General features: G+C 36.7%; 7 protein-coding genes, 1 long non-coding RNA gene and 1 other non-coding gene across 17 annotated transcripts in view; 7 read left to right on the top strand and 2 right to left on the bottom strand.

Moving 5' to 3' along the window:
- Positions 1–1,679, top strand: part of LOC137740170 (phosphomevalonate kinase, peroxisomal) — a 4,885-nt gene extending 3,206 nt beyond the window's left edge. For all 3 annotated transcript variants that reach the window (XM_068479987.2, XM_068479989.2, XM_068479988.2), the window contains exons 9-11: positions 1–121; positions 438–560; positions 1,217–1,679. The exon at positions 1–121 is cut by the window's left edge and continues 107 nt beyond it. In XM_068479987.2, the coding sequence (XP_068336088.1) occupies positions 1–121; positions 438–560; positions 1,217–1,483 (511 nt within the window). In that variant the 3' untranslated portion in view covers positions 1,484–1,679. The remainder of the gene's footprint in view (positions 122–437; positions 561–1,216) is intronic.
- A 4,084-nt stretch (positions 1,680–5,763) lies between these two features.
- On the top strand, positions 5,764–6,852 carry LOC137738817 (CASP-like protein 1C1). Its single transcript, XM_068478289.2, has 3 exons — positions 5,764–5,991; positions 6,257–6,359; positions 6,513–6,852. Exons 1-3 carry the CDS (start codon positions 5,807–5,809, stop codon positions 6,744–6,746), a joined length of 522 nt encoding a protein of 173 aa, XP_068334390.1. The 5' UTR covers positions 5,764–5,806; the 3' UTR covers positions 6,747–6,852.
- Positions 6,853–21,619: 14,767 nt separating this feature from the next.
- On the top strand, positions 21,620–24,550 carry LOC137740034 (uncharacterized). Its single transcript, XM_068479822.2, has 3 exons — positions 21,620–21,964; positions 22,477–22,764; positions 23,129–24,550. Exons 1-3 carry the CDS (start codon positions 21,812–21,814, stop codon positions 24,251–24,253), a joined length of 1,566 nt encoding a protein of 521 aa, XP_068335923.2. The 5' UTR covers positions 21,620–21,811; the 3' UTR covers positions 24,254–24,550.
- A 5,181-nt stretch (positions 24,551–29,731) lies between these two features.
- On the top strand, positions 29,732–36,184 carry LOC137740721 (callose synthase 12-like). Its single transcript, XM_068480545.2, has 2 exons — positions 29,732–35,141; positions 35,893–36,184. Exons 1-2 carry the CDS (start codon positions 29,838–29,840, stop codon positions 35,896–35,898), a joined length of 5,310 nt encoding a protein of 1,769 aa, XP_068336646.2. The 5' UTR covers positions 29,732–29,837; the 3' UTR covers positions 35,899–36,184.
- Positions 32,785–32,864, top strand: LOC137741230 (small nucleolar RNA J33). Its single transcript, XR_011069258.1, has one exon. It is a non-coding gene; the product is annotated as a small nucleolar RNA J33 (small nucleolar RNA).
- Positions 36,185–38,534: 2,350 nt separating the features above from the next.
- Positions 38,535–56,466, top strand: LOC137739822 (two pore calcium channel protein 1). 2 transcript variants are annotated; one of them, XM_068479539.2, is made up of 24 exons: positions 38,535–39,065; positions 39,163–39,306; positions 39,401–39,514; positions 40,098–40,193; positions 41,132–41,262; positions 42,460–42,520; positions 43,796–43,962; positions 44,552–44,657; positions 44,846–44,923; positions 45,654–45,715; positions 46,541–46,613; positions 46,901–46,966; positions 47,080–47,223; positions 48,322–48,379; positions 48,763–48,870; positions 49,789–49,852; positions 50,176–50,344; positions 51,856–51,920; positions 52,109–52,199; positions 52,912–52,998; positions 53,991–54,059; positions 54,677–54,711; positions 54,806–54,918; positions 56,090–56,466. In XM_068479539.2, exons 1-23 carry the CDS (start codon positions 38,931–38,933, stop codon positions 54,894–54,896), a joined length of 2,214 nt encoding a protein of 737 aa, XP_068335640.1. In that variant the 5' UTR covers positions 38,535–38,930; the 3' UTR covers positions 54,897–54,918; positions 56,090–56,466. The 2 variants fall into 2 exon arrangements, with proteins under 2 accessions (XP_068335640.1, XP_088556422.1); XM_088700296.1 differs by lacking the exons at positions 46,901–46,966; positions 47,080–47,223 and having other exon boundaries at positions 38,603–39,065.
- Positions 56,467–59,211: 2,745 nt separating this feature from the next.
- LOC148694440 (uncharacterized) lies at positions 59,212–60,169 on the bottom strand. The gene is made up of 2 exons (XR_015966926.1): positions 59,774–60,169; positions 59,212–59,662 (listed from the first exon to the last, which is right to left on the bottom strand). It is a non-coding gene; the product is annotated as an uncharacterized LOC148694440 (long non-coding RNA).
- Positions 60,170–62,473: 2,304 nt separating this feature from the next.
- Positions 62,474–63,437, top strand: LOC137740720 (ribonuclease 1-like). Its single transcript, XM_068480543.2, has 2 exons — positions 62,474–62,636; positions 63,151–63,437. Exons 1-2 carry the CDS (start codon positions 62,474–62,476, stop codon positions 63,435–63,437), a joined length of 450 nt encoding a protein of 149 aa, XP_068336644.2.
- A 5,663-nt stretch (positions 63,438–69,100) lies between these two features.
- LOC137739434 (putative ubiquitin-conjugating enzyme E2 38) overlaps positions 69,101–70,221 on the bottom strand; it is a 4,399-nt gene continuing 3,278 nt past the window's right edge. For all 6 annotated transcript variants that reach the window (XM_088699933.1, XM_068478999.2, XM_088699932.1 and 3 more), the window contains one exon: positions 69,101–69,626. In XM_088699933.1, coding sequence (XP_088556059.1) covers positions 69,375–69,626 — 252 coding nt within the window. In that variant the 3' untranslated portion in view covers positions 69,101–69,374. The remainder of the gene's footprint in view (positions 69,627–70,221) is intronic.

Genomic DNA, 70,221 nt, shown 5'->3' with positions numbered 1-70,221 from the left:
GTTGTCAGAGGCCAATTCATCACTTGAAATGCAACTCAATACATTAAGCAAATTGGCAGAAGAACACTGGGAAGAATATAAAAGCTTGATAAACAGCTGCAGCATTCTCAAATCAGAAAAGGTATTTCTGTCACATCTTCTCTCAAAAGCACGAAATTTATTATGATAAAATCAAAATGGAAACATGGGACCCATTTTAGAATAATTGGACTTCCGTATTGTATCATGTCGTGCCTGGAACAACAGAATATAGATTGTGTTATGAGAGACCCATCTTAAACGTGCTGCAGCCTTTTTAGACCTCTTAACTGCTCCCATCATGAAGTTCTGGGTTTTTTGCTTCTTCATATATTGTCAATACTTTCCTTACCCTATAAATTCCGGCTGCTTGTTTTTCTCATATTGATGTTTGTTACAATTTTTACAAAATTGAAAAGTGGACACAGCAAGTCACTACACCAAACCAAGAAAAAATTGTTAAAGCATTATTAGGAGCAAGAGATGCTATGCTTGGGATCAGGTATCATATGCATCAGATGGGGGAGGCTGCAGGTGTTCCGGTATGTTCATTTTTTAACTGGGGATTCTTGTTTCTTAAATAAAAATATATGGCTTTTTAAAAAGGAAAACTAACGAAAAATCCAAAAAAAACTTTAGTTTAATGAAAAAGGACCAATAAAGGTGTAGTGAATAGTACCAGGAAAAGGTAAAAATGTGGTTTTTCATTAAAAGTGAACAGTACCGGTAGTGTTTCGTTAAAACTCTCATTTTAAAATGAAGAATAACAACAGACATATTATAGGAAAATATTTTATAGGAATCGATACAGTTCAAAATTTCCCTTTCTAGTGTTTTGGAATGTTGGGAGTCATTAATCTTGTCAGTGAGAGAAAGTGCAAGTAATTTGTTTTTTTCCTCCTAGCAGAATACAAATTATAGCATTATTCTTCCGCTGGCCTTGAGGTGGACCACAAAAACTAGTTTAAGTACGTTGGTACTGATGCTTCAAATATAATAAAGACAATGAACCAGAAACTAGAATCACCACGGGGAGTAACCGATGTCAGTCATTTGAACAAAGAATAAGATGATGTCAATCCAAATATTTAAATTCAAACTGTTTCTCGTCATCAAGATTCACACTATTTTCTTGTCATACTTCCTCTTTCATCTTACTTTCTTCTCTGATTGATTTCTCTGCTTCACAAATTTTCAGATAGAACCAGAATCACAAACAAAGCTTTTGGATGCTACGATGAGTATGGAAGGAGTTTTGTTGGCTGGAGTTCCTGGAGCAGGTGGGTTTGATGCGGTATTTGCTGTTACCTTAGGGGATGCTGGAAGCCACGTGTCGAATTCTTGGAGTTCATTCAACGTTTTGGCCTTGTTAGTTAGGGAAGATCCTCAAGGAGTTTCTTTGGAGAATGCTGATCCACGAACCAAGGCAATTACTTCATCCATTTCCTCCGTTAATATTGAATAACTTCACGTTTTCTTCATTTTTATGTGACGAACTAGAATAATTATTATGGTGAAAAAAAAGTGATTTGTAACATGAGTTGTATAAGTGTGGATATTCATGTCCTTTTATTCATTAGGCATTGTTGTGCTCTGAGATATGATAAATAGGCCATTTTTCATTTAAGCGTCGTGATGGAATAAAACTATGCTTGACGTCACCATAATAGGTCAGCTATAATAATTTGCTCGTTGCTTCATCTTGTCTTTTTAATAAACTGACGTTTACGTCAATGGGGTGCTGGAGTTTGGCTAAGCCACATAAGAACTTGCTATCTATGGAAGTTGGAAGTTTAGTAAGAGTCGTTTCAACTGCTTGAATATGTTAACTACTTTCCTCTGTTTAATCAGTAGCATTTCTATTTTCCTCTGCTTGGAAATTCACCAGTGGTCTCCATAGGAACTGGTTTTGATCAGTTCCGGTAATTTCAACTTATGAAGAACTTGTACCTTTATGTTTGTACTTGAGAGTTACAAGGTGACTTCTTCCTACAATTCCACTTTCAGTGCAAGTTCTTCCTACAAGTTTCTTTGAGTTCCGTGGCCGACTTCTTCTCGACTCCACCATTGGCTTAGAAGTAGAAGACCCTCATTCCATAGCAACCGTGACCCCCACACACACACTCCGTTATGGTCTTATCAATAATGTCTAACAGAAGTTTAACATCTCTTAGAGAGTGATCCATTTTCTTCGTATTGTAAAATCTGAAAAGAACTTTGAAAATAAATAAGAGTGGGACGCGGGGACGAAGGCTTAGGCCAATGCCGCATCCCCGTGGAGTTCCCAAATTCTTTAATTGTTTGATGAATCCAATCGTCTTCAGTACATGTTGGTGATATGACGGTTACACGTTCTTTCGCAATATGTTTCCTCTTTCCTGCAAGTGAAGAAGAATTATGGAGGTCTACTGCTCATTTCCTCATGCTGCTTCTGGAGCTACTTACTACCAGGGGGAAAATAAGGAGGGGGCTTATAACGTATTTTAGCAAAAATGATTTCTCCATGATCAAGGGTATTTTGACATTGTGGTACCTTGATGCAAAAATGTGGTCTTTAAGACACTGTTTGTCAAGTATCTTAACGAAAGCATTTCCTATCCCACTCAAAAATGTGGTCTCTACATCAAATGAAAACTTAATGCAAACTTAGTAGGATATGAGAGGGTCATACTCATTATCTACCTTCACTGCATGTAATGTATGGACATAAACTCTCTCATATGTACACATACTTTATTCTCCCTTTCTCGTGTTAAGGGGAAGACAGTCCACTGCTGGTTACACTCGATATAAACCTCTTATGGTGGAAGACCAAGCGCCTTCTTTGTAATTACATTAGCTTAAATAGAAACCCTATCCAAGAACCAAAGGGAATTACCTACAAAAGGCACATAGCAATATAATTTAGAAATACAACTTGAATAAACTTATAATTTAGTAGTTCAAAAGGGAATCGAACTATTAAAAATAGAAACCCCAGTGAATGAATAATTAAGGTTTTTTTTATTAGCATCCAACATAATGTTGAATTTATCCCACATTAAAATTTAATATTAAATGATTTATATACTCTATTATGCAATGACAATTTCAACCTTATAAGGTAAAATTTTTTTTTTAAGGAAATACTGAATACACCCCAAATCACTGTTAACATGTATATCACAAGATTATTTATCTTCTTCAACTCTCTAAACCACTCTCACTCTCCATGTAGAACAAAAGCCTAACCGATGAAACTACAAACACATTGATTGAGAAAACTTATTTTTGACGAACGGAATATGAAATTGACGTTTTGGAAGCTTCACCTTGTTCAAAATGTACTGTCACAGGTGGATGAAGGTTAAACTTCATTGGTTTCAGATTACAGTCCTCCCCTTCTTTCGCAAATAAGATAATGGTGATTCTGTTTCACAAAAGCCATGTTCTAAAAATAATCTAATGATAAGATAATACTAAATTGCATTTGTGCCTTCAAGAGACAATTTTTGCATTTACAACATGGTGTTTTAGTATGATATGTGATGCATAAAATATCATTTAGTGTGCATCTCAGCCAAGGCCAATACTTGATATTGCCGAATTTGACTACCAAATGGACATAGAGAGCCTAAGCTCCTCACATCATCATCTTATTTCCTAAATTATCATTTTTGAGATACACCCCCTCGCAGATCAAGTTGATTAGATGGAAAAAGGTTAAGGAAAAAAAATTCAAACAGATTGCTCTCACCATCTATGCTCTTAACCCTCTCTATCGTGTCAAAACTTCTGCCCTTTCAGTTTTATAAGGTTTCCCAAGTAGCTTCTACTTTCCTCTATTTGAATCCTCTGTAGTAGTAAGAAAATACTTGTATGACATGAATGATTTTGTATCAAACAGTACATAGCACATACAAAAAAAAAAGAACAAAATCATTGTGAAGAGTGTGGGGTGTATGAAGAAAAGTGGGGTGAATGGAGAAAATGTAAGGTTTATGTTGAGAGTGTGGATTGTGAGGGTGTTTATGGAAAAGTACGTGAGGTGTATTAAGATAAATTTTAATTGAAAAAGAAAATATGAAATTTATTAAGTATGTAAAGTGTATTCAACAATGTATGAGATGTTAATATAATAAGCCATAATTAAAAGTACATTCGCATTGTTCATTCACAATGATAAGCATCCAATTATATAATCATTATTTTTTATTAGTTAATTATTTTATTACTTAGTTAAGAAGTTATTCACGGTTGATAACCCGAAAAGCCTAAACGAAGCATGCAGGAGATTAATTGTTAAGACAGTTGAATGAATCGTTTGTCGTAAATGAGAAAGTAAGCGTGGAGTTGGTGGATTAATGTCTACATTGATGGATACAACAACCTATGTATATTTGTATGGATTAATGTTTACATGGAGTTGTCAACCACTTCAAAAACTATGTATATTTATATGTGTATTGTACTTGACTCTATAAATAATTAGGGCAAACAAAGTTACAACCCTCTTTTCCTACTTCTTTCGTCCATTTTTCTTTATCATCCTTGTTTTCTTTTTCTTTTTTCTTGTGTGCGACTTTATTGTGCGCACCAAATGCTCAATGAAATGCCTTAGTTAACAACTTTTGACAATCTTCAACATTATTCTACAATTTCCTGTAGTCACCCTTAACAAGCCTCTCCATATCATAGTAGTTGACAAATGTTGGCATAAGCTTTCAACAAATATTGGCACGAATCGACATGTTTATACCAGATGTTCAACAAAATGGTCCAACAAACTTTTTTTGGTCGACATCATGACTCTATTCTTTGAAAATTCTGACTTCGCCACTAAATATAGATATTTTTCTTTTAGTGTCATAATAAACATATCGTTTTCAGATTCAGTTTTCAATTTTTGTAATAAAAATAGAGAGAATATAGATGAAATAAATAATGAACTAAGAAGGAAAATTCATATGAAATGGTATACAAAATGAGAACAAAAATTAGAAAAGGAAACCTTGTTAAAGTTGTTTTGTAGTTTTAATTACATTTCCATGTGCATTTCTTTCAACCCTTCCCACAATTCTTCCTCTTCTTATTCATCCGTCATTTTTCCTTGTATTTCCTTTTTAGTTACACCCAACAAATAAAACTAATAACTAAAACGGATTGACTATCGCCTTACTTTCGATTCCAAATCTTTTCATATTTACCCACACAAAAGAAAAAGAGTAAGCTACACTTATCACATATTTGTTTCGTCTCTTTAATAGAGGCAGGACCCACCAATACATGTGAGTCCCATCTCTATGAGATAATATAGATGGTGGTACAAATAGGTAATGCTAGGGAGACTAAATGTGTAGACTAAATTATATAAACTAAATGACATGAAAATTGATGATTGGAACATTACTTAAGTATTAATTAACATGCTTATTTGTTATTGATAACACGTCGTTTAGTTTGTAAACTTAGTTTACACATTTAATCTTTATAGCATTATTCGATACAAATATGTGTTAAGGGTAACATTTTTTAAAGAAAAAAAAGGATCAGTACAGTAAAACAACCACAAATGGCTCAAAAGTCTATTGAAGCCTAAGGTAGATGAGCTTCTAGTGGACTGTACTGGTGGTGACCGTTGAGCATTTCAACTAACAAAAGACAAACAAGTATGAATAACTTTTAGAAGTGCAACCAAACCCCACCAACTTTCCTTCCCAACAATCTAACCCTACGTATGCTTATTACCGTACAAAGAAATCTGCATGCATCAGTCTCTTAATTTGCACATTACAGGGCAAGCTCGTGCATGCACCCAAACTCCAGTGCAGAATCCATGGCCAAGATCACTAAGAGACTCTGCACCCTAGTACTACGGCTGATGGCCGTCGCCGCTACCCTTGTGGCTGCAATTGTCATGGTTACAAGCCATCAGAGAACCAGCAACTTTGGAATATCTTTTGAAGTCAAGTATAACCACACACCAGCCTTCCAGTAAGTTTTTTGTATTTCGCTTTTATTCAGCCTTTTCAATGCACGGCGCACGCTATATACGCCATATACTTTGTAGAGGATCGGTGGGTTTTCTTGCTAAGACAAAAAACATCATGATGACCAATAGTTCGGATTAATAATAGTTTGACAACACGCATTGCTACTTGCATAATTTCTATACATTTTCTTTACGTATGTACATGTGTATATGTATATATGTATGTACATGTGCTTGTTGCTAAACGTACACTTTTTATCTTTATAGGTACTTTGCGATCGCAAATGCGATTGCAACCGTATACGGGTTTTTGGTTCTTTTCCTTCCTTCTGAGAGTCAGCTATGGAGATTAGTCGTGGCTTTGGATGTGGTAATCATATGAATAACTTAAGCTCTCTAGCTAGATTTCTTTTTTCTTAATTATTTGAAGGTTGCTTATGTTTCACAGTAATTCTTTTTTTGTAATTCCAAACAATTTAATTTAACAATAAGAGCTGCAATGACTTGTTTGGACTATGAACAGGTAATCACTGTATTACTGAGCTCAAGCTTTTCAGCAGCTTTGGCTATTGGTGATGTGGGGAAGCATGGAAATTCATATGCAGGTTGGCTACCCATATGCGGGCAAGTCCCCAAATACTGTGACCATGTAAAGGCAGCCCTAATCTCAAGCATTGTTGGCCTCATAATATATTTGCTGCTGCTTCTGTATGCCATCCACACTGTCCTGGATCCTCTCCTCTTGAAAAAAACTTAACTTCTCAAGGAGTAAAATGTCTTGTTGGATCTCATCAGTTTTTTCTTTCCAGTGCGTATGTAATTACTTTGTTCTTGGGTTAATTAATTATAGTTTGTACCCTTGAGTTTAGGTTTAACCATACCATACCTCATTTTAAAACATTACAATATCATACACAAATTGTGTTTTAGTTGCAATATCATATATCCGTAAATTGACTATAAAGAGATGATGTAGTAACTGCGGGTTCCACATATTTATTGACGTGACCGTCAAATTTGTACCATTTGGATAAAATAAATAAATAAACAATAATTATTTTGTCGTAAATATTATTAATTGTGTGTTGTCCACTGAAGGCCAAATATAATTAGTTAGTACCCTTTCTTTGTAAATAATGTGCTTATAATTAGGCACTCCAAGAAAATTGTCGTGAAATAAAATAATTTGAGAGTTAAAAACAGAGAGGTGCGGTTAGAAAGAGAGAAGGGCCTCAATTATTTTTTAGATGATGTTTCCTTAGTCTTGTGCCTTTATTTATACTAATATTCATAGACAGGGTTTTACTTGACCCCCAAATTTGACCACCAAATAATACAAGTCTAATAGGCCAAGATTTCCTAAATCTTATTGGATTCTACTTTAACTTTAGACAATCTCACTACAAAAATAACTCTAGTTGCAACACTCCTTTTTGAGTGTGTACAACTTAAGAAGTAGCCGCATCAAGTATTCATGCAAATGTAAAGGCGATTGAGGAAGTTAATTTGAAATTATGTTTCCCTCTTTTCGGCCGTGTAGGGCCAAGAGAAGGATTTTTTTTCCTTCTTTTTGGATTACGCAGGCATGCCGCCGCAAACCACAAATTTGTCTCGATGGAATGTGTAAGTGATGTTGTGCACCGTGAATTTGACTTCTAACCAAACAATTGAACAGCTAAGCAAGGAATTAAAGTGTAAGAACATAAAGTGCAATAATATAATGAACAATGTTTGTACCATACTTCACAAATCTCGAAATTACCGAGCACTGATCAACTCCATACCTTCAGGGACTCACTTAAAAGTTCATGTTGAGGCACCCATGCCGAAGCACACGAGTTCTTTTCCAATCACAACACGACATTCGTCAACATCAAAATAAATCTCCTAGAGTCCCATATCGACCGCGGACGAAAGACGAAGACTCTCCTTAACTATAAAAAGAGGTTTTTCTTCCTACAATGAGCGACTAATGCCATTATCATACTTAAACTCGTCATTAGAACTCACTAATGATGATTATGCTTGAACCTATGTATTGTATAAACTCTTCACTATTAATGAGAATTCTACCCCGTGGATATAGTCCAACTTAGGGTGAACCACGTACATCTTGTGGTTGCTTTCCTATCTCCATCTATTTACATATTATCCTCACTAGATAACCAAAACAACCTTGCGAAGTCTCAAACTTGACACTTTACGTTGTTCTAAGGTCTCACTAATTTTGTGTATTAACAAACAATATCATAAAGAACAAGAAGGTAATTTGTGTAAAGTACAGTGCAATTGAAATAAACGAACTCGTCTTAAAATGAAATTGAAATAACAAGAGACACTACAAAAAAAAAAAAATGAGCATTGCACACAATAAATTATATGTGCCCTTTGAGGCCAAAAAGCACCAACATTTGTGCTCATAGAGCAATAGCAACAGTGCAGCAACTAAGTTTGTATATGTGCCCTCTATGGGCGTCACCATTGCTTATAGCACACAATATGATGTTTTGTGCCCAAAGCTAAGCGCAAATACAACCCTTATTGTGTCTCACCTCTAATAAAGGCTATTGAATGTATGGTGTAAGATGGGCACAATTGCTATTTTAAAGGCTTAGATTGCTGTAGAAATGTTAAAGCAAGGGCACAACTTTAAAATTGTGCCACTATTATATTTTAAAAAATACAATAAAACTCCAGCACAATTGGATATTTTTATTTAAATATAGAAATCATCAGGTTGCTCACAGAACCTAATTTCCACCAAATTTTAGAAACTTACAAATCATCCATTACAAACTAAACATAAATCAACATTAGCACTAAAATAGTGAAGTTAATATATTACATAACCCATGTTCTTGGCTAAGACCGATTCATGCAACCTAACAATAAAACCCATCCAAATGTTAAACCAAAAAATACATGTTATCCTATGTTGGACATACCCGGGATTCTCTATATACAACAAAATATAACATATCCAAGCTTGTATCCCCAATTCAAACGTACTAATGGTTAAACCAGCAATATATAAACAAAATACACATTTACAAAGGCTGCTTGATGACAACTAACCAGTATTCTCACTTTGGCAGTCCTCATGCATCATAGCACTAGAAATTGAAGGTCCACACTGCACATTCTTGTCATTTCCACCTTCGAAACGCGTTGAAATCTGAGCATATGAGCTTCCACACCTTGCTGCTGAGTTGAAGTACTTTGTAGAGCACCCACTCCAAATGAACCAATGTTAATGCCTACATGTGCCAACATGTGCCAACATGGCTTTCAATTGCTCAGCCATTTGCACCTTTGCTAACCTCAAATTCTCCTCTTGTTCGGCCCTAAGCCTTTGTATGCTTTCTTCTTGCTCTCTTTTCATTTTTTCCGCTTTCTCATTTGCCTCATGCATCATATGAGTCATTTTTTCTTCCGCAGCAGTAGTGGCTTGTTTCTGAGCTTCATAAGCTTCCCGAAGATACTTCACTTCCCTAGAAATACCTCGCTGTTCAGTAACAATTCCTGGTACATCTGCCCAACCAACTCCAAGGCCAAAGCCCCGCACTTGATTTCGCTTCTCCAGGCCCAGCACTTCTACATAAATCCTATTGCGAACATCTGTTGTTACCTTTTCACCACGCTCACGAACCTCCACTTCCAGATTTTCAAACACCAACTGTTTGTAAAAGCCTTAATCATTCGTAAATGCATAAAATTTCATTAAAGATTGCTGGAAATAAATTTGGTCAAGTGAAAATGTACAAATTACCATCATTTTGGCAAATTCATCATCAACTGGGAGTTGCTTAGGTCCTCTTATGTGTGTCATTTTGGAAAAAGTCACATGATCAAGTTCATTTTCATCATGTTCTTCAGCCGAAGACACAAAAAAAGATCCCAAAAACAACCACAATCATTAAACAATCATAGTTACAATGACTAAAAATATAGTGCACTGTATATAAACACAAACATCAATGAGGGTAATAAACCGCCGTGCCTGAAAAATTGGAAGAAAAAAATAATTTAGTTTATGTCAAATGTGTACTCATTTGAACTAAAATTAAATGTGAGATGTAGTTTTTGAGACATTTGGATGTTTGTATTGATCTCGTACATTATATGCATGCATGTCAATCAGTTATCATTGACAGGATTGGGACATGATGACTACTTAATGCTTTCATTTTCTATTTCATTTTGTTCAAGCATTAACCTGAATAACTGCAGTCTTCTTTTTGACAACGTCTTCTTTTTGACAAGACTACTCCATTACTCGGACATTATTACTTTTTGGATAATGCATTATCAATTTGAGGTAGGTCCAAGAACAATTAAGAAATATCCTATTACCATCCTTAAACTAACCTATGATACAAAATGAGGAACAATTCATAGAAACATAACACAAAGCATTTTACACATTTTCCACCAGCTGAACAATTCCCCACCAGCAAAGAGAAAGTTAAAACACCCAAATAACATATCACAACCTTTTCTTTTTTAATGAAAAGTCTTAGTTTTTAACAGTTACTAATACCTCTCCAAGAAGAACTTTGAACTTCGAAGCCACAACATGAACTCCCAAATCTAATTTGACAACATATTAAATCACAGTTCTGAAACACAAGCCCCAAATTCAACCCCGAAATTTAAAACAGAATAGACTTAAATTAAGTCCAACTATATCCCAGTTCCTATATTAGAAACAAATGAGCTAAAAGCTAAAAAACAAAAACAATCAGATGAATAAACACAATACCCAAAAATATGACTTATTTGGAAGTGGAATGGGTGATTATAATGAAAAAATGAAGAGCCTTGCCACTATATCGAAGTCTAAAAGGAAGAGAGGAGTGAGAAGTTGTCCTCCTTGCAACTCTGTCGTCATCCAGCCGGTCATCTGGACTGGAGAAATGGACCTTCCAGTTCCCACCATTAATACCAATGCATACATAATCAAAATACGCCAGAAATTGACAACATATAAACCCCAAATTCATAAACCCATGACTTATTCCATCAACAATTCCAAAACCTACCAATCATTTCATACAAATTTTCAAACGCAATCAATCATTTCATGCTTGATCTTAGTGACTAAAAGACCCACTCGGCTAACGGACTACAATATTCATCAGGTACACATGGATTCTATAGCCATCACTCATCAGAAACCAAGACAAATATAGTCGAATGCAAAACCATTCCCACAGGATGGACTACCAATACTCCATTCGTTATTTTCGTGCTTTGCTTTTTTTTTTTTAACGGACTTTAATTTTCTTATTCACACCAGCAAATCTTAAAAAAAATTACAGATTATTGAATCTGGGATCAACAAAAGCAATTTACAACATTTCAAATATGGGATACAATACTAATTGACATATATAATGGAATTAAAATTTGAAATCTAGAATTGATCCCAAAACTGAAATTTCTATTTTGGAAAAGCACTTACATTAAAGGACAGCCCACGAGGAGAGGATCATTTTTACCTCTTAGGTCGAGGTCCAATTCCTGCAGGCTTGGCCAGAAATTGGCCGGAAAACCCGCGGTCACCGTTTCTTAGATTTGAAATTGAGAAAATTTGGTTACGAATTTGTAGAAACAAACTTAGGGGTTAGAAAGAGGACTAGAAGATGATTCTGGACGTATAATTTGGCGGCCGTTGGTGACTAGTGGACGGCGGCGCTGTTGCGTGAAAGAGTAGAGGAAGAGAGAGGATACAAGATGGAGGAAAATGATTGAGGAGGAAATGGAGGATAGTTTAAGTGAGGCTGTGGTTGACGAGGAGAGCCCGGGGTTGGTGAGAGGCTTGGGTTGATTGGGAAAGGGAGAGCCAGAGGAGAGGCGGGAGGAATTGAGAGGAAATGTTGGGGTTGAAAATGAAAGGAAAGAGAAAGAGGAGATGCGGAATTAAGGAATTGAGAAGAGTGAAGAGTGAAGATTGACAAAAAACAGAGTGGTATTTTTTTTTTGGTCTAAAGAGAGTGGTATTCTTATTTTATTTAAAACAAAGGGCACGAAAATATTATTGTGTCAGTTTGAAATTAATAAATAATCTTATTATTGTGGAATAGGAAAAAGTAAATATGTAGAGGACACAAAAAACCTACTTTTCATTTAAATATATTAAATTAGAGGGCACGAAAACTGTTATCGTGTCTTTGTAAATTAATATTAAATTTTCATTTTTGACATTAAAGGGACACGTGAAAGCTGGATGGACATTTGGGCACAAAAGTCTCGATTTTCATGCCCAATAATGTGTTTGTGTCCACTTTTTTTACATTTGGGCACAATACTTGGTGCCCTTTACAAGATGCGCACTGTTTCACCCTATTAGTGTTCAAAGGGACACAAACTCCTCCTATGTGTCCTCAATTTTGTATCCATAGCCCATTTTTCTTGTAGTGAGACTTAGAAGTGTGTAAAACATTAAAGCTTAATGCAATAAAATTACATGAACTAAGAATTTGAAAAGTAAACAGTCAGCAGCTGGAAATAAAAAACCTAGACTAATGGCTGGTTTGGTATTGCTGTGCTTTGAAAAAAAGTTGCTTCTGCTGTGCTGTGAGAATAAGCAGCTGTGAAATAAAGCAGCAGAGTGTTTGGAAAACTTTTTTGTAAAAGTGCTTTTGAAAAAAAAAAAAAAAAGCAGTATTAGAGTGTTTGGTAAACTTTTATGTAAAACAGATGTGAAAAAAAGCCGGTTTTTCAAAGCTGGGTTTTGCAGCTTCTTGTTTTTGGCTTTTTTTCACCCAAAATTATGAAAAAAAGCTGAAGCTGAGTGTTTATCAAACACAAAAACAGCTCCCAGCTTTTTTTTTATAGCAGCTTTTTTCAAAATCACCTCAGTACCAAACCAGGTCTAAGTAAAGGACAGCAAGAATATGAAGCTTTATGTGCTGATTTAGAGATCTTTCTCTTCAATCTTCATATTTATAGAGCAATATTGGCCTTGGATCGGCCATTTGTCTTGCCCGTGAGTCTTGCCCATTTGAAAAAACCTTCTTGCGACTGCTCTAGTCTGAGTAATATTAGGGAGACTAAATTTGTAGACTAAATTTTGTAAACTAAATGACATGGAAGTTGATGATTGAAATTATTACTTAAACGTTGATAAACGTGCTCATTTCCTATTAATGACACATCATGTAGTTTGCAAATTTAGTTTATAAATTTAATCTTCCAATATGATGTATCAATTCATTTTGTAATATACATCCTTTTGGGATTGATTGACCTTGATCCTTGCCTTTGTGAATTTCTCTATATGCTAATCTCTTCCGAACCTCTTACTCTCTTGCACATGGTTTGCGCATGAGTAGGCTTGATAAATATCGGCATTCCACTTTTTAAAATGAAAACCAGCGGTTGAGATAAGGTTTCAGAAAAATGGGACGCATCAAAGAATGAAGTAGCCAAAAGGAGACATGAAGGGCAAGGAAAAAACAAATTAAAGGAAACGAAGCACCATGGATGCCTCTGCAATTAAGCGTTGCAGCGCCATATTTACCTATCAAATATCTAGTTTGAGATTCGAAATAATTGAAATTTCTTTCAGTTTCCCCGATTTCATGATACTCACATATTTTTTATCAAAATTGTCGAACCCAGCTGAACCTCGCCATTCTAATAGAATCAATACTCTATGACCTTTTCTCAACCTGCAAGTTAACCATATAACAATGGAGGAAGGGAAGGAAGGAGCGAGAGATAGTGAGAGAGAGCTGAAATGTTTTTGTAATACAAATTTTATTTTTTAAATGACCATTGAGGACCAAAACCCCCAATTGGTTACATATATGCTTCCACTATCACAAAGTGCCAGTTGGCCATATAACTAAACAACTTGATTAACTACTAATTAAAGTACTAATAAGCTTCTAATTACAATCAAGGCAATCACAATTGTAACATTACCCACCCCTTCAAATAAACCTTGTGCACAAGGTTGTAATCACAGAGAAAAATCTGGAAATTTTTTAACAGACTCATCATAATCCTCCCATGTAGCATCTTCTTCCTTGTTGTTCTTCCACTGTACGAGTAATTGCACTTCAACAGCATTACCCATCTTTCACACTCTCTTTTGCAGAATTAACATTGGCTCATGTGACTGCAACCCATCTTTTGTTACCACTGGTAGAATTGATAGAGGACTAACCCCCGGACCCAAATGCTTCTTCAAACAACTAACATGGAAAACATGATGTATCTTGGAATCTGTAAGAAGCTTGTGTTTGTATGCTACACTCCTAATCCCCTCTAAAACCTCACAAGGTCCATAAAACCAGGGATGTAGTTTGTGATAAGCATATGCAGCCAAGGATTGCAATTGATAGTGTACCAATTTCAAATAAACCAAGTCTCCAACTTCAAACACTTTCTCCTTTCTATGCTTATCAGCTTGAGCCTTCATCCTATTCTGAGCCACCAATAGATTAGTCTTGAGCATAGCTAGGAGCTTATCTTTTGCCATCAATCCTTGCTTAACTATTTCTAATTTAGCAATGCCCATTTCATAAGAAGCAATGTGTGGAGGGGGAAAACCATAAACAATTTCAAAGGGAGAGAACTTGGATGAGCTATGGAATGAAGAATTGTAACTCCATTCAGCCCATGGGAACCAATAGAGCCATTTTTTGGGTTGGCAGCTTATGAAGCACTTAAGATAGGTCTCCAAGCACCTATTAACCACCTAAGTCTGTTCATCACTCTAAGGGTGGTATCTAGAACTCATACACAACTTTGATTCACTCATTTTGAAAAATTCCTTCCAAAATGCACTGAGGAAGACAATATCTCTCATTACTTACTATGGTTGCTGGAATGCCATGCAGCTTGAACACACGTTCTACAAACTCCTGAGCTACCATGGTTGCAGTATAAGGGTATCCACGAGCAATGAAGTGAGCATATTTAGATAACATGTCCACAACTACCAAAATAACATATTTGCCCTTGCAATTGGGTAAGCCACTGATAAAATCCATGCTAATGTCCCTCCAAACATTGTTAGGAATTGGAAATGGCTGAAGTACTTGTTCTATTGACAAATCTTCACTCAGTTACCCAAGACTTGATGTTTTTTTTCATTCTTACCCAATAAAAGCTTATCTTTAATCTGTGGTAGGTTTTCTGAACACCTTCATGACCAGCCATGAGAGTGTAGTGATGTTCTTCAAAGATTTTGTGCCTCCAATTAGAATCTGGACCAATCACAATCTTAGCTTTGTGCTTTAAGAACCCACTATCAATGGTACTCTAATAAATGGGAAGTGACAACATTGGAGTGAATGGCAGTCATCAATTCTTCTTTCTTTTGTGTTACCCGAACATCATGTTCCAATTATCTTCTTAAATCATCCAATCACCCAAAGTAAGGGTATGTAATACTGACACATTCTCCTAAATCTTCACTGTGGGATGCTTTTAATGTAGTTGAACTAAGTACCCTAGATAGAACATCAGCCACCACATTTTTCCACACCTTGTTTGTATTGTATCTCATAATCAAAGCCCAATAGCTTTGAAACCCAATTTTGCTGAAATTGGGTAATAGCTCTTTGATTCAAGAAATACTTCAAGCTATTGTGATTTGTTTTGATTGTGAAATGTTGTCCCTGAAGGTAGTTCTGCCATTTTTTGATGGCATGCACCACAACTATAAATTCCCTTTTATAAGTAGACATAGCCTGATTCTTGGGACCCAAGGCCTTTCTAGAAAAACCAATGGCTTTTTCCCTGTTGTTGTAACATTGCCCCCTATCCCATTTGCAGAAGCATCACATTCTATAACAAATGGAATTGAGAAATCAGGTAAGGCTAATATCCTAGGGGAGGTCATCACTCTTTTTAACTATTGGAAGGCTAATTTAGCTGACTCAAACCACATGAAGCCATTTTTTTTAGTGAGATGACACAAAGGCTAACATATTTTGCCATAGCCTTGTACAAAACTTTATGTAATAACTTGTCAACCCCAGAAATCCCCTTAGTTCCTTCACATTCCTAGGGAATGGCCAATCTAGAATAGCTTGTATCTTGGTTGGATCAGCAGCAACTCCAGCACTAGATACTATGTAGCCCAAGTATTCAACATGTTGCTGATCAAAAGAACATTTAGACTTCTTCACATACAATTGGTGCTGCAATAATAACTCCAAAGTCTGGTGCAAATCAGAGAGATGATCCTTCCAAGTTTTGCTATAGACTAGTATGTCATCAAAAAATACCAATATAAACTTTCTTGAGATGGGGTTTAAAGATATCATTCATCAAACTCTGAAAGCTTGCAGGAGCATTAGTAAGCCCAAATGGCATTACTAAGAATTCATAGTATCTTTCATGTGACCTGAAGGCATTTTTTTCCACATCCTGTTTATGCATTTGAATATGGTGGTAACCAGACCTTAGATCCAACTTGGAAAAGAACCTAGCCCCAAATAGCTCATCTAATAGGTCATTTATAAGTGGTATTGGATATTTATCATTGATGGTCATGCTGTTTAACTCCCTATAATCCATACATAGTCTCCAAGTTCATTCTTTCTTCTTAACTAGCAAATCTGGAAAGGAAAATGGACTATGGCTTGGTCTTATAAATCCAAATTGCAACAACTCCTGAACTGCCTTTTCAATTTCTGATTTTTGTAAAGGACCATAATGGTAAGGCCTTATATTAGGGGGTCTTGCTCCTAGAATCAATGGAATCTTGTGGTCCTGGGACCTGGAAAGAGGTAATGTAGAAAGAATGGCAAAGACCTCCTCAAATTTTCCCAAAATTGCCTGTAATTCAGTGGATTGTGAAGAAGTAAGCTCAGAGGTTTAACATTACCAACATCCATAAAATACAATATTAGTCCTAAATTGGAAGTGGAGAACTTTTTGTCCATCTGATGCACTGAAATGTCTTGTATTTATGACTGTGAAGCTGCACAATGAGACAATTTGAACTGCTGGTGTCCCACCTTAAACTCCGTAGTCAAATGTTGAAAATCCCATAGTATTGGGCTTACTGTGGACAACCATTGGACCCCTAAGACTACATCACAACCCCATAAGGGTAAAGCAAACAAATCAATTTGGCAACTGTAATTCCCCACCACCAAGGGAGCATGCCTACAACAGCTTTGGCTTTTCACTCTGCCTCCATAAGCAATCATCACCTCAAAAAGTTTTGTTGGTTGTAATGATCACCCCAATTTCTTGACTAGTTTAGAGTCTATGAAATTATGGGTGTTCCAAGAGTCTAACAACATCCTGACAGTGTGATTATTAGCCAAACCCTCAACTTTCATTGTTTGAACTGAGTGATGGGCACTAGTATCATAGAAAGCACACTCGCTAAGTGTCATGTTTTGCAATTCCACAAGAATGGCATCTATTTCTTCTTCCCCTAACTCATCATCAGACAATATATCTAACATGAGAAGTTGTTTATGAGCACATTTGTGTCCCCTAACCCACTTGTCATCACAAAACCAACACTCACCCTTTTTTTTTTTTTTTTTTTTTTCCTTTTTTTGTGTGGACTTCCTCAGGGATTAATTTCTTGTAAGGCAAGGCAGGGTATCAGGTTCTCACCAGAATATGATTAGGTAAGGGTGAAGGCTTAACCAGAGGAACATGTTTAGGAGGCACTGGTTTAAGATCTATAAGCTTAGCATCTAATTAGACAGCTATTGCTATTGCATCATGCATAGAATTGGGTTTCAACGGCTTAACATCATATTTCAATTCTCTTTTTAACCCACAAATAAAGCAGTTTTTCAATAGAATAGGGCCAACATCAGTAGTGCGATTAACAAGCCTACGAAATTCAAGTATGTAATCCTTAAGAATACTTATTTTCTTGAGTTTAAATAGTGCTTTAGTGTAATCTTCGAATTCTGAAGGACCAAACTCTTGGCAAAAAGCTCGAGTAAATTCAGCCCATGTAGGTGTGGAGCGGATACAGTCGCACCATTTAAACCATTGCAATGCCTCGTTTTCCAGGTGGAAATAGGCGATGACTACCTTCTGCTACTCCAGGACATGGTAATAGGTGTAATATTGCTTAGATTTGTAGATCCAAGCTAAGAGATCCTCACCATTGGTGAATCATGGGAAATCGAGGCGATGTTACTACTAAGGCTTGGGTGCAAAGCTTCCTGCATTAGAATTGTCACTTCTAAGCTGTCGCGATGTTTTGATGTAATGAAAATCACCCGCCTCAGTAGTGACATGTGGTGGATTGACAAAATTTAGGCCAAGAGCTGCCTAATCGGATGATGAAATGCCCTTGTCGACATAAACTTGCTCTCGACGAAATTGTTCGAAACCCATAATGAGTTTAGAGTCCATGAGCATAGTCAAAGAAGTGTTGTTGGCAACAATTGAGGTTTAAATGACTTGAGGGATGGTAACCAAGATAGCTTTAATGGCTTCCAAACGAGCATCCATGGTGATTAAGCAAGAGTTTATGGTATGGCGGGTCATACAAGGGGGAGTCCAAGGTCAAGAGGATGATACCAATGATTGAATCAAGACTTTGTGACCTTTTCTCAACTCACAAGTTAACCAGCTAACAATTGAGAAAAGGAAGGAATTAGGGAGAGATAGAGAGAGAAAGCTGAAATGTTTTTGTAATATTGTATTTTATTTTTCAGATGACTGTTAGGAACTAACACGCCCAATTGGTTACATGTATGCTTCCACTATCACAAGGTGCCAGCTGGCCATATAACTAAACAACTTGATTAACTACTAATTAAAGTAATCATAAGCTTCTAATTGTGATCAAGGCAATCACAATCGTAACACATTCCTCAGCTCAAACCCACTGCTTTTTGAGGACATTCGTCGTTCTCACTCCCACTCCCAATCTAAGAGTGTGAATCGACACTGATGTGAAGAATCGGGGCTTCATAGGTTTGAGACGATGAACATGAAAACTCTATCTAAAATTGGACATAGAGGAAGAAGATTTGATGCTTATTGACGAGTCATTTTTATATTATATATTACCCTATTCGTAAGTGGATTTTGTATATACTTTTGGAGAGTTTTGATATATTCCTTTTGTATTTTTTTTATTACAGGTGTAGTAGAATCTATTATGATGGGAAAGCAATGAAAAATGGAGGTTTTGAGTAATTCAAATTAGAGCAAATTCTCAAAGCATTGAAGTTGATTGTGTCAAAATCTCAGCTGTAAATCCAAGTCGTTTGGTCGTAGTGATTAAAAGAGTGCATGTGTGAAGTAATGGACAAATTGACCTTTCATACTTGTTTGGGTGAAAATTTATTAAAGATGCCTTTTGTTGGGGAAATTTCCTTCTACAACTTTGAATAGGACATCTTAAGATTTCCAATGACACTTCATGGGACCGAATCTATGGAGATTTGGTTAGTCAAAAGGAAAGAATCTTCATAGTTTGAGTATGCTTTGAATTAGGATTTATTATTATGTTACATTATTGTACTAGTTTTTCAAAATTTTGTGGGGAACCTAATTTAAGTAAGAGTTAAATTTTCTAGTCTACCATATATTACAGAAGTTTGTAAACCAGAGACAAATTTACTTTGGAATTTGGCTTAGGAATAGGAGAGCTTTGATGATTTGCAACTTTGTACCACTAGGGGTTTTTCCCTCTTTTCATCTTAATAACAATTTTGATATTCCATTATAATTAGGGTAAACCGCGGTTTGACCTTCTAAACTATTATCCTAGTTGAAATTGTTCCCCTGAACTATTTTTTTTGATAAATTAATCCCCTGAACTATTTTTTTTTTTTTTTGATAAATTGACCCCTGAACTATTTAAAATAAGCCAATTAACCCCTTGTCGTTAGATTTCGTCCAATGTTCCGTCAAATTCAAAGGCAAATTAATTTTTTATCACCCATTCTTACTTATCAGTTATAACCACCAATAAAATAATGACACGTTGACACGGAATAATTCAAAAACTTATATCATAATAAGAAACATAAAGAAACCAAATCTTTGCATAACGTACCATTTCACATTGTCATTACACATTACTATGTGTCCACATGTCAGAATTTATTGGTGGTTATAAGTGACATGTAAGAATTGATGATAAGTGGACTAATTTGCCCTTGAATTTTACATAATAGTGGACAAAATCTAATGACAATGGGTCAATAGACTTATTTCAAATAGTTCTGGTGGCTAATATACCAAAAAAATAGTTTAGGGGGTCAATTTGGACTGCACCAATAGTTCAGGGGGTCAAACGGTAATTTACCCTTATAATTATTTCTAACTAATTCTCTCTAAGACGAGGCTAAGAGCCTTAGCATGAATATGTAGGTTTTTTTTTTTTTTTTTTTTTTTTTCAATTTACTTATGTTGTTATGCATGCTTACCTTAAATTGTCATTCACTATTTTAAACTATCTTTATATCTTAGTGCTTGATCATCATTAGGATGTTTAGACAATTAACTGGATGTAATTTATGTTGTAATGTCACTCTGAAATTGAGTAGTGCTACATGTGGTTCAGAATTGTAAGTTCACTTAAGGCGAATGTCACGCTCTCAACGGTTGCGTGGTTTTTCATAAGGTTTTCGCAAAGCTTAATCAGTCTTGCATATTTCTATTTGATCTGGATGTTAGAGATACGTTCTAGCTTGAATGTCACGAGTAAAATATGCCTAAGAAAAACCTAAATTTGAGAGAGAGAACGTGGGAGGGGAAGGTTGGGTTTAGGTTGCTGGACACCAACTTCCTCCCTCTTTCTTTTCTTTTCATTTTTTAATTTTACATTTTCTATTTTGTTAAATACTAAGAAATATTAAGAGTGGTGTATTCAATTGTGAATTTGAGGGATTTCAATTATTTTAATGAATCTAAGGGTATTCAATCAGAATTTTAAGTGATTCTCTGATATTCAAAGTGCATTCAATCAAGATTTTGAAATAGTTTATTAAAATCTTTAGAAATCCGGGTGTATTCAATAAGAATTTTAAAAAAGTTTATAACATTTCAGATGTATTCAATTAGAAAGTAATTTCAGATAATTTGAAAAAGTTGAGGAATTTGAGGGAACTGTAGATATTTCATTGTGTATTTTAAGCATCCACAAATCTCATCTCTTCCTATGAGATTTCAAGGGAATTGAATCAAAACTTTATATGGAATCTCTACAAATCAATTAAACTTCATAAAAATCCATGAATTATAATCTATTAAATTCCCCTTTAACATGGGATAAAATGGTTATTAAAAAATTCAGGATGTCCAGCGACAAGAATTAGAAATTTTCCGAATAAAAACGGTGGGAAGCCCAACGGAAATAGGCTGAATGCTGGCCTACCCTTAGTTCAACGGCCCATTTGGATGAAATTGGGCTGAATTAATAGTTTGTCTAAAGCCTGCCGAGTTTCGTGCTTTGTGGGCCGAAACTATGGAAGTCTAGAAACTCGAGTGGGATTTCTAGAAAATAAAAGGACCATATTGTAAAGTGGAATTTATATAAACCCATATCTGCAAAATCAAAAAGCATGGTCGGTTCAGCTCATCCTTATCTTACCGTAAGCTCCAACGCCATCCCCCTCGTGTTTCTTATTTTAAATTAAAATAAAATTAAAATATCAATAAAATAAAAGTAATGGATAATTTTTTATTAAATCATATTTATTATTTGGATTATTTCTACGAAACTTGCTTCTGCAGGCTAAACCAAAACCAAACGCCGAAGTCTCTATCTCTTTTTTCATTCCTATCTTCTTCTCCATCTCGAATTTTCTCTCTCTACGAAAACCCTTACTTTCTCTCTCTACACTTGCGATCATTTCCAATATGGCGACTGGATCATCGGGTCGGGGCAACCCGGTGTCACAGGGATTCGATTTCGGGTCGGACGACATTCTCTGCTCCTACGAGGACTACGGCAACCAGGACTCCTCCAATGGCAACCACAGCGAACCAGTCATGGGGAATAATCCCGGGAAGGTACTGTTACTGCCCTTACCTTTTGGATGGATCTAGAGATTAGCTGACTGAGCAGTAATTTTGTGGGATTTTAAGGTTTATATTTTTGTTAATTTAGGGTTTCGAATCGTATGCGGAGTTGGGTAAATTCTGGGTTTTGTTTTATCTTTTTAGATGGTTCTTGTTTCTACTTTTTAATTTTTTGAACTTTATTAAATGGGTATGAATTGGATTGGTAAGGCTCTGAATTTTGAAGTTGCAACTCAATACCAGGGAAGGAAAGGAATTTAAGATTTTTGAAAATTATTTGATTTCCCTTCAAAAGATTAATTTTTGCACATTGGGAAACCATTCGTTATTAACAAACTTCTTGTTCGACGACGCCTTAAATTCGAAGTTCCGTGTTGATATATTGTAATCATAAATCTTGAGCCATTACTTTGGACCCTAATACGCGCTGTTTATCGAGTCTTAAAATGGTTTGAACCTATTCGATTTGCTAACTAGTGGCTGTTGCACTATACCAATGGCAGGATTTTCATAAAAGTAGAATGTCGAGACAATCAATGTTCTCTTCTCCTGCCTATAGCCAGCCGGAAGAATCTCTTCACCAAGATGTAATTGCTACTGTCGAAAAGAGCATGAAAAAGTATGCCGACAATCTCATGCGCTTTCTTGAAGGAATTAGTTCACGGCTTTCACAGCTGGAATTGTATTGCTACAATCTTGATAAGTCAATTGGTGAGATGCGATCTGATTTAGGTCGTGATCATGAAGAAGCAGATTCAAAGCTCAAGTCTCTTGAGAAACATCTTCAAGAAGTGAGTTATAATTCTAAATTAAGCATTTCAGATGGTATTATGGTCAATTTGTTTGGCTTGGAATGTGATTTTATAGGTCTTTTAGGAATAAGAGTTCGGATGAAATCTGAATGTGAGATGTTCAAAGTCAATTTATGAGTACTAGTCTTTTTCTTCCTGCCCAGTATATCTTATCTTGATTTTTCTCTTCTGTACCCAAGGATTTTGCATATTTTACTGCTCTCACACTCTATTATGTTGTTAGTAACTGGGCCAGGCTGTTCACATCTTAACATGTAGTGCATCTTTCCACCCACTGTTTATCAGTTTGGCTTTTTAGAGATGATTTTAGCAGTCATTGAACTTTTTCTGATGCCGACTTCAGGTCCATAGGTCTGTCCAGATCCTAAGGGACAAGCAAGAACTTGCGGAGACTCAGAAAGAATTAGCTAAGCTTCAGCTTGCACAGAAAGGCTCTGGATCATCAATCCATTCCCAATCCAATGAGGAGAGAGCTTCACCACATACCTCTGATGCTCAAAAGGCTGACAACCCGTCTGAAACACATAACCAGCAATTAGCTCTAGCCCTGCCCCATCAAGTGGCACCACAGCAGCAGCCTGTGGCAGCTCCCACGCAGCCCCCACCTCAGAATGTGACTCAGCAACAATCATATTATTTACCAACCCAGCTACAAAATCCACCACCTCAAGCACATCCGCAGAATCAATATTTGCCTCCTGATTCTCAGTATCGAAACCCCCAAGTGCAAGAAATGCAACGGGTGACACCACAGCCAACACAATCGCAATTGAATCAGACACAAGTCCAGTCGTTCCCTCAGTATCAGCAGCAATTACCACAGAGTCAGCAGGTGCAATTTCCACAACAGCCCTCTATGCAACCCCAGATGAGGCCACCACCAACAAATGTCTACCCCTATCCGCCTGGTCAACAAACAAACCCATCTCCTCCAGAGTCTGCACCAAACAGCATGCCGATGCAAGTGCCATATTCCAACATTCCTCAACCAGGATCTGGTCGTTCTGATCCCATGCCTTTTGGATATGGTGGAGCTGGTCGAACAATGCAACAGCAGCCTCCACCTCAGCAAATCAAGGGGGCTTTTGGAGCTCAATCTGGTGAGGGATATGGTGCTGCTGGCCCTCACCCTGCACTTCCTCCTGGGAGTACATATATGGTCTATGACAGTGAAGGGGGTAGAACTCAATATTCTGCCCATTATGGATATCCTCCTACGAGTATCTCTCACCATACGCCACAGCCAACAACAGCTCCAAATCTTATGGCTCGGAATCCACAATTCCCGCACAACCACCCTTACAATGAGTTGATTGAGAAATTGGTTCCCATGGGGTTCAGGAGTGATCACGTTGCGAGTGTGATTCAGAGGATGGAAGAAAGTGGTCAACCCGTTGATTTTAATGCAGTGATTGACAGGTTGAATGCACATCCATCTGGGGGTCCTCACAGAGGATGGTCAGGGTAAAAGAGTTACTTAACTATCTACCTTCGAATTGGGTGACCGTTATGCGTGTGTTTTATTATTACGCATTGAATAAAGGCTTATATGATGTGTATGGTGTCCTCATATATATGGTTTGAGAGATGCTAAGGTTTCTGTATATTTGTAAACCTAATTCCTAGACTAATGGTTCTTTTATGCCATACTTGGCTGTCTAGCAACAGAAACACTTTGAGTTAGATCTCTCTCTCCGCTCTCGTCCAAGACTTTAGGGGTTGTTTTATGTCATGCTCTGATGTCTAACAAAATTAATTTCCTTTACTCTTCTTTGTTCAAAATTTTCGTCTTTGTAGTGCTTTCTACTTATTATTCTGTGCGTGTATGATGAACAAATGTTGGGAGGTAGTAGGTAATGTGAAATCTAAATGTTTCTCTGCGTTTGGAGCGTAAGCATATTATACTCGTGCATTCTTACTTATGCATCTTTACTGAATCTAGCATGTTATGTTGCTGTTAGATACGTGGTTTGATTGGATTGTTAATTGTAGCGATGAACACCCTTCAGTATCCCGTTCGTTTGGTTGATGTTTTCATGAGGCTGAACTTTGAGATTAGATTGTTATGATTTGTGAAACTCCTTCATATCAAATGCACTGGTTTGGAGCAAACAGTGATAATTTCTTAGAAATGCCATAAGATGGTGGAATCTGGATCTGCAGGTTTGTGGCCGGCAGCGTTCGGTGTCTGCGCCGAAGTATAGATAGTATCTTATGGCTTTTGACTTTGATTGCTTGTGATAGAGTTGTTATATCTTTATTGCCATGCTTGTTCTTTACTGTGTTGATTGCGAGCTTTGCTCCCACAATCGCTCTATGCAATCTTTTCCGACTCCGACAAATCTCCTACCTCCCGCTGCCATCTCTCCCTCTCTTGGGTGCAACCTACGATGACACTGCCCTCACCAGCCTCCGCCCGGTTGTCCGCCGTATATCGGGCTAAGCTCGCGAGGAAGATAGAGAACTTGGGAATTTGTAATCAAAGTGCATGCCCAAGAAGACTTGTGTCTAAAAAAGAAGAGTCTGTTCCCTGCGCACAACCCCATTAAAATAAGGTGGTGGTGTTATCCACATATTCCGTTTTATCTTTTAGACACTTTTTATTTCTTTTTCTTTTTTTAATTCATTTGGATAAAAGTTTGGATTTAACGTGAATTGAACATAAATACTTTCGTGATTGATTGACTCAACTCAACATATTATAAGTTGTAATGAACTATCAAATTAGTTGATTTAAAAGAACTTTATGTGAGGTTATAATTAAAAAATCGTTTTCTGGCATGAGACTTTATTTAATTGGAACTTCTTTCTATCCACTTGACGAACCTTTTATATTCTAAAAAGCTTAATTTTTCAGTAGAATTAGAATGCATGCGATGTGTGGTGTTTAGAAGGTTAAAACTCTTGAAATGTTGAATCTTTTTTTATTTATGTGTTGAATAGGTTTAAACTGACCAAACTAAACCGAATCAAACCAATTAACTATGATTTGGTTTGGTTTAATTTTAATGTTAGTATTGGTCAAAACTGGACCAATCCAATTTTTTGTGTGAAACCGAATCATACCAATCCCCTAATTTAGGATGTCATTGAACCAGGGCTAATAATTTGGATCTGTGGAAATGTCCTCAATCGAATTACGGATGTTGCTCGTAACTGGGATTTTGCTAGTTCAAAGAAATAAATACAAATCGAACCAGGGATAATATAAACTAAGTCGTAGTGCTGCACTTACAAATCTCATATAATTCTAACCGATATCTTTGTCTTTTGTTGCTCCTTTGCTTCTCTTCTATTCTCTTCTTTCTGATTTCCTTGAAGGCGACAGGTACGTGCCAACCCTCCTAAAGACGGAGATTCCCAAAACGCCAAATTTTGTATTTTTCTCAATAAAATATAAGGGCCCCGCTCTAGAAGATTTTATTTGGTCAAATAGATACTTAGGTCCTTGTCACTCTATGAAATATTCTTTCAGCACTTATGGGATTGTACACTTCTTTCTTTAATAACTGGGATTAGTCGCCAAATAGATATTTATTATAATATTCAAGCTTAATAAGTTACGTGGATTGTTTCGGTTTTCAGAAAAGATAGATAACTGTAACTTAACATCAGTTATTCTTTTTTATTCAAGCTTAATAAGTTACGTGGATTGTTTCGGTTTTCAGAAAAGATAGATAACTGTAACTTAACATCAGTTATTCTTTTTTTTTCAAAAAAAAAAAAAAAAACTTAATAAGTTATGTCTTGCTATTTAGTACTATGATATAGTGTTATTTCTCTTCATTTGTAAATGAGAGGTTTTAGGTTTCATTCTTGCTAAAGACGAATTTAAATCGCATTATTGTTAACACATTGTGAGACTAAAGCCATCATCTTTTCTTAGTATAGAACTATCGTTTGTTAAAAAAAAAAAAAAAAAAAAAAAAAAAAAAAAAAAAAAAAAAAAAAAAAAAAGAAAGATGATGTCTTGATCTAACTCTGTGATTCAGTCAACTAGATTTTATAACTTATATTAAGTTATTGAAAAAGGTAAGTTTCAATACCCACACTCAAGTCTTACAAAAATTGCATTTTATTATTTTTACTTTTCTCATCTCCCGCTCATACCTATAGTTTGATTTTAAGGTCACCATACGTACATTAATTGTTCGACCAAAAAAAAAAACCCTACTCCATTAATTGGTGAACCGGTGTAACTTTGGCTTACCAAATTCCACATAATTTAAACAAATTTTAAAGAATAATTCATTTAAATAAACTTTAAAAAAATAAAAATAAAAATAAAAAGACCACCTCGCACAGCGCCATCCTCTTGAATCTCACTCTCTTCCTCCCACAGGTGAATCGATTAAGGGGCAAAGGGAAGCTGATTCTCGGAATTGCAGTGAATATCTATGGATAACTTGAGTTCTACCCCCTTGAAAGAATTGTTATTCATACATGTCATTCAATTGTTTGACAAAATGAGTAGTTGCCGTTCTTATTATTTAAAAAAAAAAAAAATTAACTTGGGCATTAGATTTTAGATATGCGTTCAAGTAATGAATTTCCTCAATTGAAAAGAATTAATAGTCTTGCAAAAAAAATGGCGGAGACGGGAAGGAATATAGTATATAATTATATGTATTTGCTAATCACATTGACTTTGATTCTACCAATTGCTACAGCATTAGTGAGGAAAACATTTTTCGTTATGAATATTGTTAAAAGTCAATTGCATAACTGAATGGAGCATGGTGGTTTATATTGAAAGCAATATTTTTTCTTCCATTGATAATGAAACTATAAATTAATGCATCTTCAAAATATGAACAATGCCTTGTGGACAATTATAATTTATATTGTCATTTGTTCTATAAATTTTGAATGATAGAACTATAGTTAACTTTTAAGACTATTATATGTTTAAGAAATGTTTGTGAACTTTACATGTGACCTCCGAATAATTTTTCCTGAATCTACCATTGCTTCCGGTGAACCTGATCGTTCTCTTCGTTCTCCTCTCCTCATTCTCGTCCTCTTCGCCAAGACTCGTTTTCCCTCTTCCCAGCTACTGGAGAAGGTTCATCCGCTTGCGACAATACCGCTTGCGACAATACTGGATGACGATATTTGCCGGAGAAGCAGTTGGGCATCACCGACAGACAGTATTGACCCTGTTTTGCAGTGTGTCCTTGAGGTTTCCGCGACGAAGCGAATGCTACTTTTCACCGTAAGTGAATGAGGGCGACATTGAATCGGTTTGTTGGGATTGAGGTTGTAGTGGGATTTGTAATTCGAGAGGCACGGCCGATGGTGGTTCCAATCGGAAAAGGGGCATATGGGATTGAGGTTGTAAAAAAGATCAATAACATTTGGAAAGATGTTAGGGTAGAGGAACTATAATGTTGGCATCAAATGATATTGATCAAAAAACTAGGACATCATCATGGATGCAAAAACCATTTTTACTTTCATTTGATGCCAACATTATAGATGCAAATGAAAGTAAACAAGTTCCAGAGCCTGGAGCCATCATCATGGATGCAAAAACCATTTCGGTTAACACTCATAAACATGAAACAGACTCCAGAAAGTAAAAATTTTGACAAACAGTCAAATAGGTTAAAAAAATTTTGACCTTTCAGTCAAATAGTCTACCTTGTCATTTTTTTTTTTTTGCATTACTGAAGGGGCATATTTTTCTGTTTCTTTTGTCCTTTGCAGTGTTTGTTGGAATAAGAGTGTGTGCACGTAATGGAATCACCAACAAAGCGATTCAAACTTTTGAAGAGCCTGCAGTTACTCTCTAGAGGCCCCATCATTGTTCGTAATTCTGCAAAGAAAGAAGAAAATGAGGATGGTGATTGAAGTACTCACCAATTCAAAAATGGACCTTCAGAAAATTTAGATGGTGATTGAAGCCTCGAAGAGCTATGTTCTTCTCTACCAAAAGACAAATATCCCCCAAACCTAAGTCATGGAGGCGAAGCATACACATAGAATCGAAAGACAGACCATCAAATTATCAAAATCCAGTCAAACATAAATGAGTTAAATAGAAAAAAGAAACGAACTCCATCGTCAAAATTATATCGTACCTTTGCATCGCCTGCTTATCCATGGGAACAGCACATAGAAACCTCGCACTGGAATTTTCAGAAGGCATCCTCATCCGCCAGAACAACGCATAGAACCCTCGCCCTGGAATTTCCTTAAATCATGTGAATTAATCAAGTTTAAGTTTCTCAGTTGCAATTGCTCAAACAATCACTTTTTTAATAAAACTGGGTCTTCATATTTTCTACATAAACAATCACTTGCATTTGCAATTTAAAATAAATAAATGAAAAAGAGATAGAGTTTACCTGGGTCTTTTATCTATTTATTTTATTTTTTTTCCTTTAATTATCTGATACTTTTTTGTCCCAAAATGCCCTTGCAGATTATAACCTTTTTTTTATGTTGGTAGTTGTAATTTTTTTTGTTTGGGGGGCTTTTTAGTCCAAAAATTTTTGATGAAGCCTTGAGACACCAAACTTGACTTCTAGCTTTCTAATGTTAGAGATCTTTTTATCTATTTATTTTATTTTTTTTTCCTTTAATTATCTGATACTTTTTTGTCCCAAAATGCCCTTGCAGATTATAACCTTTTTTTTTATGTTGGTAGTTGTAATTTTTTTTGTTTGGGGGGCTTTTTAGTCCAAAAAGTTTTGGTGAAGTCTTGAGACACTAAACTGGACTTCTAGCTTTCTAATGTTAGAGATTACCATATTCAAATAAATTTTCCTTAAAGGAAAAAGCGCGAAGCAAACTGAAAGAGCAAGAAATTTGAAATGGATGGTAACTAACTGTCGAAGCAACGACTAGAAAAGGAAAATGCAACGACGTTAACGCGCTCCCTCCCGCCTTCTTCCTCTTCGGCCCTTATCCCGCCCCTTCTTTCTCTACATCCATCTCCCCCAGTTGTCCCCGTCTTCCCTCTCCCGTCATCAGAATCCAGAAAAAAGAACTACACCTAAAAACACCCTCCGTCGCACACACCCTCCGTGCTAGTAATCCTCCATGTCATGAGTATCCGGCAGGGTACTCAATCCTCCGCCTCCGACCCCGGCTCGGAGCCTTACAACATCATCCCCGTCCACAACCTCCTAGCCGACCACCCCTCCCTTCGCTTCCCCGAGGTGCGCGCTGCCGCCGTCTCCCTACACGCCGTCGGCAACCTCCGTCGTCCTCCTTACGCCCAATGGCAGCCCCATATGGACCTCCTCGACTGGCTCGCCCTTTTCTTCGGCTTCCAATACGACAACGTCCGCAACCAGCGCGAGCACATCGTCCTCCACCTCGCCAACGCTCAAATGCGCCTCAATCCTCCCCCGGACAACATCGACACCCTCGACGGCGCCGTTGTGAGGAAATTCCGAAAGAAGCTGCTTAAGAATTACACCAGCTGGTGCTCATATTTGGGGAAAAAGTCTAGCATTTGGATATCTGACCTGCCGCGCGAGGCCGCCGCCGACCAGCGCCGGGAGCTGCTGTACGTGTCGCTGTACCTGCTTATCTGGGGCGAGGCGGCGAATCTGAGGTTTGTCCCTGAGTGCCTGTGCTTTATTTTTCATAACATGGCCTTGGAATTGAATAAGATCTTGAATGATTATATTGATGAGCAGACGGGTCAGCCTGTGATGCCTTCGACTTCGGGGGAGAATGCGTTCTTGAATGGTGTTGTGAAACCCATTTACGAGACGATTCGAGCCGAGGTCGAGAGCAGCAAGAATGGGACTGCCCCTCATAGTGCTTGGAGAAACTATGATGATATCAATGAGTATTTCTGGAGTAAGAGGTGTTTTGACAAGCTCAGGTGGCCTGTTGATGTTGGGAGTAACTTTTTTGTTACTTCTAGTAAGAGTAGGCATGTGGGAAAGACTGGGTTTGTGGAGCAGAGGTCCTTTTGGAACTTGTTTCGGAGCTTCGACAAGCTCTGGATCATGTTGATTATGTTCCTCCAGGCTGCTATTATTGTTGCTTGGGAGGAGAGGGAGTATCCGTGGCAGGCGTTGGAGGAGAAGGAAGTGCAGGTCAAGGTTTTGACTGTGTTTTTCACTTGGGCTGGTTTGAGGTTTTTGCAGTCGTTGCTTGATGTGGGGATGCAGTATAGTCTGGTTTCAAGGGAGACTTTGGGGCTCGGCATGAGGATGGTGTTGAAGAGCATAGTTGCTGCCGGGTGGATTGTGGTTTTTGGGGTGTTCTATGGGAGGATATGGACGCAGAGAATTCAGGATGGGAATTGGTCCACCCAGGCAAATAATCGGGTGGTGAATTTTCTTGCGGTGGCGGCAGTTTTCCTCCTACCTGAGCTTTTGGCTTTGGTCCTCTTTATTCTTCCTTGGGTTCGGAATTTTCTTGAGAACTCAAACTGGAAGATATTTTACATATTATCTTGGTGGTTTCAGAGCAAAACTTTTGTTGGCCGTGGTTTGAGAGAAGGCCTCGTGGACAATTTTAAGTACACTTTGTTCTGGATTTTCTTGCTTGCTACGAAGTTTTCTTTCAGTTACTTTATGCAGATTAAACCCCTGATTCGCCCGTCAAAAGAACTCATAAAACTTAAGAATGTAAACTATGAAATGTACCAGTTTTTCGGCAACAACAACAAATTGGCAGTGGTATTGCTGTGGCTTCCAGTCGTTTTGATATATCTCATGGATTTGCAGTTGTTTTATTCGATTTACTCCTCTCTTGTGGGGGCAGGAGTGGGCTTGTTTGCACATTTGGGTGAGATACGAAATATCGGGCAACTGAGGCTGAGATTCCAGTTCTTCGCTAGTGCAATTCAGTTTAATCTCATGCCAGAAGAGCAACTGTTAAATGCAAGGGGGACTCTGAGGAGTAAGTTTAATGATGCCATCCACCGGTTGAAACTGAGGTATGGGCTTGGGCGTCCTTATAAGAAGCTTGAATCCAACCACGTTGAGGCAACCAAGTTTGCGTTGATATGGAATGAGATCATTTTGATCTTCAGGGAAGAAGATATAGTTTCTGACGGCGAACTCGAGCTGTTAGAGCTGCCACATAATTCTTGGAATGTCAGGGTTATTCGCTGGCCTTGTTTTCTTCTTTGCAATGAACTACTGCTGGCACTTAGTCAGGCCAAAGAGTTAGTAGATGCTCCCGATAAGTGGCTTTGGTATAAAATATGCAAGAACGAGTATAGGCGCTGTGCTGTTATAGAAGCTTATGATTGCATCAAGCACTTGCTATTTGAAATTGTCAAATGCAACACAGAAGAACATTCCATTATGACAGCCTTTTTTCAGGAAATTGATCACTCTATTCAGATTGAGAAGTTCACCAAAACATTTAAAACGACGGCGCTTCCACAGCTCCATGCAAAGTTGATCAAACTTGTTGAGCTTCTGAAAAACCCCAAGCAAGATACGAACCGTGTAGTAAATACTCTGCAGGCCCTTTATGAGATTGCCATTCGAGATTTTTTCAAGGAGAAAAGAAGTACTGAACAGCTGATGGAGGATGGTTTGTCTCCTCATAATCAAGGCTCTTCTGCAGGGCTGCTTTTTGAAAATGCTGTTGAGTTGCCCGATCCTAATAATGTATTGTTCTATAGGCAGGTTAGGCGCTTGCACACAATACTCACCTCTCGGGACTCGATGCAGAATATCCCAGTTAACCTTGAGGCAAGACGCAGAATTGCCTTCTTCAGTAACTCCTTATTTATGAACATGCCCCATGCCCCTCAAGTTGAGAAAATGATGTCCTTCAGTGTGCTGACCCCGTACTACAGTGAAGAAGTATTGTACAATAAAGAACAACTACGTACAGAGAATGAAGACGGGATTTCTATCCTGTATTATTTACAGACAATTTATGTTGACGAGTGGAAAAACTTTATGGAGAGGATGCGCAGAGAAGGAATGGGCAGTGATGATGAAATTTGGTCAACTAAGTTGAGAGAACTCAGGCTCTGGGCATCTTACAGGGGCCAAACACTTACGAAGACCGTAAGGGGAATGATGTATTATTATCGGGCTCTTAAGATGTTGGCTTTTCTGGATTCTGCATCAGAGATGGACATTCGGGAAGGATCACAAGAACTTGGTTCCATGATGCGAGACATTGGCTTGGATGGCTTGACTTCTGGGAGGTCACCTTCTTCCCGGAGTTTAAGTAGAACAAATAGTTGTGTGAACTCGTTGTACAAAGGTCATGAGTATGGAACTGCTTTGATGAAATTTACATATGTGGTTGCATGCCAGATATACGGAACACAAAAAGCGAAAAAAGATCCCCATGCTGATGAAATTTTATATTTGATGAAAACCAATGAAGCACTTCGAGTTGCCTATGTTGATGAGGTTTCAATTGGCAGGGAGGAGAAGGAGTACTATTCTGTTCTTGTGAAGTATGATCAGAAATTAGAGAAAGAGGTGGAAATATACCGCATAAAGTTGCCTGGTCCATTGAAGCTCGGAGAGGGAAAACCAGAGAATCAAAATCATGCCATTATCTTCACTCGTGGTGATGCAGTTCAGACGATTGATATGAACCAAGACAATTATTTTGAGGAGGCGCTCAAAATGCGGAATCTATTAGAAGAATACAGGCGCTATTATGGCATCCGGAAGCCTACTATCTTGGGAGTCAGGGAGCATATTTTTACTGGTTCTGTCTCATCACTTGCTTGGTTTATGTCAGCTCAGGAAACAAGCTTTGTCACCTTGGGACAACGGGTGCTCGCAAACCCTTTGAAAATTAGAATGCATTATGGTCATCCAGATGTGTTTGACCGATTTTGGTTTATGACTCGAGGTGGCCTCAGTAAAGCTTCCAGGGTCATTAACATCAGCGAAGACATTTTTGCTGGCTTTAATTGCACGTTGCGGGGTGGAAACGTCACACACCATGAATACATTCAAGTCGGCAAGGGAAGGGATGTTGGATTCAATCAAGTTTCCATGTTTGAGGCCAAAGTTGCTAGTGGGAATGGGGAGCAAGTTCTCAGCAGAGATGTCTATAGGTTGGGTCACAGGCTAGATTTCTTGCGGATGCTATCATTCTTTTATACTACAGTTGGATTCTTTTTTAATACAATGGTTGTTGTTCTTACTGTGTATGCATTTCTATGGGGCCGGCTTTATCTGGCTCTTAGTGGTCTTGAAGGTTCTATTTTAGAAAATGATTCTAGTAACAGAGCGCTCGCTACAGTCTTGAATCAGCAGTTCATTATCCAACTTGGTGTGTTTACTGCCCTTCCAATGATAGTGGAGAATTCCCTTGAGCATGGATTCCTTAATGCTATTTGGGATTTCTTGACAATGCAGCTCCAGCTTTCATCAGTTTTCTACACATTCTCAATGGGAACTCGTACCCACTTTTTTGGGCGAACTATTCTTCATGGTGGTGCAAAGTATCGTGCAACTGGACGTGGCTTTGTTGTGCAGCACAAGAGTTTTGCAGAGAATTATAGGCTCTATGCTCGTAGTCATTTTGTGAAAGCAATTGAACTTGGGTTGATACTTATTGTTTATGCATCACATAGTCCTGTAGCTAAGGACACTTTTATTTACATTGCCATGACCATCACGAGTTGGTTTCTGGTCATGTCATGGTTTATGGCCCCTTTCGTTTTCAATCCTTCTGGCTTTGATTGGTTGAAGACTGTAGATGACTTTGATGACTTCATGAACTGGATTTGGTATCGTGGCAGTGTCTTCGCAAAAGCTGAACAGAGTTGGGAAAGATGGTGGTATGAGGAGCAGGATCATCTAAGAACTACTGGCCTTTGGGGAAAGTTTGTAGAGATAATTTTAGACCTCCGCTTCTTCTTTTTCCAATATGGGGTTGTATACCAGCTTGGTATTGCTGCCGGAAGTACTAGTATTGCTGTTTACTTGTTGTCTTGGATCTATGTGTTTGTGGCTTTTGCCATTTTTGTGGTGATAGCATATGCTCGGGACAGATATGCCGCAAAAGATCACATTTACTATCGGATGGTGCAATTTCTTGTCATTAAACTTGCATTACTTGTTATTATTGCCTTGTTGGAATTCACCGAGTTCAAGTTAATAGATATTTTCACTAGTCTTCTGGCATTCATTCCAACTGGGTGGGGATTGTTATTGATAGCACAAGTATTTCGGCCCTGTCTACAGCGCACTATACTGTGGGCGGTGATTGTTTCTGTGGCTCGACTATATGATATATTGTTTGGGGTGATTGTAATGACACCTGTGGCAGTATTATCATGGTTTCCTGGTTTTCAGTCTATGCAGACTAGGATATTGTTTAATGAAGCATTCAGCCGAGGCCTTCGTATATTCCAGATTGTTATGGGAAAAAATTCCAAATCAGATAAGGTAAATATTTAATCATTGATCTTTTAGGGAAACCTGTGGAGTGTATTACCATCTCCTATCTTCTATTTATGCGAGTTCACTAATTTACTCTCTGTGACTGTCCAAACCTATGATTGTGTCAGGCTCAATACATTATGCGGTTCAACAATAAACAATAACTACTGTTGTTTTGTTTAATATGGCACAGGGCTTAACTATATAAAATTATGTTAAATATGTGTTCAGTTTATCTGATGAATCCAAATTCTATTTTTAACATGTCTTTTAATGTAGGTCACTTTCAACCGTTGATTTTGATTGCATGTTTTCTGAGTAGCATTTACAGTCAGCAACTGTTTCAAACCTTTGTAATTTGCATATTTCCTCCTAGTTTCTGCGTGTGCTGTCTCACTTTACCCACATAATTAGTTCTGTTTTGTCAGAGTGAATTGGTTTGCTTTTGAATATTTGATGCACTAATTAACTTGTCTAGCTTGTGATATGTGATTTCGAGCTGTTGTTACATTTACTCTTTTGACATTGAGCTCTGCAAATCGGTTGAGCAGTTTCACCTACTTGCTTGGAGTTCTGATGCTGTTACAATGTCTTAGAAGTTATATCTACTGTATTAATTTGGGATGCCCCTATTTATGCATAAATGGTGAACTTGTCATTTACTTAAACCTTCTTTATTTGTGATGCCAGATTTCTGAGTTCGTATGTTTCAGTTTTCCACGTTACTAACAGGATTGCATTTTTTGTTTGTTTGCAGATTTGATGTTAGCACGAGATGTAGAAAATCTCGAGAAGTTGAGGGGTTACGTTGTAGTTTTGATCTCTTAAGTGTTTCAAGGAGGTATGATGTTTTTCACATTCACGGAGGAGTGTTCTTTGACGCTGGCTTCATCTTCCCAATTTACTTGTGTAATTAGTAAATGATCTCATAGGTACCATTAACCTCTAACTGGGGAGCTTTTGCTTTTAGTATGATATGTAGTTACCCTCCCGACATCTCAGAGGGTGCAACTTTTTGCATTGTGTATATATTGAGTATAGTTTGCTTACCGTGGCAGCTTTTCCAGATTGTTACAACATTTTTTTATTCTTTTGATTTACCCTCTCTCATTTTCTCCCACCTGCTCTACTTTTGGTCTTGAATCTTGATGTACAACGTGCTCGCTCTTCTAAGTTTCCTTTTAGCATCGGGGCATACTAAAGCGCATGAAAACGTTGAAACTGCATTGACTGTTGCGATGATTTACAGTTCAATGTTAACATGCTATGCTCTTGATATGTGCATAAATTCTCCAGCACGGGGCTTCCTCTAGCTATAAAGAAAAGCAAATGTGTCTGGTAAGCTGGCTGCTGAATAAGCGAGGTACGTGAATTGGCTTGCGATTTTCTGTTACGGGTGAGTAATGTCATCTGTTGAACTGCTCATAGATATAAACTGCATATTGTCTTAGCAGCTTGTGAGATTTGTTATAGCATTTGTTATAGCATTTGGGCGCTTTTTTCGTGGCAATACATCACCCTGCGTTATGCTTGACGTATCATTTTAATCGGTTGGTTCTGCTTGACATGTTTGCTTGAAAAGTCCTCGGACTCGTGTCTAAAATAAGTCATTCCTCCTTACACATGGCACATTTTGTAGACTTTATTGTTTGTACTTTCGATAAAATATTTTTATGCATAACACTTCATGAGTTGTAAAATCTCATAGAATCATACTGCCTTCTGTTTGTTTTTTTGAACAAGAAATCTGTAGTGTTTAGAGTATAGAATTCTCCGGATTTTTTAACCGTAAGATTTTTTTTTTTCGTTCAATAGCAAAAGAACGGTTTCCTATACATATACAATGGATCAAATTAGATCAACAAAAGGGTCACAAGGCACATACATCAACGGTTGCAAAGAAGTGACCTTCTTCACGAAGGCAAAATCATATCCGTTTAATAGTAATTCAGTAAAGTAACGTTGGACATGAGCCCCCCATCCGGTAGACGCGGCAATTTGCACAGTAAGCTTTTAGCATGATTTAATGAATTGTAAAAGAAAGAGTTGAAGTTGACCTTTCATGGGTAAGGATTTTGTTAGTTTTGAATATGAATAGTAAAGGCTTTTTAGTTAAAATGATATTTGAGATTTGCTTAACTCCTTATTTTGGTTTATAATATTTGAAATTAATAAAAGTTGTCATTGAGATTGTCCATCATCAATCATTTTGGTCATTCTGCGAAAAATTATGTTAAATAAGAATCAAAATGACAAAAATACCTTCAATTTAACAAACAATAGGCTAAAATGATTTGACAAAAAATTGAGGGTATTTTTGTCATTTGATCTTATTTAATGGAGATTTTTCATGAAAGGAACAAAATGATTGATGATGGACAATCTCAGGGACCAATTATGTTGATTTCAAATCTTAAGGTCCAAGTGAGAAGTTATACAAATCTTAAGGACCATTTTGGCTAAAAAGCCGAATAGTAAATTACCCTTAATATTATAGAGGTATTTGTCAATTTCTCTTTGAACTTAGAAGGAGTTGCCAGTGTTCCTTGCTTTTTTGGTTGATTTGCCCATACAATTAATTTTTCATTCATTCTATCCAAATTTATGTTAAATGGAAGCATGTGCACAACATGTAAGGGTAGTTCGGTCGATTCAATTTTTAAAATAATTGAAAATCTTAAATTTTTAAAATGTAAACCTATGCAAATATGTGTTTGAAGGGCTAGCAAAGTGATGTTTTGGTCCTCAAAGGAGAATTATGTGGGTGTGCATGTGATAAGAGTTAACGTTAATTTAGATTAAATATATGAAAAACTAACAATAAAGGGAAATCGACAAAAAATAATTAGTTTAAATTCTTAATTTTCTAATTAAAAAATTCAAAGAAGAAATCAAAAATTAAGTAATAATTCGAGAACAAACCGGCAATTTGCTTTATTTTCAGAGATGACAAATTCGGTATTGAGTTACGCAAATCACAACTTATTTTTGTTCTAGAAACAAAAAATTAAAAAGCAAAAATACTATGGGCCATTGCCTTGCCGACATCGAGTGGTTTGTCCTCGAGTTCTGGACCAATCAATATAATCCTGCCTTGCCGACGTACTAAAAACAAATTAATAAATTAATAAATACTTCGACACCCAAATCATTGATGTGCTTGCAGTAACGATCAAGCATTCAGTTTTATTTAAGAAGTGGGATTTGCTCTCATTCTGTTCTCATTTTCTTCTCTCTTTTTTTATTTTTTACAAATTATTTTTATTTTTTACTATTAAAATATTAACATAAAAATATAACTTAATTGTAACCGTTTAAATAAAAAAAAAAAAAAAAAAAAAAAACTAGAAAGGAAGAGAATATTACTGTTATTTAGACCCAAAAATTCCCTTTTAGTCCGCTAACTTCTTTGTAGACCATTAATAAAAAGTATTATTTTTATATTGCCATTATATCCTTATCCAAATGTCCCTTCGACACCCGTTTTCAACCCAACCGCTGAAACGCGTACCCACCAGACATGACGGCACCACCTAGACGACCACCACGTGCCTCCCTGTCAATTTATGCTTCGCCGCGTTCTCCTGCTAAAAAAAGGTTACGTCGGACCTGCGAAATTTCCCATCAAGCATTCACTCCACAAGTCCATCCACTACGTTACACGTAATGAATGCTTTATTAATGCATTTCCTCCTCAAAAAGCAACTAAAACAAACCGCCATTCATATTCTTAGCCACCACCAGTGGCAACTGCCGTGTTAACAGTCACCGCGTCTCGTCTCATCTCCGGAGAACATGAACAAGCCTCTGCTCAACGGTGAAGGCAGCGGCGTCCCGCGACGCGGCGATCCACCGCCCGCCTTCAAACGCCGCTCCGATGCCATCACCTTCGGCTCTCATTACCAGAAAGCTGCCGCACTTGTCGATTTGGTCTTTCTCTCGCATTTCCCTAAATCCTCATCGTTCATCTTGCTGTTACTCTATAACAGCAGTTATGCATGTTGTTTGAAATTGCAATGATCTGCAGGCGGAAGATGGCGTTGGCTTACCCGAGCAGATACTGGATCAATCAAGCTTTCACAGTGCCGCAAAGTACTACTTCCTTTTCGTTCGATTCAGCTTCCTTTGGGCTCTCCTCTATTTCGCCCTCATCCTGCTCAATTTCCTCGAGGTTCGTCTCTGAAATTTTTTCAAAATTTTAATTTTGGGTTTTTTTGGGCCCAATTTTATGATATGGTGCTTGGTGTTTGGTGAATTGTGTGCAGAAACCTCTGTGGTGCGCTAGGTATACTGGCGCTGTCTATACATGTAGTGACAGAGACTACTTCTATCTTGGCCAATTGCCATACTTGAATACTCTGGAGTCTCTTCTTTTTGAGGTATTTTTTTTTTTGTTTTTTTAGTCTCATTTCTGTTTCACACTCAACATTCTGATCAAGTTCATCATATATGTTCGATGCCGTTTCGATACTTGTTTTAACGATTTCAATTAGTTGCTTCTAGGTTACCATTGTAGTACTCCACTAACTTCTGAGATGAGCAATTTATATGTGGCCGGCGGAGTTCTGCAAAATTTTATGTCATTGTGTCCGTTAGTTTGCAAAAACTTGCCCACCACTCACACAATGCTGTGCCTATGCACACATACACACACTTCTGCTTTTGTAAATAAGGTTTTCAGTAAATTAATCAGTGTGTGGGTAGTGTGTAAATTAGACACATTACCCACGCTTAGTGTAATTAAATTGTATCTGATAGAGATGCATGCACACACGCATAGCGGTATTGTGTTTTTGTTGTTTACTAGAAAGACGTTGTTAGAACATTCGTGGGGTTCACTTGAGCTTATAAGATGCATTTTTGAGGTTTCATTTTTTTGGCCTAATTTCTGTTGTTAATGCATTAGACATCTACTTTCCATTTTAATGTTTGGAATTTTAAATTTTACCCTTTTCTGTGCAGGGCATAACACTCGTTGTACTCATAGTGCACATTTTCTTTCCAATTTCGTATGAAGGGTTCCATCTCTATTGGAAAAATCCTCTTACCCTATTTAAGGTAGGTGCTTGGTTTTGGCCTTATTATTGACTGTAATACGAAAGGTTCCTTCCATTGCCCGCCCTCCGTAATATCAATAAATCATATTCATCTTGGTCTTCTAGCACTCCTTATGTGAATCAAAGTGCAGTGGATTTGTTGTTGCAGAAATCCAAATAATCTGCATGATTTCTTTTTTGTTTCTTGGGGGAGGGGGTGATCAAATCTGGCTACGGTTGGTGCTACCTTCAACCTTGTAGATGTAACTGTTATGCAGTCCTTATTGTATTAGCATCAACAATTTCAGCATCATTGTTTCTTGTGTATTGTCTCAGCATCACTGGCCTTAGGCAGTCTTGTGAAATTTTATTGCTTCTCCTGATGGCTGCTTGATGCTTCATAGGGAATCCAATGTAATCCATACAGAAATTTACTTAAAAATCAGAAGAGTATTTTCATTTTTATCACGTACAATATCTTCGACATGCCTTTCATATTTAATATTCAAATTCTGTCTATAAGGAATAAAAATATAGTCTAGGGTTCTGGATTTTGTATAGATAGAAATCAGTTATCTTCGAACTAAAAGAAACTAGCAAATGACCTTCCACCCAAAAATCCTTTGAGTAGTTGATTTGGGGCTTTAGTTCCTTTCTGGTATATATATATATATATTTTTTTTTTTTCTGGTGCTATACAACAATGTGAACTGCTAAATCCTTTCTACATGTGTAGATTATAATATGTGTTCTGTGCTTTTGGACTTACATAACTATTGATATCTTGAGCATTATAAACAGCTTAGAAAAAAAAAAAAGCATTTTTTGATTTAAAAATGAATAAAATCAAGGTTGAAATTAATATTTGATTTGTCCACCGACCATGAATGCCAAATGCTCTTGTTGTCTTCTTTCTAGGAATTATTTTTTTTTTTTTCAATTTTGTATTTTTTTTTTCAGGTCACTTGCCTACTGATTTTGGTTGCTGATATGCTGGTTTATGCTCTCTATTTGTCTTCAGTGGCCTTTGATTCCCTTCCTTTCAGGATTGCACCATACATCAGAGTTATCTTTTTCATCTTGAATTTCAGGTATTGTGTGTAAAACCCAATTCACGTGGCACTTGACCACTGGGACTTTCTTTTGCGACATTTACCATCTAACTAAACTTTTGTTACAAGATACACCTATCGTGAAGACCATTAGGCACTCTGTTTAAAAATTATCACATGTGAATCATGTGACAAACTGCCACCTGAACTTTTTTATGAAGGTTTTCCACCTGAACTTCTTATATGTGCCATATTGACACGTGAAACGATTCTTTTGCTTCCAAATTACCCTTTCAATCTTATTCAAGCTTTTGGGGAAAAAAAAAAAAAAGGTTTAAAAACCCATTTTACGTATTTTCTTAGTTTTGACAAAAAAAATATCTCGGGGGTTTGACATTGTATGGCCTTTCAAAATTATTTTTTGAGGCCCATAAGATGCTATTCCAAATGCCTGATATTATTTTGAACAAAACTAAAATAAAATAAATTATAAAATGATTGCTTGAATACAGTTGGGGGATAATTTGTAAGGTTCCGGGTGATAATATGGCCAGAACAAAAAAATCAGGATGCAATATTGCAGAAAAAATTAATTCAAGTGGCAATCCGTCACAAAATGGTGGTGATGTGACTCGCACGTGACTTTTTGTTTTTAAATGGAAATCCTATCAGTTTTGACGGTAGGCGGTATTTTGTCATAAAAGTTTAGTTCAGGTGGTCAAGTGTCACAGGGTTAAAGTTCCTGTGGTATTGCTAACATTTTTCCTTTTTTTTATGCACATGAATTTGCATATCTAAAGATTTTAAGGGCCACATAAGATGCAAATGACATTTATTTATGTATTTAATTATGTCATTTTTCTTAAATATTTCATATGTGATCCTCATATGGACTCTTGTCCTGCTCACAAAAAGTCAAAACACAGATGCTGAGGAGTGCTGCTTGTACAGTGTCATATGCATCTTCTGATTCTGTTCACATGGGAAACTACGTCCATTTCCTTCAATTTTTACCCTTCCGTATAATATAGAACTGGAGACAAATTTTCTACTTTTTTAATTAAGGTTTACAGGCATAAATTCCTACATAGTGACAATTGGTTCTTTTAAATCATTGATGATGCCATATGGGTAATAGTTTGTTGAAGCAAAACTCATTATGTTAATTATTTTTTTATGCATGTATTGTGTTGTTCTTTTCCCTGTAATAACTAAGCTTGCTTGGTTCCATTTAAGGGAATTGCGGTCGTGCATGCTCATCGTGGCTGGAATGCTTGGCACGTACATAAACATCGTGGTTTGTTAACTATCTATTTTTGCACTCTTATTTCTTTTGTTAGTTTATGATTGTCTTATCAGCTTTATTTATTTTATTCTTCCCTCTTTTGAATCTTATTGTGGTTGATTATGGGAAGAGAGTCAGATTTGGGGAAGGTATTTGGTTGGTTCCTCTTTTGAATCTTATTGTGGTTGATTATGGGAAGAGAGTCAGATTTGGGGAAGGTATTTGGTTGGTTAAGTCCTCTTTCCAACAATTATTTCCTACCTTGTATCGATCTTCTTTGAATTGAATGCTTCTATCCCTTCAGTGGCAGTTCTCTGCACTTGTAGTTATTTCATGGAACTTACAAATTCCTATAAACCTCAAAGCTAGGGAGCTCAAAATAATTGCAGACTTGTCCTTTCTTATAAGTAATGTCTCCTTGGGCTTGTGTCTAGTTGACCAAGGACCATAGTCCAGTCAGCTTCTCCTTTCAATTGGTTACAGAACAACTGGACCCGCCTCTGACCGAATTAAGATAATCTGGATGGCCGGTGTGCCAGATTATGTGCAAATTAGGTGCAAATTCTCTTGGCTGGTTGATTTGGAAAGCTCTAAATACCTGTGACATGTTCTAGAGAAGATCCTTTGCGTGTTTATCTCCACATTGGTGTGTGGTGTAAACTGGATGAGGAGAATGCAGACCATATTTTTCTGCACTACATGTTCATTAGTCAGATTTGTCTCCGATTGCCGCAGGTGTTCTGTTTGGTCTGAGTTTTATCTAGAAACTGCTGTGTTTGTCAGGGGTTTTCATGGGTGAAGGCCTGAAGGGGTTAAGGGTTTAGGAATGGCATGGGACAAGAATATCTTTTAAGACAAGGAGGATGGTTTGGAGGTCAAATCGGGATAGAATTTATATTTTTTGTTTCTTTGTGGCATTCTTTGTCCAAACATTTTAAAGGCCGTTCCCATTGTGAAATCTTTCTTGATGGGGGAGGAGTGTTGGAGTTAGTGTATTTTGTGGAAACTGTTGCTTCAAATGTTTTGTTTGCTGCTTCTGGTTTTTTACTTGCTGAAAGATTTTGTTCATATATTCTAGTTTTTGTTGGTTAACGTTATATTTTTGTTCAGCTTTTTTTTTTTTTTTGGTTTAAAATTCAATTCTTCTGTTCTTTTATCAAAAAAGAAAAAGTCCGTTGGTAAGGCTTCTGTGATGGCACACTTCCACTTTGTTCAGTTTCATTGAATAAAAACATTTAAACTTTTCCTGTTTTCATTGTTAATTTTGTTTTTGTTTTTCCATTGCAGGCTCTAGGGCTCTTATTTCTTATGTTTGCCAGTTGGTTGGCCTATGTCATGTTTGAAGATACCCAGCAGGGGAAAATAGTATTTACTTCGTATGGTATCACATTGTATCAGATGTTTATTTTATTCACCACATCAAACAATCCAGATGTCTGGATACCTGCCTACAAGTAAGTTTGACCATGAAAATGAATTAGAGCGCTCTTTTTTTTGTTTTTTTTTTTCCTTTCGGTTTTTAATTTCATCTAGTAAAGTCTGGTTCCTTTTTTTTCTACTGTCGAACTGAATTTTTTTACGGACTTTTCACATTTTCCCCATAATTTGGGGATTCCAGTAGGGATTTTAATTTGACTTTATTTGACTGGTATGTCACTCTTTGGGGATAGAGAAAAATATACTGGCAAGAAATATTCAAAGAATCCTTATGCAGGGAACCAATGAGCAGAATAACAAAGGAGCAAAAATTAAAATGAGAAATTATAAAAAGCATGTCAAGAAAGGAATGCACCATAAATCAGCTGAAGAAATGTAGTTTTATTGTTTTTGGCATGGAATTTTCATATTAGGATTTCTACAAGTTTAACATTTGAATTTTGCTTTCCTTTTGTTTTAGCTTGCGAACATTGTTCGTCCTCTTAAAGTTGGCATTAGAACAATGCTAGCTTTTTAAAGTTTCATATTACAGGATTTGAGCTTTTATTCTTCACATGTGATCATTGGTTCTATTATTTAATGAAATTCTATTTTCTTCTTATTCAGGGCTTCACGTTGGTTTTCCTTGTTTTTCGTTATCTATGTGCTGTTGGGAGTTTACTTTGTCACGAACTTGATTCTTGCTGTTGTGTACGATAGCTTCAAAAATCAGGTGTATTTCATGTATTTACTGTCTGCTCTTAACGATCACATGGGATGACTTTTGTATTTAGTTATATCTAGTATCCACTCGTTTAGCCGCTGCTTGAGTTTACTACACTTAACAGTTTTGATGTGATTATTTTTTGTAATTTTCAAGAAGAATATGAATGTACGTGCTTATTTGTAATTTTTTTGTAGCTTGTGAAACAAGTTTCTGGGATGGACCAGACGAGGAAAGCTATACTAAAGAAAGCCTTCAATTTATTAGACAAGGATGTAAGTAATTGTTTCCCCTCATTGATTAGATCTTACAGAAAAATAAGAGATAGGAGTAAGTTTGCACATTTATTCTTCTCTTTCTCATCTGTATACTATTACTTAGTGACCGCTCAGCTGTTGATCTTTCAACATTCCAGAAATTGTTCTTTTGATTTTCTTTGAGTTGATGATTCTTTTTTCTTTTCTCTTATTTCTAACCCCACCCCCCACAACAACATGAGTTTTAGATCTGTTGAGCTTTAGGTTGTACTTCTGCTTTAGGTGTTTCTCCTGTGTACTTGTAGGGCTCCTGCTTGTGGGTTTTTGAAATTAGTCACCAGCCAGAATGATAAATGATTCCCGATAATATGGGACTATGAATGGGATTGAAAAGATGATCCCTATTTGTGAATGCTAATGAAAGCTTAATAATTGGTGATGATCCTTATTCTCTGGGTTATCTTCCCTTTAACTCTGTTAAGTGCCATCTTTGTTATCAGTTTTGTCTCTCTCTTTTTCGCCCCCTCAGAAAACAGTGTTTATTTCATTTATGACAACTTAGTTGACTTTTAGTCTTTTACTTTGAATTGAAGGTAAAATATAATCATCACAATTACAGTACACTTACATGGAAGTTTTTTCTGTGTTTGAGTGTGGTTGTTGTTATGTTTGAGTTTGACATAACTTCTATTTTTATGTTTTCCATGTGATAAGTGGTCTAAGTCTTCCATCAATTTGTCCTTGACAGAATGTAGGATATCTCAATAAGGATCAGTGTATTCAACTATTTGAGGAACTAAATAATTACAGGTATTTGCTGTCCAATCTCATCTATATACTGTCAATGTTCCATGTATAATCTTGAGGTCATTTTGGTCGAATGTGAAAGCGGATGCTTTAAGTAGAACAGGTACATTGAGAAGTAGTTGAGTGAAAATATTACTTTGATCCCTCATTTAGTGTCTAGAATTGGCTTCAATTGGATAACTCCTAGATTCCATGAAGTTGAACGAAGAAATGATGTCAACTGGCATAGTTTGTCCAAGTAAAAAGTAGAATATGCATTTGTCATGAAGAAAAATTAGCCCACCCAGTCCTACCATTTCTGTGGGGATTTGAAGGGACAAGTTTTCTTAATGACAGTCCATCTTCTATCTTCAACTTCGACAACATATGCAAGTTAACATCCATTTATTCATTCAACATTCATTGAATCTAGGGAGCTATCCGATTCAAGCCAATCCTAGACACCAAACAAGGCTTGAAGGTTATTTCTAACCTGGGGATCTGTCATTGAGTTTTAACATGCATTTGCACTTTTTTAATTACTTTAAATTATCTGCTCGCCATATTTTGAGCTGCTCTACAAAATCTGTGTCGGATCAGTTTTAGTTGTGGGCTCACCCAGGTCCGTTACACAACAATTTTTAAACAGTCGCAATAGTTTGGTCCTGTGCCTCTTTTGTGTTTGCTTCAGATACCGACTAGTTTCTTATTACACTGTCAGTGTTTCATTCTAATGCAAATGTTTCCATGAGTGAATCGTATTGTGTGTGTGTGTGTGTGTGTGTTTTTTTTTTTTTTTTTTTTAATATTTTGTGATGTTGAACTATGCCTTTGTTTAAATTTTTTTAGGACTTTGCCAAACATAACAAGAGAAGAATTTGAGCTGATATTTGAAGAGCTGGATGACAGTGGAGACTTCAAGGTAGATTGAATTGCTTGTAAGCCTTTAATTAGACTATTTTTTTAGTATCTTTTCTGCAGGATAAATTTGAGTTTTTGATATGAGTGGGTTTAAAATAGCTTTGATGGCCTCTTTCTGATTTGTTATTATTATTTTTCATTGTACTGCCGTTCTTTGATACAAGCTTATGTTGGCATCTTGTATGTCTTGCAACTCCATTATTTGCTAAGTTTCATGTGGTTATTATCATTTGTGGACTCTACATCTCCCTGATTTATTTGGTGGACATTTATTTGTTTCACTGGTAGATAAACTTAGAAGAGTTCTTTGATCTTTGCAATGCCATTGCCCTAAGATTCCAGAAGGAGGATTCTGTAAGTTGAATTTCTTCGAATCCAAAGCACAAGAAATTTGCTTGTTATTATCTAATATATGATGGTGAAGTGCTCTTATACTGCACTTTTGATGGTTTAAATTTTTGGTGCAGCCCTCTTTGCTTGAAAAGTTCCCTTCAATCTACCATTCATTGTTCTCTGAAAAGTTGAAGGCCTTTGTTCGGAGTCCCAAATTTGGATACATAATATCCTTCATGCTCATAGTTAATCTGGCTGCTGTTATTGTTGAAACAACGGTATGGCTTGAAATCCAACATAACTTGCATTAATGTTCTACAGAAATCATAGTATACATGAGTACTATAATAAATTTAAATTGTCCAGTTATAATAGACTATAGGTTATATTCGTGTCAACAGGATACGATTATCTCACGTTCATGTCAATGTTACATGATTACTAAGCGTGCCAATTCGTCTTGTATTCAAGTTAGGTGGTTAACCCAATACATAGACTGTTTATTAAAGTCTTGAACTGGTTTAATGGAACACGGTAATACTCATTACTAATCTGATAACTACTTGTGTTGGAGTCGTGTTATTCTGTCATATAAAAACTGGCCACACCTTGAGAGCCACTTTTCTTTAGGGGTTCAAGGCCCCATCTCAACGGGCTCAAGGCCTCCATCTCAACGGGCTTTCTGATGGCCGATGTTTATGTGTATCTTGCGCTCATATGTTGAGTCCCACATCCGCTATGTACTTGTGTATATAAGAAGGAAGAAGCTCATTAATGATTTGTGCTTTGGGCAATACTATTGGTCGGCATTTGGATGCCCCATCTCAGGGGATGTTGGAACCCCTATCTCCCCCAACCTAATTGTGGCTGGAGAACCTTTTTTTAATGTTCAACTTTTTTATTTGTTCCTTCAATTTTATTTTTTGTTATTTGGTTTTCAGTTTTTCCTTTTAAATAATGTTGTAGTATACCATGTCTTTGTCAGATTTCCCTTTAGATTATCGGTTCTGATAATGATTGGAGTATCATCAATATTCTATACACTATGTAAGAAGGACTTGACTATTTTTTATTTACAGCAACTTTGCGCTGACTGACATACATGAAAAGATAATGAACAGTTTCTGGTGTTAAGCTCGAGAGAAACATTGATGCTTGTGTAGTTGCTCTCTGGTATTGAAAAGGATATTGAGAGAACCCAAATGACATGCCTGCATTTGTTCCTTATGTGTTGATAATTCAGAAACTATCTCATTTACGTTTGTGTGTGATCTGCACCATGCTTCATTATCTACAAGGGTTTCAATAGGAATGTTATCTGATTACTTTTAAGTCGATTATTATGATGCATGCTAATTTGAATTTGGTGCGTTCAGCTTGATATAGAAAACAGTACTGCTCAAGCGTTGTGGCAAGTGGCAGAGTTTGTTTTTGGTAAGGGCTTGCTACAACATTCTCTTCTTGTACTGTCTTTATTGGAATGGTAGTTGAATAATGATCTGTATGTCTGCCACACAAAATCTACTTTTGGTTTGGAAGATGTTTATAGCCAGCTAAATTCTAGGATGTTCTAGAACTTGTGGCTGGAGGTCACTTACATCTAAAGTTAAGCAAATTCATATTTTCAACCAATAAAGTACTTCAATTTCCAGTTTCTGGTTGCTAATCTACAGAATGTGTAAATTATCTTGTCATTGTTGATGATCAGGTGCATTTTCTTTTGGTTCTCTCAGCCAATGGGTGAAGTCAGTTATTGAGAGCTATTTATGAGGGCCTTAGCTTTAACTTGTTCAAATGGTTTGCTTTGTGCCTCACAGGGTGGGTATATGTACTGGAAATGGCTCTGAAAGTCTATTCTTTTGGATTTGAGAACTATTGGAGGGATGGTCAAAATCGCTTTGATTTTCTGGTGACATGGATAATAGGTAACCAGTACAGACAGTCACATCCCTGTTTCTTCTGTATTGTACTTCATTTTTTTCTTTAACTCATGAAACATTCGTATTTTTTTTTTTCTGTCCACTTAATTCAAAACTTCAATGGTGGATGAAGTTACTCAATTGTGAACCACAATAGTCCTTTGCACGTGTGCCCTCCTGGTAATTCATGTATGTGGCCGTTGCTGAAGTTTTTTAACCATTTCAGTAAAAACAAATATTAAAAAAATGGAAGAAAAGAAGGTTATTGTTACTCAATATTTGACCCAATGAGGCTCTTGGAAGCAGACGATCATGAGAAGCACAGTCAAGTGTCTCACTTGTTACAACTGCATGTCCATGGGCATATAGCTTGCCAAGCAGGCCTTCTCTGACACCACAATCTCTGTACAGATATACACACATTCACTTGCAATGGTTTCATCAACTTGCTTTTGTGTAACTTGATAATTTAAACTACTACCTGAATCTTCATATCCTCCGTTTTATATTTGGGAATAAAGGACTGGTCAGTCTAAGTTCACAATCTTCTGATCTGATATTAAACTTCTGTTCCTATCATCAAATATGTTTTTGAAGAAAATGTTCATTATTATGTTTTCTAATGATATTGTTCTTTAAAATAATTCTAATCATATAAAGCTCTTCTAAGTAATGGTCAATATACAGTTTGACTCTGTTTCCTTGCAATTATTTTGCATATACCTCACTGCTGTTATGATTAGTGCAATTTACTTAATTCTAGGATTGATTAGTTTATTGACTGTAATAGATCACTTATGCATTAATGCGATTCACTTTAGTCTATGTTGTGCTATTTCTAGTTGGAATTGAATTTGGATTTGATATGTATCTTTCTTAGCATTATCAGATACAGTATTTGAGTAGCGAATGATACTTCTGCAGTTATTGGGGAAACTATAACTTATGTGGCTCCTGAAGGACAAACTTTTCTTTCAAATGGAGAATGGTAAGGGATGAATTCTTATACTCTGTGCTGTTAGCTTTCTTATATTTCTACTGTGGACTGGTCCTAATGTTTTTCAATGAATATCTTCTACTTTAGACCTCTCCAAGTATACATTTGTCATCAACATTATTGTACATTCTACATTGGTTTTGCTTTTGATATACTTGGTTTCTTCTCCATGAAAAGCAAGGCATTAATGCAAGATGTATTTGTAGTTTATGAGCATTTGAGATTCATATTTGGTTCGAAAGATATCCAATCATCTTATGTAAACACTTTGTAAAAATATATGATAATTGAATTTCTCGTTTTCTTGTCAACAGGATTCGCTACCTTATAATTGCAAGAATGTTAAGATTGATTAGGCTCCTGATGTATGTCCAGCGCTACCGGGCATTTGTTGCTACCTTTTTAACTCTCATACCGAGTTTGATGCCGTACCTTGGAACCATATTTTGTGTCATGTGTATCTATTGTACACTCGGTGTACAGGTAATACTCTAAACTTGAGTTTGAAACTTTTTTTTTTTTAAATTTTTATTTATTTTTATGAAAAATACCTTCATTAAAAGAAAAAGGTGAACAAAAACAGAACTTAATCTAAGGCACCAAAACTCAATGAATAAACTCACTGACTACCACAACATTAATCTAAGGCACTCCAGATTTCCAGTTAGACCATTGTTTATTTAGTTGTACAAAAACTAAAAAGTATAACTGTATAAGTAATTTTTTGTTTTTACTTGTATAATATGTGTACAACGAACAAATATGCTTCATATGGGCGCAATTCCAAATAGGCCCTCATGGTGTCTTGTCTTGTGTGGAATTGTCCAAAACAAAGAGAACAAAATTTAGGGCAAAATATGTAAAACTAGGATCCCACAAAAAGCACAAAAGGATTAACGTGCTTCGGCTTGTAGGCCTACGTCCACAGGCAGAAACAGCTAGCAAATTCAACTAAAATCAAAGGGAGAGTACAAAAATCCAAACCCAAAAGAGCAAAGAACGGACTCTGGAAAAAAAAGAAGAGAAACCTATGTGCTTATTATGTAATACTCTTGAGGATTAATTTGTTAGGTATGCACTAAAAAATTAGATGGAGGGGCTTGAAAATGACTAGATGCATTTCTTTTGAGAGAACTTTCAACAGACACCTTTCAAGGTGTCATATTGAACGTTCTTTGTTTAATATTGTTGTAGTGCAATTCTAGTGTTTCAGTACTAGCTTTGTAGTGTTTGAGTAGTTCACTTGTAGTCTAAGGTTCCTCATCCTAGCATAGAGTTAAGGAATTGGAATCCTTAGAGGACAAAAACAAAGAGTCTTGATTAGCAAATAAAAACCTGACTCTGCCAATGGGACCAAAATAAGGCCAAGTAACTGGCTTAAAAGGTAAGCCACATGATAATATCTTGCTCTTCATTAGCATTTATGTCCTATGGTGGGTCTTAGGAGAAGTGTTAATGACTTTATTGTACACACACACACACACAAATATATAGGACCCCTTAGGGATTCCTCTGGAGCGTTTCATGGTTCGGGGCACCTTGCAATGAGGTTCAATAATCCATGCAGTCTAGTATTTAGATCCCCATCAAGAATCATCCTTGAAAACCTTCATTGAAATAAAAAAAAATCAAGAATCAACCGTTAAAAACTTCACCTGAATAAAAAATCATTTGACCATTTGATTGTCATCATTAGCCTTTTTTTTCTTTTAAAAGGAACATTGTGTTCGTCCATTTCTTATGTTATTGTTTGATTACTAGTACACACGCGCACAGGTTTAATTATCAAAATTCCCCCTAAACCATCACTAAAGTATCACTTGACCCCATGCTTATTTGAGGGACACCTTTCTGAGGCAGACAGTGGTTAATGAATGCATCAGAAATCCGAGCCCATTGTGATATGCTTACATATCTGAAACTATATCAAACTTTCAACCATTATGCTAATGTTATATCTGTCTCTAAGGACTTCTTTCCCTCTTAATTTGTAGGTATTTGGTGGAATTGTTAATGATGGAAATGCCTTGCTGGGAGGATCTGAGCTTTATGAGAATGAGTATCCTTTGTCTTTGATGGAACTATTGACACTAAACCTGCGATATTTAGTAGAATATTGAACAGGATGGCTCTTATCTTCTTTAGCTTCATTCCCTTAAGTAGAATATTGATAAAAGCTGGCATAATTTACTGTTAACTGTCGGGAAAATTCCGTGTTAAATTTATTGGCTTTCTTGACAAAATCAGCTATTTACTTTTCAACTTCAATGACTACCCCAATGGGATGGTAACACTTTTCAATTTGCTAGTCATGGGAAACTGGCATTTGTGGATGGAGGTATGTAAATGTCCCAGCTTTCTCCTTTCTATTAGTAATATTGCATATATATCCCCCCTTACACACGCACAACCCTTCTCCCCACACTCTGGTTAGGGCAAGGGGAAGGGCCCCTTAATAACTTGGTACTTAGGACCGACCTGAATACAGAGATGGAAAATCTCGGGAATTTGTCATAGACAAATAATACATGTGAACCAAATCCAAATAGTCTTTTCTATATAACCCATAGTGGATTGGACTGGTTCTGTTAAAAACCTTGACTTAATACTTTAAATCTGTTGGTGACAGATCAAGAGCAAATAATCTCTTGTTGCTGATGATGCAAATAATCCCTTGTTTGCATATCTTTTGAGGATGCTTTTCTATATAATTTGTAGTGCTCATTCATCCATTTATATTTCACTGGTTTTTTTTTTTTTTTTTTTTTTTTTTTTTTTTTTTTTTGCTTTTTGCTTTCTGAGGTTTTTGACTTTTGCATAATTCTTGCATACATTTGTTATTGTACATTCCTGCTCTGTAAGGTATCAATTGGAGCACTTTTAAGCAATACTAACCACTTTTCAAAGTAGATATTGTTGATGGAGCTCATTTGTTGACCATATGGTTTAAGGAGCGTCTTAAATATTAAATCAGTTTTTATTATCTTTTTACCAAAGTATAGATGAAATACTTGCTATTATGACCCAAATCATATGTTTTACCATTTCAGGGTTATCAGGAAATAACAGGAACTTGGTGGAGCGTTGCATATTTTGTCAGCTTTTATCTTGTAACTGTCGTACTGCTATTGAACTTGGTGAGTTACCAAAAATGCCACTAAAATGTTTCATCTGTTTTCTGTTTCATGTATTGTAGACGCACAATACTGTATTACATGCACACATGCAAATATCTCCTTATATGCATATGGAATTATGGATGCAGGTATACATGCAATCATACATAAATCAATATGAATGTAGGCCTCAAGTTTCGCATTGTGCACTAACCCTCTTGTGAATAACTTTTTAACATCTTACATTAGAAAATTGCAACTATAGAAACTGCTCCAGTTGCATTTCTTATTTGAAGAGCACAACCATCATAGTCAGTTATTTTCTACAATGATTAGGGGAACAGGTTGCTATCACCTGAGTCAACCCAAAATTTAACTGAGCAGGGCTTTTAGACCAGCTAATACCCTAGCACTTGGCAAAGTAGAGGACTGTAAATTGAAGCTCATATAAGGCTGCCATAAAAGAAAATGGTTTGGGATAAACTCAAACGATGGATAAAGTCCTATATAACATAAACCCAATCAGCAAGCAAAAGGAAATTTCAAGTTCTTTTTCAGTTTGTTTCTTTTCTAGATTATAACTTTGTTTCTTTTCTAGATTATAACTAAAGGATTTAAACAGGTGCACATCCAACAGCATTATGTTTCTGAGAGTACTAGTTTTTCCCACTACATTCATTTTCGTTATATAATAACTTTCTATATATAGAATATTGTTGGAGTGGTATGTTTTTTATTTAATTATGAAGATTAGCAAATGTTCTTAGTAAAGAAATATGAGATCTTACATCATCTATGTGCCAAATCAATCATCGGAAATGATGTGATCTTGGCGTTTATACGAAACTTTAATTGGACAATTGAATGAAGTGTTCTCAAACACTCTGGCTTCCTTGTGCTTAGCATGGGTCTTTTGTATATTGTTATGCACATCTCTCAGTTTGCCTAAAGAAATGACAGAATTTAAACTGGTAAGTTATTGTTTTCGTGTTTTTGTTTCCATGTAATTTCAGGTCATGGCTTTTGTCCTGGAGGCGTTCTTTGCTGAAATGGATCTTGAGTTATCAGAAAAATGTGAGGAGGTCAGTATCTTTTGGGAAAATTTATTCTCGAAGTTGAAAAGAAAAATTTCAACTTCGGCACAAATTCATGCAAAAATTTCACACTTTTTATAGGAATTCAAATTAACAGGGAAGAGAGTGGTATCTTTTTTTTCATGTAACTCTGAAATTTGAAAATCAATTTTTTTTAGCATACAAAAGCAGGATTAAGGGTACTTTGAAAATGTTATGGGGGTTGGTGTTATTATTCATATGATTCTGGCTACCCTTAATTCCTGCTGTGGGGACTCCTTGTGCACACATATCAAATATACATTTTCAAATAAAAACCAATTTATACCACCACTGTGTTGTTTAAAATGTTGATGTATCCCAATATTGTTCATGCATGAAATGGATGATTTGACAGCTGGTTAATTTATTTTGATGCACTCTATTAAGTACCAGCAAAAGGAGTTTTTTTACATGATTTGGTTTTTGTACGGAGTTTTTCATTAATGTATTCGGAGCATTAAAATATTTTATCTCATGCCATCCCTGAAAATTATAGTTATCATGTGTCATGTAAAATAGGCATCTGACCACTAACAATTCAGTGTTACCGAATGATTAAGTTGTGTCCTCTTTTATTAATTTAGGAGGGAGGAGCAAAAGATCGACGTCGATCTTTGGGGTAAGTATTTCTAAAAATTTGTGGATGCGTCAAGTTGGTACCCTATTTTTAAAGTGTTTAGATAGCCTAAACTCATATCTTGGGTTTTGTGCAGCTCCAAAACTCAGAGTCAGAGAATTGATGTTCTCCTTCACCATATGCTGAGTTCAGAGCTAACTCAGACACAACCCTCCAATACAGCATAGAGATTCCTTCCTTTTCATCAAGGTAAAATAAAACTATTATTACTATATTATAATTGTTATTATTTTTGTTATTTGCTCTTACCTTGGTTAACTGCAAATATTTAATTCCTTCAAAATTTCGTTTAAGTATCTAACTTAAAATATGAATGCACAATATCCGGATCAATAATTATATTTTGCGCTTCTATTCATACTCCACCAAAACTTTTCTGAATGTCAAGTTTGTTTCCCTTTTTCTTTGAGTTACTGTCAAATTTATTGGTTCATAAAACAAATGAGTAATAATAACAAAGGTTATAGAAAAAGAAAAAACATTTTCACTTGCTCTTCTTTATACACCTCACCAATACCTAAACCCTATCGGCACACATTTTCTTCACCCTAAAACACTCAAGTAAACCCTAAGCCACTTTAAACTCACAAAGGTCTCTCATTGGTGTGATGGGTGCAGTAAACCCTAAGCCACAACTCATAATTCACACTGCTGCAAGGAAGTTGTTTTTAGTGAATGGATGCTCAAGTTGTTACCTATAGGTCTTCAGATGAGACTCTACCCACTGTAATCACTGGTTCTGGTTCAGTTGTTTCTGGTGTTCTAGGTAGTGTACCCTCTGGTTCTTGTCATCTTTGTCATGCATCCAGCCATTATGCTACCACCTGTCCTTTGCTTTCTCGACTGTGCGTCCCCTGGTAACTAACTTAATGCAGAATGCCTTGTTGGTTTTCTGATTGTGGCTGAGCTTCCTTCACACATCGTTCAACCAAGTCTTCATCTTCCCTCAAGGACCCTTCTTCTCCTGTTCTTCAATAGTCTTCTCCCTTTCTCGCCTTTATGGAAAACACCATCCTATTCAGTGATGGGAGTCATTGTTGTGAGTTGAGATTGTTATCCGTATTTGGTGCCTATCTAACGAACAACCCTTTTCGCTTTTCATAGACTATTGAGTTTTGAAAGGACTTGTTACAACCCTTGACCTCTGCTAAAGTAATTTCCTTGGTCGAGTTGTGTTAGATTTTTTATGATGCATGTCTTTCGGCACTTTTTGGACGTTGTGTCTGGCAGGCACTCCGTCTATAGTAAAAATTAACGTTAAATGACCAGTATGTGACTTTTAGGGAAGGAAAATTTGAGGGAATGTGGCATATGATGGTAGGGGGTAATTAACCATTTACATTTATGTGCTTCTTGGCAGATTGTCTTTGTGGAGCAAGAAAACGGTGCAAAGTAATATCAACAAGAGGCGAGCTGCCTTTGTGTTCAGATTCTCCAGCTGTGCTTAAATTCAAATCATTTTGGAAGTGAGACATTGCTGGATTCGATTACATAGTTGTTTGTTGCTCATGCACTATATTTTGGCCGTAGAGGTTCGATCAATCAGTGATTTTACCATGTATCTGTTTCTGGTAAATAATTTTGTTCTTTCATTACAGTTTTTGCTACTGATGATACGCTCGTTTTCATCGTATTTGTATTGTTAGTTGATTGTACAAACAAAACCACAATGGCATCTCCTGTATGTACTTACGTATATTTTTTAGGAAAATAACCAGAAATATGACATTTTCTTAATCTTGGAACAGAAATAGAACAAATCGACCAAGCACAGGCCATGCACACTATGCACAAAACCGAAAACTAAAATACTCACATAAAAAATCATCAGTCCATTGCATCACTTTTCTTATTTGGAATAGAGGGAATGTCGAGAGAGCTCTGTGAGCTCTGGGTTTCTAGGTTGAGCTCATATCTCTTAGCTTTGATTTCGAAGAGAGGGAAGTCCAAAGAGAGGTGAGAAGAGTTAGTTGGGTTTTGGGTTCACCTCATACCTCTAATTTCGAACAAAAGGATGCGAGAGAAAGGTGAGAAGAGTGAGTTGGGTTTTGTACCATATTTTTTGTTTTGGCCGGAAAGTTCCATTTTTCCGGCGATTGAAGCTTTGGCAAGCATAGCAAGGTAGAGTGTTTAGCTTCGTGTTCCTTCATCAATGATTTTTGGAATAAATGGGTTGTTTGTAAGATGAATTAATATTTGAAAGTTAAATTAGGGTTTGTGTTTCATGTTGGGGCCTATGGGTTAGTGGAATAAATTCCAAGTTTTAATGTGCTACAAAACTGGGATGAAACAATTTTTGGTTCATGTGGTGTGCATCCGGTGTGCATGGTTACATCTTAATAAGAGAAGCGAGAATGCTCACTAGTTATGGTGCACGTATGTTGTGCCTGGAATTTCGAGTATGACCACAACCTAGTTGGCCTCGGTGAAAAACAAAATTAAGAAAAAGCTTAGAGGACGTTAAGGGTCATGCGTGTCCATGAAATAACAACGAGTATCATGTTTTCCACGTGCACGGTTAAGCGGTGATTGATATACGTAACAAGACTTCTCAATGATTGATATACGTAACAAGACTTTTCAAACTGCCATTGTAATCTTATATATGCTACAATTATGTTTTAATTGTATCCACTATACCAATAGGTTGCCGTTAAAGTTTCTTATTAATGCGGAAAGCAGCTCGTTGCTCGATCTCTAATTATGTGTATATCATGTGCATGTAATATACATATGATGTACATGTGGTGTGCATATATTGTATATGGTTGTGACGTCACTAGTAATGACGTCATTTTTCTGATTTCGAAGAGAGAGCTGTGAGCTCTGGATTTTTGGGTCGGCTCAGATCTATAAGCATATCATGTGCATGTTATATACATACAATGAGCATATCCTGAAAAATTCATCTAACAAAACACAAATTGCCAATTTTTAGTAAACACCATCACAACATTCAAACAAGGTAAGGAATCCCATGATATAGAAGAGGGAGAAATTGATTAAATTTTGTTTCACTATTACTTCATACAACTCTTGGGTTTATTCTTCCCTTCCCCAAATATGAAAAAGCTCACTTCTTTAATCCCACTAATCTGCAAGTATTGGAAGGAAGAGAGCAAACAACAAACGAGTTTTCTTATTTTTTGGTCAATAACAAATGGGTTTTCTTATTTTTGGTCAATGACAAATGAGTTTTCTTATTTGGGTGGTGTTGACCCCTCATGTTCAGGATGTTTGTAGAGAGAGAGAGAGAGAGAGAGAGAGAGAGAGAGAGAGAGAGAGAGAGAGAGAGAGGGCTTTGTTTCCAGGAAGCACCTTGTGTGCACCAGCATTTAATGACTGGGGTTTGTTCCCACCCTCGATGTGAGTCCAATGGTGATGGTCTCGAGCCTCGATTGTTTGTCATGTTGTTGGAAAATGTCCGGAAAACTCTCGAACCTCGATTGTTTGTCACGTTGTCAGAAAATGGTCGGAAAACTCACAGCCTACTTGAGTTTCGATCCCAACGATCATGAATGAGATTCGTGACAAGGCTAGGTGTTTTTGACTGGTGAGGACGAGATGAAATTGGTGGTAGCTTCGTTTTAAACGGTGTTGGTCGGGACGATTGTGCACGGTGTGTGCACAATGAGAGCGGAAGAGAGAGTGCGTGAGGGAGAAAGTGAGAGAATATAGGAGGGAGAAAGAGAGTAGAGAGAGAAAAATAAGAAAATGGGAGGAAATAACCCACTTATATACGAGGGCAATTAAGTCATTTTAAAGTGTAAAGAAAAATCATATTTCGGTCTGATTGTTGGGCATGGCATGTGCATATTCGAAAAATCCCATTTTTGTTCCAAGATTAAGAAAGTGTCTTATTTATCATTCTTTCCCTATTTTTTATTCCCAGTCCTTTCAAGGGGATTGAAAAACTCAAGTCCATTAAGGAGGGTGTAGTCAAATTAGGATTACGTAGGATTTTAATAGATTTTAAAATCTAGGGATAGTCAATCATGATTTTGAAAGAGGATTTTAAGACTTTGAAATCATGTTGTAATCAAATTAGGATTTAAGATGATTTTAAAGAATATATCCAAATTTAAGGGTAGTCGATTAAGATTTTAAAAAAGTCCACACAATTCTAAAGGTAGTGAGAATTCCAAAGATTTGCTAGGATTTTAATGGGAGAGAGATTTTGATAGATTTGAGGGTGGTGGTATAAATTAGGGCTAGGCACGGGGCGGGCCCAAATTTGAAAGAACTGGACCTACCCATTTTAAAATGTAACGGGGCGGGCCAGGCCGGGTATAGGATTTGAGTTTGGGAACCGGACCTAACCCGACCCGTATCAAACGGGCCGGTTCAGAAGGGTCCACGGGTCCAATAACTTTTTTTTTCTTTTTCCAGTTCTGGGCATGCTAAGATTGAAGCAGAAGGAGGAGCGGTTCCGTTGCCGATCGAAAAGGAAGAAGCTTGTAGAACCAAAGAGCAAGTTACGTCTATCACGTAAAATTTCTGTTACAAATTCAACAAAAACCAGTAAATTACATGATTTCTAATGCATGGTCGATGAACTACATAGGAAAGAAAAAAAATACCTGCAAAACCCATATCACAAAATTTTCCCAAACCGCTAAAAAACCCAGAAAAAACCCAAATTAAATTCCCCTACAAAACCATTGGGCAACCCAAATCAAAACCAATTTGGCTTTTTTGAAAATTGGAAGCATAATCGCAGCAAGGGGCTCACCAAACTCAAGTTCTTGGCGTCGATGAACTTGTTTGACGAAGATGGTGGTCAGGTGGTGTGTGGTAGGGACCTCGATATATGGAAATGGTGATCAGGTGGTGGGTGGGAGGGACCTCATTCAGGTTTGATGGTGATATGGCGATACAGACTCAACCCACAAATCCCTACGGTGACCCTTGTGGCAGCGAACAGTGGATAAACCTACATGCATACAATACGATGCCGGATTGAAAGCCGAGCCAACAGAATCAAAGCCGATCTGGCACAAAACGAAATGAAAAGATCAAGTATCATAGGTAGATATGCGCTTACCTCGGGCCTCAGCCAGTGATTTGCAGCCATTGATTGAAACGCACTGTACGGAGATTATCGGAAAGAAAGATGCGATGAGGGCTTGGGAATACGAAAATAGTGACGAAGGAAGGAGCAAAGAGACACAACCTGAGCCACCCCTTTTATCCCTCATTTATATAAGGATCTGGATCCCCTAACGGATACGGGACTGAGAGTCAGTCTGGGAGAGAGAGATCGAGATGGATGAGAGTCTAGAGTCAAGATGTTTGAGAGTTGAGAGGGATGAAGGTCAGTCTGGGGAGGAACGAGTCTTCCAGAAACTGAGAAGACATCTGCAGATGACTAAGAGATCAAATCTCCAAATATTGGACGAGGTATACGGTTCGGGCCAAGGGGCCCGTTTTCTTAGCAATTTAGACCCGCCTTGCCCCGCAACTAACATGAACCCAATCCGGCCCGCCTCGTTTCATATTTTAAAACACTAGACCCACCCCATACCCGTGGATCCAAGACCCGTTTGCCCACCCCTAGTATATAAATGCCAAATGCCACCAAGAATCCTGCCATTACACCTTTGATTTCTTTTTGTGGTACTATCTTCCACCAAAGACACAACTAGTTTTGCCTTCTCCTTCTTTCTTCTGTTTGCATGTCAATCTTTCGTCGAATTAGGGTTTGTTTTCTTCAGAGTTCGTTTTGGGATGTTTTTTTTTTTAAGTCTTTTTAGAGGAGGAAGGTTGCATATGTTCACAGCCTGGGCATGTTCTTACCCTCTTGATTTTTCAGTTCACTCTTTCTTCATAGTTTCTACTTTGATTATTCTTTTGGAATATGTTTGTTTTATTTACCAAGACAATCTTTTTCTTTAATAGGAGAGAAAATTTGAATTTTTTGGGGTGTAGAAAAAATTTGAATTTACCAAAACTATAACAATTTTTGGGTGGGTTAGACGCATGCAATTGAAAACATATTGGGTTTTTCGTTTGTATTTGATTCAATTCGTGAATTTGCCAATTATGTTTGTTTTAGTTTGATTAGAAAATGGAAAGACATTGTTTTTGGGGAATTCCCTTTGCTGGTTTGGTGAGTTAGGGTTATGCAAATTTGGCCCGTAGGTTGTTTGATTAAATGCTTCAAAGAAGTATCTGATGAATCAGTTGGGTTATTTTGCTCCTCTTTTTTGTCTAATGAAGTTCATGTTGGTTTTAATTGGTTTTTGTATAATATTTGTAATGTTGCGGCAATTTTTTACATGAATTTGATGTTGCTTAGATTTTGGGTTGATATGTATAACTTATAATTTAAAATGGTGGAAGAACAAATCGGAAAGAAATGTATTAGCCACTTCTAACTTTGATAAAAGTTCATGAAAAAAGTCTACACAAATCTTAAGAAATCCATACAAATCTATAATATAGAAATTCATGTAAATCTACCAAAATATGTATAGCCTTGTTGAATCTATTAAAATCCTTTGAAATCTGTCACTTAAAAAAAAATTTATTAAAATTTTGAAATCCAAATTGACTACACCCCCTAAGTTTTTAGAGAAAGCTAAGAAGGTTGTGGTGCACAAAAGCTAAGAAGGTTGTGGTGCACAAAGAGAGGGAGTCGAAGCGGCGAGAAAGCTTTTACGATTCTAAGTATGTGTTTGGAATTTCTTCCCAGGAAACCATTTCACTTCGCCTAGACTACCGCCTAGACAGCCACCTAGATCACCCAGGCCGCCTAAGAGCGCCTAGGCGAATGCCTAACAGCTCCTCGATTTTTCTTAACGATTTGGACCTAATCGGATCGGCACACCTACGCCCAGCGTCTAGGCACCGCCTAGGCCGGTTTTTAGAACACTATTTCCAAGTCTACTTGAGGCCTAACCAAGAAGAGTTTTTTAGTGTACTAAGAATACGGGCCAGTACACTATGTGTCATAATAAAAATGGAGGAACACTTGAAAAAGAAATTCTCTGCACATACATTTTAACATGTGATGTACCGACTCGTGTTCTAGTCACATGAAAAAATCTCTCATAACCAAGCCGCACAACGAAACAATATTTTAATCTCTGGAACGAGGACGTCAAACCATTAATTAGTTGAACATTAGCATTAGTGTGGGAGCATATTATCGCTCCATTAGTAAATTAACGAATCTAGCTTGTTTTATATACCAAATCACGAAGCATATGACATCAAATATTATATTACATATGAAGATATGGAGAGACTGGCGTCTACTTTTTATAGGAGCTAACCTAGTTGACCTCTCATCTATGAATTATCTTGCCCTTTGAAAGTATATATATGCATGTTAATGTGTGTTTTGAGAGATTAGCATCAACTTTTAATGGCTGAATTAACTCCTGTGGATTCCCCCTAATTTGTATTTTATAGATAAGTAATGCTAGATCACATATGTATATTGTATTTGTGTACCATTTTATGTGACAAATAATCCATACAATCAACATTTAATCAGATAAATTTATTAATTGACATGGCAAGTACACATCACTTGCCAAATGAGATAATACATCAAAGAAGTGGCATGTGCAAAAATATGATCTCCCGAGCATTTTCCTTTTATAGATATTGGACATGAATATTACACTTCAATTCATTTGTATTTTATAGATGTGTGTATATGTAAGTATCGGATGTGTGTTGCGAGTATGCATGTTTCACACTTCAGAGAGAGAGAGAGAGAGAGGAGATGAGAAACATGGAAGGAGAGGTAAAACTCAATATCCCTGCAGCGAAAGCATGGGAAATGTACAGAGACAATGAGATCATTAGCAAAATAAACCCTAAAATGCTTACAAGTGCTGAATACATTGAAGGCGACGGTCACCCGGGAAGTCTCAGACTCTTCAAACTCGGTTCTGGTAACTCTCTAGCCTCTCTTCTCTTCTTTCCCAATGTTCGAAGAGGTTTAAAGTTTGAATCTCCTGTTTTATTGATAAGAACAGAAAAAAATATGGATGATATACGGTAGAGCTGGCTATCTTCACTCAAGTAAATAACTTGAATAGCATGTAAATATTATATTGATAACCTATTAGCGAGTTAGGGCTCGTTTATGATTTTATAAGAAACAGTTCTACTCATAAGTTATTTTGCTAAAAGTTCTGTTATTATAACTTGTAGAAAATTTTGTTAAAAATTCAAGTGCTTGATGACAAAGAACTTGGATGCGTTCCATACGAAAGAACTTGCAAGTGCTTCATGTGAAGAATAACACAACACATGTTTTCAATTTAATTTAAGATCCATAAGTGCTATTAAGTTTTTCTGTTCAACGTAATAAAAAAACATTTTCTGTTGTCGTAAACACTTTTACGATTCATGTGTGAGACCACAGCAATAACTTACGATAATATTCATGTCTTAAACACGTAGCTGTGCGCAACTATGTAAAGGAATCAGTGGAGAAGATAGAGAAGGTAGACAACGGTCGGTCTGTGACCTACCGCGTCATCGGAGGTGAACTGCAGAAAATGTACGATCCATACATTGTCACCTTCTCATTCCTTCGTGCCCAAGAAAAAGGAAAAGACGAAGAGATGTGCATTGCAAAATGGCAAGTTGAGTACGAGACACTGATCCCAACAACTCCCCCACCAGAGAAGGCAAGAGATGCTGCTCTAGCATTTCTCATGTGGTTTAATAGGTTTGCTTCAGCCTAAAAAAATGGAGAAAGACTTTGGTGCAGTGAGTTGTATGCTTCTTTGTCGCTATTTCTTTCTTAATATTACACATCAAATGAGGAGAGAGATAGACGCAAAGCGTGCACCAGACTCTGTTGCATTAGTTTTCTTTGTTTTCACAAATGGGAACAAGATGGTCCAATAATGTTGATGTCGTAACGAAAACAAAAATAAACATTGTGTTTGGCATTGAAGTTTGTAAATTTTGGTGGCGTTTCATGGTTTTAATCCTTAACCCCTTTTTTATTATTATGTTTTTCCAATTTGATTTATTAACTTTTAAAATCAAAGAGAAAAATAGTGGTATCAGTTACAAAAGTTGGCATAAAGAGTCATATGTCAAGCGCTTTATGACTTTTTGAAGAACCTTTCGGTCCTAGAAATTGGGTTTTATCCCCCCAGTTTCCGGCTACCCTCTATCTTTTTCTTCTTCTTTTTTTTTTCTACCTGGAATTTTAAAAATATTCGAGAGAAATAGGTGGTAGCTAGTAATTCAAATTCTTTGACTAAAATACTCTTCAAATATGTTCACATATATAATTCAATTGTGCTGATCTCATTCAGTTAATTTTTTTCAGAGAATGATTAAGCGAGATTAGCTCTTCGTCAACAGTTGTATGCGAGGCACCAATTAATAATATTAAAAGAAAAAAAAAGTAAAACAAGCAAGGGTACTAGGCCAATACCCGCTGAAAAATAATTAACAAAAGTGATATGTTATGTTTCACAAAATTTTCAACTTTAGTCGCTTGAAATTGTAAATACCATAGTTCTGCTGATCATTAGTGCCCTAGTCTTGGTCTAAAAGCTTTAAGATTTCACTGCCAACATCCACACCATCGTTCTCCTCCTCATGGTATAGTACTTCGCTGACAATATTGGATTTGATCTCCTTGTTTACATTCCCTCTGATCAGTCTCGGCTGCCTCCTTGGTTGTAACTTTTGTTTATTTATTACACGACAAAGAACATAGTTTGCCTGCAAACATGAAACGCACGTACAAGATTAGGGAACTGTTTTTTACTTTAATCAACATATAATAAAGCATTTGAATCAATCCCCCACAATTAATCCCCCTCATTGCCACCCAAAGAATGATTGAAATAGTTCTTAATCCACTGGTTATGGAGAAAATACAAATAAATTAATCAATATTCAGTTGAGAAACTTTTTGAAAGACAACTTGATTCATTAAGAATATATATATGAAGAATTTAGATCGTAAATTATTCTTTTTTACTTTGTATCTAAGGATATTTAGCAGTTATCGTTAGCAATAGTTGAAATCTTTCTAAGAGGCGGATAGCCTCTTGGATTTGTAATAAACAAATAAGTTTTAAGAACCAAGATTGCTAAGTGGTCTATGTATATGTGTGTGTATATATATGTATATATTAATTCATGCGAAGAAGAACAAAGTTATTCAACGGTGATTCTAATTCATGAAAACCTTTATCAAAAAGTTACGTACAGCATTCATAAGTAGTATTAAAAATAAATAAACCCTGTTAAAACAGAAACTAATTAAGACGAAAGATGGAACCCAAATTTATCAAAGATAGCTACAGCAAAACCAAATCACTCAATGTTGAACATGCATGACAAGGATTTTTAAAAACAAAAAAAAAGATAAACAATGACAATGCACAAGAAGGATAAGTCTGGGAATTAAATCAAAGAAGAAATAAGTAAGACTCCGAGAAATCATATAGTATTTAAGACTGAAAATTAAGCATGCATTTAATATTACTTAATTACTTTGTTATTCTTGTCCAGAAAGAGCTCGTCAAGTCGAAACTCATACATAACCCAATCTCCCTTTGCCTTAGACGTCGAACCCTCTTTTGGAACATAGGATCACTTTCGCTTAAACCCGATATGAGTCTCAGTCGCTGCTTGAGGATCAAGTTTAACCTTAAAGAGATTACTACAGGCCCAGCAAATCAAACAGACAAAGAACTTTCGGGTGAAACGCAAAGCGGATGGTTCTTTTGATCGACACAAAGCACGTCTTGTCGCCAAGGGTTACAACCAACAAGCAAGTCTTGATTACGAAGAAACTTTTAGTCCCGTTGTCCAACCAGGAACTATTCGTATGATCCTTGCCTTGGCTATTTGCAAAAATTGGACTTTACAGCAACTCGATATTCGTAATGCCTTCTTGAATGGAATTTTGCTTGAAGAGGTCTATATGAAACAACCACCTGGTTTTGTCGATTCCCAACACCCTAAGCATGTTGTCGTCTTCACAAGGCACTCTATGGTCTTAAACAAGCTCTACGTGCATGGTTTCAACGCTTAAACTCCTTTTTGCATAGCCAAGGGTTCTTCCACAGCCGACCCGATGCATCTTTGTTTATTTATCACTCTTCCACATATTCTTTATATGTGCTTGTATATGTTGACGATCTGATTGTTACAGGCTCTAATTCTGCTGCTGTTCATCAATTCATTGATACATTATGTGCCACCTTTGCCAGTTGGAAGTTAGGGGATCTTAATTATTTTCTTGGCATGGAGGTCATCTGCAATGGCAGTCACCTCTCTCTCTCTCAGTCTCATTATGCGTCTGATTTGTTAAAAAAATTTAAGATGGATCTTTGCAAGCCAAGCCCCACTCCGTTCCTCTCCTCGACACGCTTATCTGCACATGATGGTGATCCAATTTCTGAACTAGAGACATATCGTAGTATGGTTGTTGGGCTTCAATGTCTTACTCTCTCATGCCCCGACATTATTGACGCTGTCAATCAAGTTTGTCAATACATGCACAATCCATAAACCACTCATCTTCAAGCAGTCAAGCGCATTTATCGCTATATTATCAAGGGCACCGTTGCGCATGGTTTCCTCTTCCGTTCCTCAACGGACTTCTCTCTTCGTGGATTCTCCGATGTTGATTGGGCTGGTTCTGTTGATGATTGTCGATCCACTAATGAATCGTGCATTTTTCTTGGCCCGAACCTTCTGACTTGGACTGCTAAAAAGCAATCCACAGTGTCTCGCTCAAGCTCTGAAGCTGAATATCACGCTCTTGCCACCACAGCAGCTGAACTATGGTGGTTCTGCTATTTGTTTCGTGAGATTGGTCTTCCTCCTTATACTCCACCATGCATTTATGTCGATAATGTCTCTGCTCTTCAAATGGTTGCAAATCCCGTCTTCCATGCTTGCACTCAGCACATAGAAATTGACTACCATTTTGTTCGTGAGTTAACTGCTCACGGGGTCCTTGCCACTCGGCATATTCCTTCACAACATCAAATTGCCGATGTCTTCACCAAAGGACTATCTCGTGAATGATTCTCCTTCCTTATTTCCAAGCTCAATCTTCACTTTGTTCCGTTTCGCTTGAGGGGGGATAACGAGATTACTACAGGTCCAGCAAATCAAGCAGACAAATCTGCCATTAGGACGTGATTTGCTACACTCTACACGATTCACTCAGTCTCTGTCTTTACTGTTGTACTGTATTCTAATACTTGCCTTCTACGGTTTTACAAAGTCAACTGATGTAATATTATATATATATATATATACACACACACAATCTGTGATAATGCCAATAATCATGTAAATCAATCACAAATTATTCTCACCAATTCTCTGCTCTTTTGCGTTCGTACTTTTCCTTTCCAATCTCAAACTCTATAAACCTTAATAGGCTTATCGCTTTGGATTCTCCATATAACGCATCCTCCAGATGAGGTTCTCTCTACCCGTGAACCTTTCTCCGTCTTCTTCTTTAACACGATGAAAAAGTAGAGACATCTTTCACTAGTTTGATCGAACAACTGCCTTCATGTTTCTTCGTTTCCATAAAGATCGCACTCCATCACGGCGTTGCAAGAAAGCGGTAGACCGTGCTCTTTATTGTAAAGAAAGTGAAGCAAAAGCTCTTTGTCGGATGGTTCGAAGTGACATCCGACTGGTAATCCCAGGCTACTAGCAGTCTCCATGGTAATGAAGCTTGTAGGTTCAAGATTCAATCGTCTCGAGGCTCGAAAGAACAGCGCGGCTGTTGCAGTTTGTAGGTTCAGGTTGTATGAAAACAAGAAGGGGCAAAATAAATGGAAAGTAGCTGCTAGGTTTTGTTTCCTAAAACTTGGAAGTCAAGGAAAGATACTAATTGGTGCAAATGCACTGGGTTTTGGATGTATATACAGTGGAGATTAGAGAATGACGGCATTTTAAGGGGTTAATATACAGCCGTTCATCGCTAGAAATATTTTGCATGGGCATGGGTCCTAAACCATCATTTTTTCGGTTAGGATAATTATCTAGATAATAGAGTTTCAATTTTATATTTTTTTTACCGCACACTTTATTTCTCATTGAATAGAAGTTGTTATTTATTTTTGTACTTTTTTTTATTGGACTTTTGCAATTCCATTTTTTTTTTTTTTTTTTGGGTATTGATTACATAACATGCGTCAATGCAGTTCAAATTTGAGTCAAATTAATTCCTAAATCAGACTCGAAAATTTGGCATCTGGTTAGGGTAGTTCGATTTAAAATTCAGGCTTCATTTAGAGCATTTTCACTCAACTTGGTGGATTTGAGTCTAAGAGGTGAGAAAAACTTGTGTGAGACTTGACTTGCCACTAAATCATGTTGAGTGTCACTACCACACTATTCATTCATAACTTGCCATGTGTTAAGCATTGTTGCAGTAGTATAATTTCTTATTTTTAATTTTCAATTTTTATCATAATTAATAAAATTAATAAAAAAAACTTTATGGAAAAAGTAATTTTTTAAAAGTCCTGACTTTGAGGGACACCACCACTCACAAGGTTTCTTTCTCTCTCACGGCCTGGCATGTTTGCTGGGAAATTGTGTAAAATTTATGTAATTACTGGTTCAAAGATTCATTAATGCATCTTAAATGAATTAGGTGTATGACTAACCTCATTATTTTTATAAATTATCAAATAATTATCATGGACACAAATTCTGGTTAAGAACCCAAATGGTACGGGAAGAGAATTAAATGGTCCTGATACTTTTTCTAATAGGTACCGTAGACGGAACCATTAAGGGATCCATCGAATAATTTTTGTGTTGCTCATTTCATTACTTTTTTTAACGATCCAAATTGTCTATATCTTAGTAAATTATTCATAGATATTTCTTGTACAAAATAAAAAAATCCAAACCATTAAGACATTAATTGTAATGAAGAAAATAGACAAACACAACTTTTCAAAATACTAATATAACTACCATTTAATTTAACAGTCAAATAGTTTCGGGTTTTAGTGAGTTGTAGTTCATAGTTATCCATTCCACAAGATCTAGTAGGGTTTTTTGTTTTTTGTTTTTTGTTTTTTTTTTTTTTATCGAATTTTGGTAGGCATTTCAAATTATCAATGAGCTCATCTGTGGATCCCTTATGCCTCGTTGGTGTACAAAATAACGACTGAATAGATCATGTTATGTTGCCTAGGAACCTACCATATAGACCAGGTTTATTACTCCAAATTTACGTGTTTGTCTATATCTCACATCACGTGATAAATCATGTTACGAGAGATTCACGCTAGATTGTGTACACCAAGGAATCAGAAAGTAAAACAAGTCAAGCAGTAGTGGGCAACTGCCATAAAACATTGTTTCGGCTAGAATTGGAAAAAGCCTATAAACAAGGTCACAAATTGTGACTCACAATTAGATCAATGTAGCAATAAGCCAAGTCCACTTCAACATGAATCCATCATCAACGTCTTCCTACTATACTTTATATGTACTCGCAAGAATCCCGAAAGATAAAACAGACCGAAAAACGAACTAACCAATTCCAGAATACCAGTATCGGAAAGCAGATGGGAAACGAAAATACCATACGCAGGTCCAAAGATTTCGTTTCTCCTAAGCCAATCTATAATTCTTATTACCTTCCCAATCCCATCAAGTCAGCTGCTAGTCAAATGTGAGGCTTCAACTCTAAACTTCTCACAGTCGGTTGATCCATTTCTGGTGAAATGTGTAACAAGTGTATTCATCATCTTAGCTACACTTGCCTTGAATTGTGCGGAGCCACCTTTTTCTGCATTCTGGGATGTGATATCAGACCCCACCAGAGTGCCCTCACTATATGCTTTACATGCTGCCAGAATATTGTGTGCACGTTCGCGAAAATGACCCAAGACAAAGTCCTCAAAATACTGCAAGAAAGCTCACTTAATTAGGTGACCGACCTAGGCTACAAACCTGAGATACAAAACAGAAAGTGCCTTTCAAAACAAAAGATAACGTACAAACTGACTTCCTATTTACTTTTTTCGTCTAAGCTGCTAAAACCATCATTAGAACACGATATCTAAGCTGCTAAAACCACTATAAGAGTATTTGAATCACTAGGGCACAAATAATACACCCGCATACTCATCAAAGTTACTAAATCGTAATTCAGACCCTAATTTATGGGGCAATAAGCAATCACCAAATCCCCGTTGAAAAAGCATGGAGCAAAGCAGTGAAACCATCAACACACTAAAAGATTACAAATGGAGGTAACCCCCAGATCTGTAAATTTGGCGACCAGACAGTAAAGCAATATTTGACTCTTGGAACACCTATTATAGCCCAAAAGGAGAGAAAATGTATTCCCAATGATCAAAAGCTATTGGAAAATGAAGTAAAAGATGAATAACAGATTCCTAGGCCTCCTAACAAATTGACATCCCGCCTTCTGTCCCTTCTAAGATTCATTGTGGAACATGGCGGGTTAGATAACAGCATAGTTTTCTAACAGCAACA

The sequence above is a fragment of the Pyrus communis genome, chromosome 9, assembly GCF_041283825.1.
Source record: "Pyrus communis isolate YQ-2024b chromosome 9, ASM4128382v1, whole genome shotgun sequence".
Classification (NCBI taxonomy): domain Eukaryota; kingdom Viridiplantae; phylum Streptophyta; class Magnoliopsida; order Rosales; family Rosaceae; genus Pyrus; species Pyrus communis.
This window is presented reverse-complemented; position numbering and strand designations above follow the sequence as displayed.

What these genes read in the sequence shown, in the direction of transcription:
- LOC137738817 (XM_068478289.2), top strand. Translation starts at nt 5,807, where the DNA reads ATGCACCCAAACTCCAGTGCAGAATCCATGGCCAAGATCACTAAGAGA. An exon ending in AACCACACACCAGCCTTCCA is followed by an intron (nt 5,992 to 6,256) that starts GTAAGTTTTTTG and finishes TTATCTTTATAG; the next exon opens with GTACTTTGCGATCGCAAATG. An exon ending in TAGTCGTGGCTTTGGATGTG is followed by an intron (nt 6,360 to 6,512) that starts GTAATCATATGA and finishes GACTATGAACAG; the next exon opens with GTAATCACTGTATTACTGAG.
- LOC137740034 (XM_068479822.2), top strand. Translation starts at nt 21,812, where the DNA reads ATGGCGACTGGATCATCGGGTCGGGGCAACCCGGTGTCACAGGGATTC. An exon ending in TGGGGAATAATCCCGGGAAG is followed by an intron (nt 21,965 to 22,476) that starts GTACTGTTACTG and finishes TACCAATGGCAG; the next exon opens with GATTTTCATAAAAGTAGAAT. An exon ending in TTGAGAAACATCTTCAAGAA is followed by an intron (nt 22,765 to 23,128) that starts GTGAGTTATAAT and finishes TGCCGACTTCAG; the next exon opens with GTCCATAGGTCTGTCCAGAT.
- LOC137740721 (XM_068480545.2), top strand. Translation starts at nt 29,838, where the DNA reads ATGAGTATCCGGCAGGGTACTCAATCCTCCGCCTCCGACCCCGGCTCG.
- LOC137739822 (XM_068479539.2), top strand. Translation starts at nt 38,931, where the DNA reads ATGAACAAGCCTCTGCTCAACGGTGAAGGCAGCGGCGTCCCGCGACGC. An exon ending in ATGACAGTGGAGACTTCAAG is followed by an intron (nt 46,614 to 46,900) that starts GTAGATTGAATT and finishes TTTCACTGGTAG; the next exon opens with ATAAACTTAGAAGAGTTCTT. An exon ending in TCTGAGCTTTATGAGAATGA is followed by an intron (nt 51,921 to 52,108) that starts GTATCCTTTGTC and finishes TGACAAAATCAG; the next exon opens with CTATTTACTTTTCAACTTCA.
- LOC137740720 (XM_068480543.2), top strand. Translation starts at nt 62,474, where the DNA reads ATGGAAGGAGAGGTAAAACTCAATATCCCTGCAGCGAAAGCATGGGAA. An exon ending in ACTCTTCAAACTCGGTTCTG is followed by an intron (nt 62,637 to 63,150) that starts GTAACTCTCTAG and finishes TTAAACACGTAG; the next exon opens with CTGTGCGCAACTATGTAAAG.